Here is a 71,454-nt window from a genome sequence, read left to right as displayed (position 1 = left end):
CTTCGATAGACTTCTTTCTTCAAGCATCCATAGCAGCAAACTTTGTGTAGATGAATGAGCAAGGCAACACACCAATCAACAACCCCAAGTGGGGGAAAGCTTCAAGCTTTTTAGGAACTCCACTTGGTGCAACAATGGTGAAGCATGGAAGAAAGCTTCACAACCATCAAGAGAGGAAAAGCAATGATGGCTTCCAACCCAATCCCTCTTGGATCAATAGAGAGAAGTAATCAGCATTCTCTAGAGACTCTCCCTTTGTAATTACATGCTTGCAGGTCTAACCTACCCAGATCTACAACTTTGTCTCTAATGAACGTCTTCGAATTTGGACGTTTCTAAGTAAAAAATGGCTTCGAATCCATCCACGCCAACCCTCAACTCCACATCAACCCTCAAATCCATCCACACCAGCATCAAACTAGAACCATCGTGCTGCATCACAAATCCAAAGCACCACCGTGCCAATTGAAGACCCACAGTTTAGCTCTCATCCAACAAGTCCCCACCAATCTATAAAGAGTCGCTCTTGAATCAAACCGCCGTCATTTTTGTTATGAGTTATTAATATGCTGATGAGATTCCAAGAGCAAGATTATTTCAAGAACAAGATTTTCTAGACCTTGAGGACAAGATGCTCTTCAAGGGAAAAGGAATGTTACGAGAATGGAGTTTTATGCGGAATAATTATTAATAGTAAGATATATTAAAATATATGATACGATAGGATATTTTATTGTGTGATTTTTTATTTGATATTATCTTTATTTTATTCTATGTAAGAATCTTAATGACTCAGCCCTAGTTTATATTCCAATAAGAGCTTGCATGTATGTAAAAGCATTCACGTAACAGAGAGCCCATATGACTTGTGCACTTTTATGTTGTGTATTAAGCATATAATGCTCTGCTTCCTGATGCATGTTGGAAGTATTCTAACACAACATTTTTTTTATGTTTTATTGAATGTGTATATGATTAAAAAAGTAATTTTCATACTACTTCCATGATGTGTAGAGGTTTTTTACTTGGTGGATTCAGGTTACGATTGCTATCAGGTGTTCCTACCCCATAATCGCCGCAGAGGATAGCATTTGGAAACATTTTGAAGTGGGAAAGGCATACCTCTAAACAATGGCAAAGCCAAGATTTTGGTTCATGAGGGCAAGATTAAAACTAAGGTTGATCAAAAATTAATTAAAATATGACTAACGAAATAAATAAACAATTCAATAAAACTTAATTATTGCTTAAAACATATAAATGTAATTTGTAATTATTTTGTCACGACTAATGATAATTTATTTAGTTGTCGTTGACGAGTTTTCATATTTCATATTTGCTAATCTACTATGACACGAGTTCATTTAAAATTTGATTGGATCTCAATGAAATCATTATTGCTCTCATCAAGTAACTATAATTATATATTTTATACAATTAAAATATTTAATATGTGTGTGTCATAAACAACTAATTTAAATTTAAATATAAAAACTTACACAAACATTTTTTTATTATTTATTAATAAACTTAAAAATAAATTAGTATAAAAATCTAACTAGATACTTGAAATTTTTCAAGGAAAATGGTTTTTTTTTTTTTTTTTTTTTTAAAAAAAAAAAAGTAAAATTTTCCTATTTCTTTCAACTGCACCTCCAAAAAAAAATAGCTACGTACTTTTTGTAATTTGTTGATCTTTATGCAAGTTTGAAGAAGGATTTGGTTGTTTGACAATACGTTTTAAGGAATAAAAGTACTACAAAGACGACCATATAAATTTGGTTCCCAAATCGCAACTAACAAGTTCAAATTACAATATATTCTAGGTTTCCAACTCCCAAGCCATGCCAATATAATGACCAAGGCTAAACGCAGCATTTACTCACAAAAGAAAAACAAAAACAAAAACAAAAACAAAACAAAACACAACTTTTTTATATCCACTAAAGTTCACGCCAACACAATTAAAATTAAAAACACAACAGCTCAGAACACACAAAGATAGTAATCACGACATGCCAACAACCAACTCAACAACACGCCAACATGTTTTGTTAAAAGAAGTTAATGAAACAGAGCGTTTTTAACACAATGTTTTGTTCATCTTCCTTCTTCGAAGAGTCAAGATGTTAACCTAAAAATTTCTTAACCCAAAAAAAAAAAAAAAAAAAAAAAAAACCTAGACAACTTTCTATTAAATGAAGTTCACACCATTGCAACAACACATTAAGAAAAGTTATGAAATTGAGTATTTTGTCAAAAGTGATTAACGCACCATTTTGTTCATCTTCCTTCTTCGAAGAGTCAAGATGTTAACCTAAATTTTAAAACATGAAAATCTGAAATGATGAAAGAATGTGTTGAAGCAGTTTCCAGACGATGAACTTAAGGGAATCCAAGTCTTCGAGCTACGCCTTTCGTTGTTCACACCTTCTGTCAGACCTGCAAAACTAGAGCATGCGTTAAGAGGATGTGCCAGATGTTGGCCAGCAGTTCCTCCTCCGATGCTTAAGTCAGTGTGTATGTAAACTTAGTGTATGTCTTAGTGGTCATCCTTATACCTTTGGAGTGAGGCATTTTATAGTTGATCATGCGGAGGTGGTTATGATGGCCGAGCGGAGGATTCAGGATGTGGGCGTAACGGCCGGTAGAGTTAATATTCATGTCTCCTCTCTTTACGATTGGTAAGAGGCCATTACATGTATTGACAGGATTCCAAGGATGGTATGTATCTGTCAGGAGTCTTTTAAGAGTAGGATCATAACCGTTCCGGTGATCTTGCTATGTACGAGCTGTCCATATAGCCGAATTGTATTCTGATTATGATAGATGCATATGGATGTTAAGTGTAGGAGATTCATTATGACACAGTATTTGGTCTTTGGCTGCCCAAGAGTGTAAGAGACGATGTTGTATCCATTGCTTTATGCTGGGTTGCATTCAGTGAGCCCATTTGGATGTACCAGGCTTTCTTGGGTTGTTGGGCCTTCGACCCGTGGGTTCAAATGATGGGTTTATGTGTAACAATTACCCCCCGAATTCCTTTTGCCGAGACTTCGAGGGGAGAGAATTGAAACTCTCGATCTTCTGATAGTGTTCTTTTCTCGAGGGTAGACCGTTCAAGTGCTTTTCCCTGCTCGGTTCCCTGTAGCCGTTTTTCTTGGCGTCTTAACCATTTATGGAACCTAACATCTGCACACTCCGGATATTCCTAGATTTGTTGCAATCTTGCAATTTTTCAAATCTTTTGTCTCTATCCACGTAAATGCGTTGTTGTTTGTCCACTAGTTCTTCTAGACGTGGTTCAAAAATTGACAAAATAGGTGTCAATTTTTGAACGGTACCTTTGGTTGCGTCTTTTGAAGGGAAAGATGGCTTGAGTCTCTTTTGTTCAAGTGTGACTGCAGGCTCATGATGTCCTTGTATTAAATGCTCTACGCCTTGTCTGAGGTTTCCCATTCTATAAAGATTTCGCCATTGACTTTCATTGCTTAAGCCTTCTAGATCTTCATCCATTTTACTAGAGCTTAGTGCATCTTGATTTTTCTAGTGATCATGTCTTCTCAAAAACTTCCAGCATAGGTTGACGAGATCGTCGATGAACAGTCACCGGAGATTCCTCTGACTCGCCATTCAGGTGGCTCTTCTGCCAGAGTGCGTCCGGTTGGTGAAGCGTCTCGTTCGTCTCTGCACCTGCACTTCCCGCTTCGGCAAAGATCCTATTTCTCGGTGGAGGATGAGAGGGTGCTCCTCCACAACTATGACATTCCCTTGTCGGTTTCTCTACATTTTCCAGATGGCTCCACCGGAATGATCGGCGGTCCTGGAGATATATGTGTTCATGAACCTATGTTCATGGCAGGGGTTCACCTATCCTTTTCTCCCATAGTGAGAGAAATGTTATCTTTCTTGGGAGTGGCTCCTGTATAACTGATGCCAAACAGTTGGCGTTATTTCATGGCTATGCTTCTGTTGTGGCCTTCTGTATTTTTGGGGAAGATCCTGTCGATCCCCAAATTTTTAAACATATATGGGCCTCATTTTTATCTTATTTCTGAAACGGTTACCTTCATGGTTCGCGGGAAGAACCAATTTATCGAGCTCAGGAAGACATACTCCAACAACAAGCATTGGTCGGAGCAGTTCTTTTACATATCCAGAGTTTGGGAGGTGTCAACATCCAAGGTTCTACCTCTGCAACATTCTGTTCCCCAAGAATGGGGGGTCTCCCGAGAGAGCTGTAAGTGTTTTTGGTTTGTCCTCTCTTCTTTTTGGTCCTTCTTTACACGTCTTTATTTCCTTTTCCTTGGTAGGGAAGGAGTGCCCTGCGCTGAACTCCGAGCAGCAAGGCTGAGTTTGATTACATCCTGGAGTATTCTCAGCTTCCCGAGAATGCGAACTAGATGCATTTTGGTAACATCGTTACTGATTCCACTCTTCGTGAATGTCTGGGGTACCAGATTCCGAAGGACAAGTCTGTCTGGCATAGTCTGGGGAATCCTAAGAGCCCAAATCCAACTAGCGACAAAATGGTTCCAAAGTCGCCTGCTCGGCCCCCAAGCAAGAAGAGTCGAGCACACAAGAATGTCTCCTCCTCGGGCAAGCCTGTTGCCGCCGCGGTGCCTGCTTCGAGAGATTCAGATTCGGCTTCTAAGCCATCGCATTAGGGACAAGTTTTGTCACTCCTGGTGCCCAAGGTGGACCCGTCGATGTCAGGCTGATAAAGGCAAAGCACCCTCAGAGCCACTTTCGAAGAAAGGGCATGTGGACCAATCAAGGGATCTCCTGGATGTGTTGTCCTCTATTCAGTTTGATTCCGTACCGATAACTTTTGGTCCTTCTCGTGGCTCAGACGAGGCTTCAGAGTCTGTTTCTGTAGCGAAAGCTGCTCCTCTCCATGTAGTTGCCTTGGATGCGCGACCTTAGGAGCCGGGAGAGCTAGTGGCCACTTGACGTGAGACTCGAACTACGCCTCCTCCCGAGGATAGGCCTGCAGACCCCTCGGCTAAACCATCCAACCAGGCTCCCGTATACCGAGGACAACCACTTAGGGGGCATTTCGGGAGGAGTTCACTAATAATAAGGTCTTTGGCCTCAGGTTTTTGGGAAACCGCTTGTTGGCCATCACCAGGTTGCTTCTAGCGGATTATACTCGAGGAGAGGGTCGGCTTATACCAAAGATGTTTGTGGACAAGCTAATTCATTGTCATTATTCGGTAAGTTGTTTGTATTTCCTTTTTTGAGTATCTTCCTTGTTTCTAACATGATTTTCTTTCATGCAGTGCTCCACCCTCATTGCGAGTTGGTACAAAGAGTTTCAGGAAAGCCAACGGGAGTATGTTGATGAGAGAGCCACTCTTCAAGATTTAGTTCAGAAGATGAGCAATCAGCAAGAGGCCTCTGGTTCTTAGGATCCTAGTTCTGAGGTGGAGAGTCTTCGTCATATGTTAGCAAAGAAGGAGAACGAGCTCTTTGAGAGCAAGCTAAGGCTTAGTGAGACAAAGTTAGCCATTGCTCATCTTCAGACGGGTCTAGAAGTTGTCGACCAGAGGGGCCAGGAGTTGGCGGAATGTGTTATGGAGGCAGAGTCCACAGCTACCCAACCGGTTGCAGAAAATGTGAAAATCACGGAGGAGCTTTCTGAGATTCGGGTTTCCGAAGAGGGATTCAAAAACTTTATGAGAAGCGTGAGGCTCAATTATCCCAATCGAAAGACGCTTGTGAGAAGCTTGTAGGTGATTTGGGAGCTTCCCAGGCCAGGTGTGATCAATTTTGCCAAGGGTACCGCAATTGGAAAGCTAAAGCGGTCTATTATCTTGCGGAGTTGTCGTTTGTTCCCTGGCTTCAGGATTTATTGTGGGCCCGTGGATTTCATTGGGGTTTTGAGAATCATCGATACCTAACCATCCGTAGAGATAAGTTTGGCATTGACCCTGCCACAGTGGAGTCAAACTTTTTGGAGGTGCCTATTGCTGCTGTTGACAAAATGGTTGATGCAGGCAGAGAGTTGATTCCTGATGCTCCGGAAGTCAATGTGCATGGCTTCCACCCAGAAGCGAACTTACCCCCCAAGCCTTCTGGTCTCGAGATTGTCATAGATGATGATGTTGATGATGTGGGAGCGACTCACCAGACTTAAACCTCTCTTCTTCTTTTTTTATTTGTATGTATAAGGATTTTTTTGCTTCGTGCATATTTGAACTACTTTTGAACTTCTGAATTTTTTGCTCTGTGCATAGTTGAACTACTTTTGAACTTCTAGTATTTCTGGATGCTTTGAATGCTTTTTGATATTTCTAGGTGCTTTTGAATGTCTTCTTTGTTGTATTCTGTGGTTACGTGTTCTACCCCCCATGGCCGAGGATTAAAATGTATTTTTAAACCTCGATCATTAAATTTGCCGCTAGCCTTTTGGTATCTGTCGTTTCAGATTTCGGAGATCATCATTATTATGCACGATCTTCCATGGCAGGACACATGGTGCGTCGCCATTTGGATTTCCTGGGCGATTCTGCGCGGGATGTCTCTTCACATTTAAAGGTGACCTTTCATTCTCCAAGGGTTTCCGTACTATAAATATCCCTTTGGATGTAAGGTATTTTCATTCAACTGACTTTGATTTTTCTTTCTCTTTGATTGCTTTCTTCATGGCTCCTACTTCTTCATCTAGGAGTTTGGCGGAGATAGAGTCATCGGCTGCTTCTGCCTCCACTTCTTTTCCTGGGGGTGTGGCTTCTTCATCCCATTTACCGACTAAGTGGCCTCATTCTTGTGCTCCTCATAGTTTTGAGGCAAAAATTGCCGAACAATGTTTGCTATTGGAGGCACGAGAATAGTGCTTAGCTCTAATCAGTTGGCGAAGTTGACGGCCGATATTGAAGTGAAGGACTATCAGATAGCCTAGAAACATCGACAGCTGGAGTCTCGAGATCGGTGGATTACGGATCTCGAGGCGTATCTCATTAGCATTCACAAGAAAAGACGGGAGAAAGCCTTCCATTTTTACTGTGTCACTCGGCTGTTTCTGAAGGAGGAAGAGAAGTGCCAGAGACTTCGCAGAAAATACCAGCTCTCGAAGGCTAGGGCTCTTAAGAAAAATGGTCCATCTAGTGAAGGTCACCGACAGTAGCCTTCGATATAGACGGCGATGGCCCTTCAAGGGCCTTAAATTTCTTGTTCATCATATTCCTGGGTGATTGCTCAAATGTGATTCTTTGTACAACGTCTCTTTGGACGTAGAGTACCAAATCAAACCCGGATGTGATGCCTTTGATGTAGTTGGATAAACAAGTAACCGAGTGTCTGTTGTTGCTTGATTTTTCAGGTAACTGTTTTGACTTGATCTTTTGTGGTTGTTGTAATTGAATCTTCCTATAATGTAAAAATCTTCAATGAAACGTTTACCTTAGATTCCTTTGTTGTGTTGTGCTCTATTTTTCTGGCACGACTTTCGCTGGAGTTGTGCGATGAATCCTTTTCTTGGCTTTGTTTGTTTGTTTTACCGTGCTTGAATGTCTGTGTTGATGAATCCTCGATCTTCCTAGTTGGATTTTGCTAAGGGTTTATTCTCTTGTTTCCAAGACGAGGGATTTTTTTGTTAAGGGTTTACTCGCTTGTTTCCGACGCGAGGGATTTTTTTGTTAAGGTTTTACTCCTTTGTACCCGAGGCAGGAGATTTTTTTTTTTGTTAAGGGTTTACTCCCTTGTTTTCGAGGCGAGGGATTTTTTTTCCTTAAGGGTTTACTCCCTTGTTTCCGAGGCAAGGTATTTTTTTGTTAAGGGTTTACTCCTTTGTTCCAAAGGCGGGAGATTTTTTTTCATTAAGGGTTTACTCCCTTGTTTCCCAGGCAAGAGACTTTTTTTTCGTTAAGGGTTTACTCCCTTGTTCCCGAGGCGGAAGATTTTTTTTGTTTAAGGATTTACTCCCTTGTTTTTTAGGCGAGAAATTTTTTTTGTTAAGGGTTTACTCCCTTGCTTCCGAGACTACTGGAAGACAGGAAATTTATCACCGGGCCCGATGGTCGTTTTGACCAAGGGTTCTCCAACTCTCAAATGAGTCTTCATGAATAGATTTTTATATTGAAATACTCAAGAATTACAAGAAATAAACATAATGGGAAAATTACTGGTAGTATTTTTTTAGATGATCGGCATTCTAGGGTCTCAGCAGTGGCTTTCCTTCCGCATCCTGTAGATAATAGGCTCCTTGTCGATGACTTCGAAATACTTTGTACGGTCCTTTCCATGTTGGTCCCGAGTTTTCCTACAGCTGGATCTCGGGTGGCTATGTTAACCTTCCGGAGGACCCAATCCCCAATTACGGATCTCGAGGCGTATCTCATTAGCATTCACGAGAAAAGACGGGAGAAAGCCTTCGATTTTTACTCTGTCACTCGGTTGTTTCTGAAGGAGGAAGAGAAGTGCCAGAGACTTCGCAGAAAATACCGGCTCTCGAAGGCTAGGGCTCTTAAGAAAAATGGTCCATCTAGTGAAGGTCACCGACAGCAGCCTTTGATATAGACGGCGATGGCCCTTCAAGGGCCTTAAATTTCTTGTTCATCATATTCCTGGGTGATTGCTCAAATGTGATTCTTTGTACAACGTCTCTTTGGACGTAGAGTACCAAATCAAACCCGGATGTGATGCCTTTGATGTAGTTGGATAAACAAGTAACCGAGTGTCTGTTGTTGCTTGATTTTTTAGGTAACTGTTTTGACTTGATCTTTTGTGGTTGTTGTAATTGAATCTTCCTATAATGTAAAAATCTTCAATGAAACGTTTACCTTAGATTCCTTTGCTATGTTGTGCTCTATTTTTCTGGCACGACTTTTGCTGGAGTTGTGCGATGAATCCTTTTCTTGGCTTTGTTTGTTTGTTTTGCCGTGCTTGAATGTCTGTGTTGATGAATCCTCGATCTTCCTAGTTGGATTTTGCTAAGGGTTTATTCTCTTGTTTCCAAGACGAGGGATTTTTTTGTTAAGGGTTTACTCGCTTGTTTCCGACGCGAGGGATTTTTTTGTTAAGGTTTTACTCCATTGTACCCGAGGCAGGAGATTTTTTTTTTTTTTGTTAAGGGTTTACTCCCTTGTTTTCGAGGCGAGGGATTTTTTTTCCTTAAGGGTTTACTCCCTTGTTTCCGAGGCAAGGTATTTTTTTGTTAAGGGTTTACTCCTTTGTTCCCGAGGCGGGAGACTTTTTTTCATTAAGGGTTTACTCCCTTGTTTCCCAGGCAAGAGATTTTTTTTTTCGTTAAGGGCTTACTCCCTCGTTCCCGAGGCGGGAGATTTTTTTTGTTAAGGTTTTACTCCCTTGTTTCCGAGGCGAGGGATTTTTTTTGTTAAGGGTTTACTTCCTTGTTCCCGAGGTGGGAGATTTTTTTCGTTAAGGGTTTACTCCCTTGTTCCCGAGGCAGGATTTTTTTTGTTTAAGGATTTACTCCCTTGTTTTTTAGGCGAGAGATTTTTTTTGTTAAGGGTTTACTCCCTTGCTTCCGAGACTACTGGAAGACAGGAAATTTATCACCGGGCCCGATGGTCGTTTTGACCAAGGGTTCTCCAACTCTCAAATGAGTCTTCATGAATAGATTTTTATATTGAAATACTCAAGAATTACAAGAAATAAACATAATGGGAAAATTACTGGTAGTATTTTTTTAGATGATCGGCATTCTAGGGTCTCAGCAGTGGCTTTCCTTCCGCATCCTGTAGATAATAGGCTCCTTGTCGATGACTTCGAAATACTTTGTACGGTCCTTTCCATGTTGGTCCCGAGTTTTCCTACAGCTGGATCTCGGGTGGCTATGTTAACCTTCCGGAGGACCCAATCCCCAATTACGGATCTCGAGGCGTATCTCATTAGCATTCACGAGAAAAGACGGGAGAAAGCCTTCGATTTTTACTCTGTCACTCGGTTGTTTCTGAAGGAGGAAGAGAAGTGCCAGAGACTTCGCAGAAAATACCGGCTCTCGAAGGCTAGGGCTCTTAAGAAAAATGGTCCATCTAGTGAAGGTCACCGACAGCAGCCTTTGATATAGACGGCGATGGCCCTTCAAGGGCCTTAAATTTCTTGTTCATCATATTCCTGGGTGATTGCTCAAATGTGATTCTTTGTACAACGTCTCTTTGGACGTAGAGTACCAAATCAAACCCGGATGTGATGCCTTTGATGTAGTTGGATAAACAAGTAACCGAGTGTCTGTTGTTGCTTGATTTTTTAGGTAACTGTTTTGACTTGATCTTTTGTGGTTGTTGTAATTGAATCTTCCTATAATGTAAAAATCTTCAATGAAACGTTTACCTTAGATTCCTTTGCTATGTTGTGCTCTATTTTTCTGGCACGACTTTTGCTGGAGTTGTGCGATGAATCCTTTTCTTGGCTTTGTTTGTTTGTTTTGCCGTGCTTGAATGTCTGTGTTGATGAATCCTCGATCTTCCTAGTTGGATTTTGCTAAGGGTTTATTCTCTTGTTTCCAAGACGAGGGATTTTTTTGTTAAGGGTTTACTCGCTTGTTTCCGACGCGAGGGATTTTTTTGTTAAGGTTTTACTCCATTGTACCCGAGGCAGGAGATTTTTTTTTTTTTTGTTAAGGGTTTACTCCCTTGTTTTCGAGGCGAGGGATTTTTTTTCCTTAAGGGTTTACTCCCTTGTTTCCGAGGCAAGGTATTTTTTTGTTAAGGGTTTACTCCTTTGTTCCCGAGGCGGGAGACTTTTTTTCATTAAGGGTTTACTCCCTTGTTTCCCAGGCAAGAGATTTTTTTTTTCGTTAAGGGCTTACTCCCTCGTTCCCGAGGCGGGAGATTTTTTTTGTTAAGGTTTTACTCCCTTGTTTCCGAGGCGAGGGATTTTTTTTGTTAAGGGTTTACTTCCTTGTTCCCGAGGTGGGAGATTTTTTTCGTTAAGGGTTTACTCCCTTGTTCCCGAGGCAGGATTTTTTTTGTTTAAGGATTTACTCCCTTGTTTTTTAGGCGAGAGATTTTTTTTGTTAAGGGTTTACTCCCTTGCTTCCGAGACTACTGGAAGACAGGAAATTTATCACCGGGCCCGATGGTCGTTTTGACCAAGGGTTCTCCAACTCTCAAATGAGTCTTCATGAATAGATTTTTATATTGAAATACTCAAGAATTACAAGAAATAAACATAATGGGAAAATTACTGGTAGTATTTTTTTAGATGATCGGCATTCTAGGGTCTCAGCAGTGGCTTTCCTTCCGCATCCTGTAGATAATAGGCTCCTTGTCGATGACTTCGAAATACTTTGTACGGTCCTTTCCATGTTGGTCCCGAGTTTTCCTACAGCTGGATCTCGGGTGGCTATGTTAACCTTCCGGAGGACCCAATCCCCAATTACGGATCTCGAGGCGTATCTCATTAGCATTCACGAGAAAAGACGGGAGAAAGCCTTCGATTTTTACTCTGTCACTCGGTTGTTTCTGAAGGAGGAAGAGAAGTGCCAGAGACTTCGCAGAAAATACCGGCTCTCGAAGGCTAGGGCTCTTAAGAAAAATGGTCCATCTAGTGAAGGTCACCGACAGCAGCCTTTGATATAGACGGCGATGGCCCTTCAAGGGCCTTAAATTTCTTGTTCATCATATTCCTGGGTGATTGCTCAAATGTGATTCTTTGTACAACGTCTCTTTGGACGTAGAGTACCAAATCAAACCCGGATGTGATGCCTTTGATGTAGTTGGATAAACAAGTAACCGAGTGTCTGTTGTTGCTTGATTTTTTAGGTAACTGTTTTGACTTGATCTTTTGTGGTTGTTGTAATTGAATCTTCCTATAATGTAAAAATCTTCAATGAAACGTTTACCTTAGATTCCTTTGCTATGTTGTGCTCTATTTTTCTGGCACGACTTTTGCTGGAGTTGTGCGATGAATCCTTTTCTTGGCTTTGTTTGTTTGTTTTGCCGTGCTTGAATGTCTGTGTTGATGAATCCTCGATCTTCCTAGTTGGATTTTGCTAAGGGTTTATTCTCTTGTTTCCAAGACGAGGGATTTTTTTGTTAAGGGTTTACTCGCTTGTTTCCGACGCGAGGGATTTTTTTGTTAAGGTTTTACTCCATTGTACCCGAGGCAGGAGATTTTTTTTTTTTTTGTTAAGGGTTTACTCCCTTGTTTTCGAGGCGAGGGATTTTTTTTCCTTAAGGGTTTACTCCCTTGTTTCCGAGGCAAGGTATTTTTTTGTTAAGGGTTTACTCCTTTGTTCCCGAGGCGGGAGACTTTTTTTCATTAAGGGTTTACTCCCTTGTTTCCCAGGCAAGAGATTTTTTTTTTCGTTAAGGGCTTACTCCCTCGTTCCCGAGGCGGGAGATTTTTTTTGTTAAGGTTTTACTCCCTTGTTTCCGAGGCGAGGGATTTTTTTTGTTAAGGGTTTACTTCCTTGTTCCCGAGGTGGGAGATTTTTTTCGTTAAGGGTTTACTCCCTTGTTCCCGAGGCAGGATTTTTTTTGTTTAAGGATTTACTCCCTTGTTTTTTAGGCGAGAGATTTTTTTTGTTAAGGGTTTACTCCCTTGCTTCCGAGACTACTGGAAGACAGGAAATTTATCACCGGGCCCGATGGTCGTTTTGACCAAGGGTTCTCCAACTCTCAAATGAGTCTTCATGAATAGATTTTTATATTGAAATACTCAAGAATTACAAGAAATAAACATAATGGGAAAATTACTGGTAGTATTTTTTTAGATGATCGGCATTCTAGGGTCTCAGCAGTGGCTTTCCTTCCGCATCCTGTAGATAATAGGCTCCTTGTCGATGACTTCGAAATACTTTGTACGGTCCTTTCCATGTTGGTCCCGAGTTTTCCTACAGCTGGATCTCGGGTGGCTATGTTAACCTTCCGGAGGACCCAATCCCCAATTACGGATCTCGAGGCGTATCTCATTAGCATTCACGAGAAAAGACGGGAGAAAGCCTTCGATTTTTACTCTGTCACTCGGTTGTTTCTGAAGGAGGAAGAGAAGTGCCAGAGACTTCGCAGAAAATACCGGCTCTCGAAGGCTAGGGCTCTTAAGAAAAATGGTCCATCTAGTGAAGGTCACCGACAGCAGCCTTTGATATAGACGGCGATGGCCCTTCAAGGGCCTTAAATTTCTTGTTCATCATATTCCTGGGTGATTGCTCAAATGTGATTCTTTGTACAACGTCTCTTTGGACGTAGAGTACCAAATCAAACCCGGATGTGATGCCTTTGATGTAGTTGGATAAACAAGTAACCGAGTGTCTGTTGTTGCTTGATTTTTTAGGTAACTGTTTTGACTTGATCTTTTGTGGTTGTTGTAATTGAATCTTCCTATAATGTAAAAATCTTCAATGAAACGTTTACCTTAGATTCCTTTGCTATGTTGTGCTCTATTTTTCTGGCACGACTTTTGCTGGAGTTGTGCGATGAATCCTTTTCTTGGCTTTGTTTGTTTGTTTTGCCGTGCTTGAATGTCTGTGTTGATGAATCCTCGATCTTCCTAGTTGGATTTTGCTAAGGGTTTATTCTCTTGTTTCCAAGACGAGGGATTTTTTTGTTAAGGGTTTACTCGCTTGTTTCCGACGCGAGGGATTTTTTTGTTAAGGTTTTACTCCATTGTACCCGAGGCAGGAGATTTTTTTTTTTTTTGTTAAGGGTTTACTCCCTTGTTTTCGAGGCGAGGGATTTTTTTTCCTTAAGGGTTTACTCCCTTGTTTCCGAGGCAAGGTATTTTTTTGTTAAGGGTTTACTCCTTTGTTCCCGAGGCGGGAGACTTTTTTTCATTAAGGGTTTACTCCCTTGTTTCCCAGGCAAGAGATTTTTTTTTTCGTTAAGGGCTTACTCCCTCGTTCCCGAGGCGGGAGATTTTTTTTGTTAAGGTTTTACTCCCTTGTTTCCGAGGCGAGGGATTTTTTTTGTTAAGGGTTTACTTCCTTGTTCCCGAGGTGGGAGATTTTTTTCGTTAAGGGTTTACTCCCTTGTTCCCGAGGCAGGATTTTTTTTGTTTAAGGATTTACTCCCTTGTTTTTTAGGCGAGAGATTTTTTTTGTTAAGGGTTTACTCCCTTGCTTCCGAGACTACTGGAAGACAGGAAATTTATCACCGGGCCCGATGGTCGTTTTGACCAAGGGTTCTCCAACTCTCAAATGAGTCTTCATGAATAGATTTTTATATTGAAATACTCAAGAATTACAAGAAATAAACATAATGGGAAAATTACTGGTAGTATTTTTTTAGATGATCGGCATTCTAGGGTCTCAGCAGTGGCTTTCCTTCCGCATCCTGTAGATAATAGGCTCCTTGTCGATGACTTCGAAATACTTTGTACGGTCCTTTCCATGTTGGTCCCGAGTTTTCCTACAGCTGGATCTCGGGTGGCTATGTTAACCTTCCGGAGGACCCAATCCCCAATTACGGATCTCGAGGCGTATCTCATTAGCATTCACGAGAAAAGACGGGAGAAAGCCTTCGATTTTTACTCTGTCACTCGGTTGTTTCTGAAGGAGGAAGAGAAGTGCCAGAGACTTCGCAGAAAATACCGGCTCTCGAAGGCTAGGGCTCTTAAGAAAAATGGTCCATCTAGTGAAGGTCACCGACAGCAGCCTTTGATATAGACGGCGATGGCCCTTCAAGGGCCTTAAATTTCTTGTTCATCATATTCCTGGGTGATTGCTCAAATGTGATTCTTTGTACAACGTCTCTTTGGACGTAGAGTACCAAATCAAACCCGGATGTGATGCCTTTGATGTAGTTGGATAAACAAGTAACCGAGTGTCTGTTGTTGCTTGATTTTTTAGGTAACTGTTTTGACTTGATCTTTTGTGGTTGTTGTAATTGAATCTTCCTATAATGTAAAAATCTTCAATGAAACGTTTACCTTAGATTCCTTTGCTATGTTGTGCTCTATTTTTCTGGCACGACTTTTGCTGGAGTTGTGCGATGAATCCTTTTCTTGGCTTTGTTTGTTTGTTTTGCCGTGCTTGAATGTCTGTGTTGATGAATCCTCGATCTTCCTAGTTGGATTTTGCTAAGGGTTTATTCTCTTGTTTCCAAGACGAGGGATTTTTTTGTTAAGGGTTTACTCGCTTGTTTCCGACGCGAGGGATTTTTTTGTTAAGGTTTTACTCCATTGTACCCGAGGCAGGAGATTTTTTTTTTTTTTGTTAAGGGTTTACTCCCTTGTTTTCGAGGCGAGGGATTTTTTTTCCTTAAGGGTTTACTCCCTTGTTTCCGAGGCAAGGTATTTTTTTGTTAAGGGTTTACTCCTTTGTTCCCGAGGCGGGAGACTTTTTTTCATTAAGGGTTTACTCCCTTGTTTCCCAGGCAAGAGATTTTTTTTTTCGTTAAGGGCTTACTCCCTCGTTCCCGAGGCGGGAGATTTTTTTTGTTAAGGTTTTACTCCCTTGTTTCCGAGGCGAGGGATTTTTTTTGTTAAGGGTTTACTTCCTTGTTCCCGAGGTGGGAGATTTTTTTCGTTAAGGGTTTACTCCCTTGTTCCCGAGGCAGGATTTTTTTTGTTTAAGGATTTACTCCCTTGTTTTTTAGGCGAGAGATTTTTTTTGTTAAGGGTTTACTCCCTTGCTTCCGAGACTACTGGAAGACAGGAAATTTATCACCGGGCCCGATGGTCGTTTTGACCAAGGGTTCTCCAACTCTCAAATGAGTCTTCATGAATAGATTTTTATATTGAAATACTCAAGAATTACAAGAAATAAACATAATGGGAAAATTACTGGTAGTATTTTTTTAGATGATCGGCATTCTAGGGTCTCAGCAGTGGCTTTCCTTCCGCATCCTGTAGATAATAGGCTCCTTGTCGATGACTTCGAAATACTTTGTACGGTCCTTTCCATGTTGGTCCCGAGTTTTCCTACAGCTGGATCTCGGGTGGCTATGTTAACCTTCCGGAGGACCCAATCCCCAATTACGGATCTCGAGGCGTATCTCATTAGCATTCACGAGAAAAGACGGGAGAAAGCCTTCGATTTTTACTCTGTCACTCGGTTGTTTCTGAAGGAGGAAGAGAAGTGCCAGAGACTTCGCAGAAAATACCGGCTCTCGAAGGCTAGGGCTCTTAAGAAAAATGGTCCATCTAGTGAAGGTCACCGACAGCAGCCTTTGATATAGACGGCGATGGCCCTTCAAGGGCCTTAAATTTCTTGTTCATCATATTCCTGGGTGATTGCTCAAATGTGATTCTTTGTACAACGTCTCTTTGGACGTAGAGTACCAAATCAAACCCGGATGTGATGCCTTTGATGTAGTTGGATAAACAAGTAACCGAGTGTCTGTTGTTGCTTGATTTTTTAGGTAACTGTTTTGACTTGATCTTTTGTGGTTGTTGTAATTGAATCTTCCTATAATGTAAAAATCTTCAATGAAACGTTTACCTTAGATTCCTTTGCTATGTTGTGCTCTATTTTTCTGGCACGACTTTTGCTGGAGTTGTGCGATGAATCCTTTTCTTGGCTTTGTTTGTTTGTTTTGCCGTGCTTGAATGTCTGTGTTGATGAATCCTCGATCTTCCTAGTTGGATTTTGCTAAGGGTTTATTCTCTTGTTTCCAAGACGAGGGATTTTTTTGTTAAGGGTTTACTCGCTTGTTTCCGACGCGAGGGATTTTTTTGTTAAGGTTTTACTCCATTGTACCCGAGGCAGGAGATTTTTTTTTTTTTTGTTAAGGGTTTACTCCCTTGTTTTCGAGGCGAGGGATTTTTTTTCCTTAAGGGTTTACTCCCTTGTTTCCGAGGCAAGGTATTTTTTTGTTAAGGGTTTACTCCTTTGTTCCCGAGGCGGGAGACTTTTTTTCATTAAGGGTTTACTCCCTTGTTTCCCAGGCAAGAGATTTTTTTTTTCGTTAAGGGCTTACTCCCTCGTTCCCGAGGCGGGAGATTTTTTTTGTTAAGGTTTTACTCCCTTGTTTCCGAGGCGAGGGATTTTTTTTGTTAAGGGTTTACTTCCTTGTTCCCGAGGTGGGAGATTTTTTTCGTTAAGGGTTTACTCCCTTGTTCCCGAGGCAGGATTTTTTTTGTTTAAGGATTTACTCCCTTGTTTTTTAGGCGAGAGATTTTTTTTGTTAAGGGTTTACTCCCTTGCTTCCGAGACTACTGGAAGACAGGAAATTTATCACCGGGCCCGATGGTCGTTTTGACCAAGGGTTCTCCAACTCTCAAATGAGTCTTCATGAATAGATTTTTATATTGAAATACTCAAGAATTACAAGAAATAAACATAATGGGAAAATTACTGGTAGTATTTTTTTAGATGATCGGCATTCTAGGGTCTCAGCAGTGGCTTTCCTTCCGCATCCTGTAGATAATAGGCTCCTTGTCGATGACTTCGAAATACTTTGTACGGTCCTTTCCATGTTGGTCCCGAGTTTTCCTACAGCTGGATCTCGGGTGGCTATGTTAACCTTCCGGAGGACCCAATCCCCAATTACGGATCTCGAGGCGTATCTCATTAGCATTCACGAGAAAAGACGGGAGAAAGCCTTCGATTTTTACTCTGTCACTCGGTTGTTTCTGAAGGAGGAAGAGAAGTGCCAGAGACTTCGCAGAAAATACCGGCTCTCGAAGGCTAGGGCTCTTAAGAAAAATGGTCCATCTAGTGAAGGTCACCGACAGCAGCCTTTGATATAGACGGCGATGGCCCTTCAAGGGCCTTAAATTTCTTGTTCATCATATTCCTGGGTGATTGCTCAAATGTGATTCTTTGTACAACGTCTCTTTGGACGTAGAGTACCAAATCAAACCCGGATGTGATGCCTTTGATGTAGTTGGATAAACAAGTAACCGAGTGTCTGTTGTTGCTTGATTTTTTAGGTAACTGTTTTGACTTGATCTTTTGTGGTTGTTGTAATTGAATCTTCCTATAATGTAAAAATCTTCAATGAAACGTTTACCTTAGATTCCTTTGCTATGTTGTGCTCTATTTTTCTGGCACGACTTTTGCTGGAGTTGTGCGATGAATCCTTTTCTTGGCTTTGTTTGTTTGTTTTGCCGTGCTTGAATGTCTGTGTTGATGAATCCTCGATCTTCCTAGTTGGATTTTGCTAAGGGTTTATTCTCTTGTTTCCAAGACGAGGGATTTTTTTGTTAAGGGTTTACTCGCTTGTTTCCGACGCGAGGGATTTTTTTGTTAAGGTTTTACTCCATTGTACCCGAGGCAGGAGATTTTTTTTTTTTTTGTTAAGGGTTTACTCCCTTGTTTTCGAGGCGAGGGATTTTTTTTCCTTAAGGGTTTACTCCCTTGTTTCCGAGGCAAGGTATTTTTTTGTTAAGGGTTTACTCCTTTGTTCCCGAGGCGGGAGACTTTTTTTCATTAAGGGTTTACTCCCTTGTTTCCCAGGCAAGAGATTTTTTTTTTCGTTAAGGGCTTACTCCCTCGTTCCCGAGGCGGGAGATTTTTTTTGTTAAGGTTTTACTCCCTTGTTTCCGAGGCGAGGGATTTTTTTTGTTAAGGGTTTACTTCCTTGTTCCCGAGGTGGGAGATTTTTTTCGTTAAGGGTTTACTCCCTTGTTCCCGAGGCAGGATTTTTTTTGTTTAAGGATTTACTCCCTTGTTTTTTAGGCGAGAGATTTTTTTTGTTAAGGGTTTACTCCCTTGCTTCCGAGACTACTGGAAGACAGGAAATTTATCACCGGGCCCGATGGTCGTTTTGACCAAGGGTTCTCCAACTCTCAAATGAGTCTTCATGAATAGATTTTTATATTGAAATACTCAAGAATTACAAGAAATAAACATAATGGGAAAATTACTGGTAGTATTTTTTTAGATGATCGGCATTCTAGGGTCTCAGCAGTGGCTTTCCTTCCGCATCCTGTAGATAATAGGCTCCTTGTCGATGACTTCGAAATACTTTGTACGGTCCTTTCCATGTTGGTCCCGAGTTTTCCTACAGCTGGATCTCGGGTGGCTATGTTAACCTTCCGGAGGACCCAATCCCCAATTACGGATCTCGAGGCGTATCTCATTAGCATTCACGAGAAAAGACGGGAGAAAGCCTTCGATTTTTACTCTGTCACTCGGTTGTTTCTGAAGGAGGAAGAGAAGTGCCAGAGACTTCGCAGAAAATACCGGCTCTCGAAGGCTAGGGCTCTTAAGAAAAATGGTCCATCTAGTGAAGGTCACCGACAGCAGCCTTTGATATAGACGGCGATGGCCCTTCAAGGGCCTTAAATTTCTTGTTCATCATATTCCTGGGTGATTGCTCAAATGTGATTCTTTGTACAACGTCTCTTTGGACGTAGAGTACCAAATCAAACCCGGATGTGATGCCTTTGATGTAGTTGGATAAACAAGTAACCGAGTGTCTGTTGTTGCTTGATTTTTTAGGTAACTGTTTTGACTTGATCTTTTGTGGTTGTTGTAATTGAATCTTCCTATAATGTAAAAATCTTCAATGAAACGTTTACCTTAGATTCCTTTGCTATGTTGTGCTCTATTTTTCTGGCACGACTTTTGCTGGAGTTGTGCGATGAATCCTTTTCTTGGCTTTGTTTGTTTGTTTTGCCGTGCTTGAATGTCTGTGTTGATGAATCCTCGATCTTCCTAGTTGGATTTTGCTAAGGGTTTATTCTCTTGTTTCCAAGACGAGGGATTTTTTTGTTAAGGGTTTACTCGCTTGTTTCCGACGCGAGGGATTTTTTTGTTAAGGTTTTACTCCATTGTACCCGAGGCAGGAGATTTTTTTTTTTTTTGTTAAGGGTTTACTCCCTTGTTTTCGAGGCGAGGGATTTTTTTTCCTTAAGGGTTTACTCCCTTGTTTCCGAGGCAAGGTATTTTTTTGTTAAGGGTTTACTCCTTTGTTCCCGAGGCGGGAGACTTTTTTTCATTAAGGGTTTACTCCCTTGTTTCCCAGGCAAGAGATTTTTTTTTTCGTTAAGGGTTTACTCCCTCGTTCCCGAGGCGGGAGATTTTTTTTGTTAAGGTTTTACTCCCTTGTTTCCGAGGCGAGGGATTTTTTTTGTTAAGGGTTTACTTCCTTGTTCCCGAGGTGGGAGATTTTTTTCGTTAAGGGTTTACTCCCTTGTTCCCGAGGCAGGATTTTTTTTGTTTAAGGATTTACTCCCTTGTTTTTTAGGCGAGAGATTTTTTTTGTTAAGGGTTTACTCCCTTGCTTCCGGGACTACTGGAAGACAGGAAATTTATCACCGGGCCCGATGGTCGTTTTGACCAAGGGTTCTCCAACTCTCAAATGAGTCTTCATGAATAGAGTTTTATATTGAAATACTCAAGAATTACAAGAAATAAATATAATGGGAAAATTACTGATAGTATTTTTTCAGATGATCGGCATTCTAGGGTCTCAGCAGTGGCTTTCCTTCCGCATCCTGTAGATAATAGGCTCCTTGTCGATGACTTCGAAATACTTTGTACGGTCCTTTCCATGTTGGTCCCGAGTTTTCCAACAGCTGGATCTCGGGTGGCTATGTTAACCTTCCGGAGGACCCAATCCCCAATCTTGAACTGTCTCGGCTTGACTTTTTTATTCAAATATCTGGTTGTTCTTTGTTGATAGGCTGCCATCATTGCTTAAGCATTATCCCTCTTCTCTTGGAGCAAATCCAAGCTTAACTTTATTCCTTCTTCGTTCATCTCGGGGTTGTAATGCTTCACTCGGAAGCTAATCGAACCGATTTCTACCGGGATGACTGCCTCGGATCCGAATGCCAAAGAGAAAGGGGTTTCTCCAGTTGGGGCTTGGATGGTAGTTCTGTATGACCATAGCACTTCTAGAAGGATTTCTACCCATGCTTCTTTCTTGTCTTCGAGCTTCTTCTTCAGAGTTTTCATCAAAGTTTTGTTTGTCACTTCTACCTAACCGTTGGCCTGAGGGTGTCCAGGAGACGAGAAGTACTTTCTAATATGGAGCTTAGCACACGAACTTCGAAATGATTCGCAATCAAATTGTTTTCCGTTGTCGGTTACAAAAGCATGCGTGATGCCGTACTGACAAACAACTGCTTTCCAGAGAAAATTCCTTATGTTCCCAGTGCTTATAGTGGCTAATGCCTCAGCTTCTGCCCACTTAGTAAAATAATCAACAGCAACCACGACAAACCGACACCCTCCTTTTCCTATTGGAAGTGGGCCCACTAAGTCAACCCCCAATTGCGCGAAGGGCCATGGAGCCGAAACCGAGCTTAATTCTTCAGGTAGATTGGCTAGTATTCTGTCAAATCATTGGCATTTGTCGCAATGTTTTATCATTTCATGGGAATCTCGATTCATTCCTGGCCAGTAATACCCTGCTCGGATAGCTTTGTGAGCTAACATTCTTCCTCCCGAGTGGCTGCCGCACACCCCTTCGTGAATTTCTCTAAGCACGTATGCAGCTTCATCCTTTGATAGGCACTTGAGCAGAGGGAGGGTGTAACCCCTTCGGTACAGGGCCCCATCAACTAGTGTGAAGCGTGCTGCTTGGATGCGAATCTTCCGTGCTAACTTGTTATCGGATGGCAGCTTGCCCTCCTTGAGAAATTGTAAGATATTGTGGCCCCATTTTGGACATTGCTCCCTCTCTTCAATGCACGCCACTTGATTCGCTTGGACAATCGGGGGTTCGGTTAACTCCTGAATTGGGTGATCAACCACTATGATTTCTTCCTTGGTAGTGAAGCCCATACGAGCTAAGGCATCTGCCTGCGAGTTTTCTTCTCTGGGTATTTTCATAAAAGTTATTTTGTCGAAGAATTCCATGATCTCCTTTACCTTCGTCAAATACTTCTTCATTTTGCTTCCCTAAGCCTCATACTCTCCTCGAACGTGTCTAACTACTACCTGGGAGTCACTTCTAACCTCTAGGTTTTTTACTCCTATTTTCCTTGCCATGTTCATTCCGAGGATCACGGCTCTAGAGCCCAATTGACCAATCTTCCTGATAAATCTAGCTTTTGCAAGATTTTTCTCAAGGGATACTCAGTCAATACCTTGATTGTATGAGCCTGAAAATATGGCCTCAACCTCCGGGCAGATGTGACCAAGGCAAATGCTAGTTTTTCGATCCGTGAGTATCATTCTTTGGCACTGTGCAGGGCTTTGCTAACGAAGTAGATGGGCTTTTGCACTCCTTGTTCTTCTCAGATTAAGGCTAAGCTTATGGCTGATGGAGATACCACCAAGTACAGGTATAAGGCTTCCCCTTCTACCGATTGGCTTAGTAGTGGTGGGCTAACTAAATATTCCTTCAATTCCTGGAAAGCTTTGTCACATTCCGAACTCTAGGAGAAAGCCTTCTTCAGGATCTTGAAGAAGGGAAGGCATTTATCAGTTGAGCGAGAGACAAACCGATTTAATGTAGTTATCCTGCCCGTTAACTGGTGAAGCTACTTTGTGCTTTGACGCGCTTACATGTCTAGGATCACCTTGATTTTTTCGAGGTTAGCTTCAATTCCTCTTCGGGATACAATGAACCCAAGAAACTTGCCCGGGGCTACTCCAAACGTACATTTGGAAGGATTGAGCTTCATCCCATAGTACCTTAGCGTATCAAACGCCTTGGCTAGGTCCGCGTTGTGGTTGGCAGCTCATATGCTCTTTACCAGCATATCATCTACATATACTTCCATATTCCGCCCTATTTATTGTAGAAACATCTTGTTGACTAATCACTTGTATGTAGCTCCTGCATTTTTCAGTCCAAATGGCATGACTCGATAGCAATACAGATTTGTGTCGGTCATGAAGGCCATTTTTTTTTGGTCGGACTCGTGCATGGATATCTGGTTATACCCCGAGAATGCATCCATAAAGGTTAGTAGCTCATGTCCCGAGGTTGAATCGACAAGCTAGTCTATTTGCGGCAATGGGTGTTATCTTTGGGGCATGCTTTGTTGAGATCAGTGAAGTCGACACACATTTTCCATTTTTCATTCGACTTTTTTAGTAGTACCACATTTGCCATACTAGATCTCTTTAATGAACCTGGCTTCACGTAATTTTTCGACTTCTTCGGCAGCAACTTTGCTTTTCTTAGTCGAGTACCCCCTCCGCTTCTAACATACTGGCTTAAAACTAGGATCAGTGTTCAACTTGTGCACCATGACCGAAGGTGCTATTCCTGGCATGTCTTCGTGACTCCAAGCGAATACATCACAATTATCGTGGAGGAAGGATTCGACCTCTTCTGTCACGATCGAGTCTAGCTGGGACCCAATTTTGATGACTCTATCAGGTTCGTCGACCGAGAATTCCTCAAGATCTTCAACCGGTTCACCGCCCTTTAATTGCTATCTTTCCTCCTTACTTGTGCTCCTAGGGGCCAGAGTCCTCGGGCATTCTTTCATAGAGATGTTGTAGCATTGTCGAGCAGCTCGTTGATCGCCCCTTACTTCTCCAACTCCATGATCCATTGGGAATTTCATCTTGAGATGCGGAGTTGACGTGATGGCTCTTAGTTTATTAAGAGTCGTTCTCCCGATAATAGCATTGTAGGCGGATGGTCGGTTGACCAACAGAAAACGTACCATCACCATCACCTGCCTCGGGTATGATCCGGCTATGACCAGTAGCTCGATTGATTCGACCAATTGAAATTGTTCCCCTGTGAATCCCATCAAGGGGCAGCTAGTTGGGATGATTTTCTCCTGTCCCAGATTTAGATTTTTAAATGCATACCAATATAGGATGTCTACCGAGCTCCTGTTATCCACCAGGATGTGATGGACATTATGATTTGCCACTGTTAGGGTGACAACCAAAGTGTCTGTGTTTGGGTGCAATATATCCACGTAATCTGCATCCGAGAATCCAATTATCATCTCACTCCTTCGGGACTGCTTCATGGGTCTTCCTATAGTGTAGACTTCATGAGAGCTTTCCAATTGATGGGCGTAGGCCTTCCTTGCCCTTCCTGACTCTCCCCCTCCAGGGAATCCACCAATTATGGTGTGGATTTCTGGGATGTTAGCTTTGTTCTGGGGTTCATGGATTAGGCGAGCTGGCCTTCCTCTAGGCTCCTCCCATCTCGCTCTCTCCTCCCGAGGATACCTACTTAGAGTCCTGCGGTTGGAACTTCTGCTTCGATGTCATTCCTGTGGTTGTTGATCTCTAGGAGGATGGTAGTTTACCTCTCGGACGTAGTTTTCCCAAGGAGGGGCTGCTCTTCTTTGTTCTCCCAAGAATCGCACGAGTTTACCATTTTGGATAAACTCGATGAGATGTCACAAGGCAATGCAACCTTCTGTGTAATGCCCATTGACCTCATAGAACTCGCAATAGCGATTTGAAATCTGATTTTGTGGTGCCCCGGGAGGTCTTCGATATTTCAAATCTTTCTTGATCTCCATCAAGACCTTGGAAATGTTGGCATTAAGTGGAGTGAAATTGTGATTGTTAAACTTCTTCTTGAAGTGCTTTGGGGCGTCAAACCCCAAGTGATCTTTCCTCTTCTTTTCTTCCAATTTCTTGGGAGTTTTCCGATTTGACCTCATTGCCTTCAAGGTCTCTTCTTTGTTGATTAACTCTTCCACCTTGTCTAGTAGCTCCTAGAGGTTGTTCGGCTGCCTTCTCGCGATTTTCCTCGCCATCGGCTCCTCGGGTGAGATACCGTTATAGACGGTGGAAAAGATTACATTGTTGGTAGGATCTTCTACCTTCAACTTTTCAGTATTAAACCGAATCATAAATTCTTTCAAACTCCCCCCCTCTCGCTTGTGGAGCATCAACAGATACCCGAAAGGCTTCTTCCTTTCTCTGGAACACAGGAAGTGAGTGAGGAAAATTCGAGCCAAATCCTCAAAGGTAGCCACAGAATTAGGCGCTAGGCTTTGGAACCACTCTCTTGCGTTTCTCAAGAGTGTAGTTGGGAAGGCTTTGCACGCTATTTTGTCGGGAATGGCGTGCAGAGTTAGGTGCATCCGATAGTTCTCCAGATGCTCGGTTGGATCTCCGACCCCACTATAGCTCGGGATCTGGGGTGTTTTGAATTTGTTGTGGAGAGGGTGATCGATTACCTGTTTGGTGAAGGTTGTCTCCATCCCGGCGAAGAGCTTGCTTACCACTGCAGTTTTATACTTCTCCTTCTTCTCCATGGCCTCCAGTTTGGTCTTAAGTTCTGCCAACGCTTTGTCTACCTCTCCTTGAGGAGCCATGATTGGTGGCGGTTCTGCTATTTTATGGGAGTTTTCACCTCAGTGGGTGTGGCTGGGCAGGGGAGGGCAACTCTCGCCTTGTTGGCTATGACCATCAAAATGGAGGTCTCAGTTATTGGAGTGATGATCGTGATTTCTTTGCCCATCAGACTATTCAGCCTAATTGATTTGAGATGGAGATGAAATCGGAGTCACAATTCTCATTCTGCTGGATTAGTAGCACCATTTGTGCTTCGAGAGAAGCAATGCGCTCCTTGTCGCCGACATTCTGACTCGCTGGTGGTGGCCTTTGATTGGCCTGGGCCGGTGGTTGTTCAGTGCAGGCGCAGCTTCTCTACCTTGTATTCACCATTACTGCGGATATTGTTTTTGTAAGAACGGCTTAGTCGTTCCCACATACAGCGCCAAACTGTTGAAGCAATTTCCAGTCGATGAACTCAAGGGAATCCAAGTCTCCAAGCTACGCCATTCATTGTTCACACCTTCTGTCAGACCTACAAAACTAGAGCACACATTAAGAGGATGCGCCAGATGTTGGCCGGCGATTCCTCCTCCAATGCTTAAGTTAGTGTGTATGTAAACTTAGTGTATGTCTTAGTGGTCGTCCTTGTACCTTTGGAGTGAGGCCTTTTATAGTTGATCATGCAGAGGTGGTTATGATGGACGGGCAGAGGATCCAGGATGTGGGCGTAACAGCCGGTAGAGTTAATATTCATGTCTCCTCTCTTTATGATTGGTAAGAGGCCGTTACATATATTGACAGGATTTCGAGGATGGTATGTATCTGTCAGGAGTCTTTTAAAAGCAGGATCATAACCATTCCGGTGATCTTGCTATGTGTGAGCTGTCCATATAGCCGAATTGTATCCTGATTATGACAGATGCATCTGGATGTTAAGTGTAGGAGATTCATTATGACACAGTATTTGGTCTATGGTCGTCAAAGAGTGTAAGAGACGACGCCGTATCCATTGCTTTGTGCTAGGTTGCATTCAGTGAGCCCATTTGGATGTATCCGGCTTTCTTGGGTCGTTGGACCTTCGACTCGTGGGTTTGAGTGATGGGTTTATGTGTAACAGCATGAAAGATTGAATCACAGTCCTTCTAGTCTTGAAAATACTTTACTTTTGTGATGTAGATCCCCCTTGATGAATGAATGGTTGAGGTTGGCAACGAAGGTATATGGAAAGAATCTACTGGGGTCAAGTGAAAATTTTGGGGATCTCCCTCCGCCCCTATTGATAAAGCAAAGAGAGTTGTTTAACTATAGGCACTCCTCTCTATAGTAAGTGGTCGAACAAGCGTTTGAAATTTTGAAGAAACAATTCCCTATATTAAAAAAGAGGCAACAAGTGGTCCCCCTAAGTTGATAAAATGAAGCATGACACTCACAAAATAGTTATTATTTCAACTAATATCAACAACGAAAATCCAACTAAGCAAACACCTAATTCCCTAAAACAGCAACATCCCTTGAGTAATACATCTTGGTGATCCACAAGTGGCAGATAAAAGCGTTAAACCAAGCCCCAAGCATAACCCACATAACTCAATTGAAAGGAAATGTAATCGCATCTTGTTTGTCTCTTTGTTATGAAGTTTCTTTCCAACTGGAGTAATGCTATAAAGAGAATTGAAGTTTTCATTGAGTCTTCCTAAATGTGATGTGGCTTTTAAAATTACCATTAAATTTGAAATAGTAATTATTGAATTTTCATCTATTAGTAATTTTAAAAACCACATCATATTTGGAAGGGCTCAAGGAATGCTCTAATCCTCCTTATAGTAGTACTCCAAAAAAAACTACTTATTGTCTCTAAAATACCAAATTTCCATGCAGATGGGACCAATAACTAGGCCCACCTATTTCAACGGTTGATCATTAACTTTTCACAACATCACAAAAGCACCTCAAGCTTTTAAAAAGCAACTTTCAAAGTTAGCTTTTTATCTTCATTTTGGTTAAATAATTAAATTATTAATTATCTATTATGTTAACTAGCACATAACCCGCGCTATGCGCGAAATTCTTCATTATTATTTAATTTCAAAAACTTAAACGCATCCCATCTTACTTTTCATTATAAGTTAAAATAGGTGTGCGCAAAAATCTATCACACATCTTTTAATGAAAATACATACTAAATGTTATACACCAGTACATTACTGAACATGTACTTTTTTCTTTTTTCAAGTGTACCAAACATGTACTTAATGAAAAGTATAAAAGAAAAAAAAAAATAGCAAGAAGAAAACTTGAATTATGATTATCAAAATATTAATAGAAAATTAGTAGGAAACTCTGATATTGTTAATGTGATCATGTGATACTTATTATATTTCAATACAAATAAAACCCATAAAGTTCTGATCATTTCAAAAAAAAAAAAAATACAAAGTAAAATAAACAAAATCTTACAAAGAAAGGGAGTGATAGGGAGCAAAACAAACGAACCCAGAAAAATTTTCAAACTGACGTGACAGACTGTGAGTGAAAAGAAGGGAGAGAGAATTACATTTTTTTTTTAATTTAAAAACCATTGCCATATTAATTTGAAAATTTTTTTAGGTTCATTTATTTGGCTCCCTAGCACTTCTCTACAAAGAATATATATCATTCATTCTTTTTTGAAATAGTGGTCATTGCTTTCTCATTAAAACAAATCAACCATAAAATAGTATGCTTCATCGTTACAATGTCTGAGATACAATCAAAATAAAACTTTTACTCGATAAACAAAATCTTCTCTCTTCTTTTTAATACAAAATAAAACACATATTTCACTCAATATTTAATGCAATCAAATAAATCTCTTCAACACTTTCCTTTTCAGAATCCCAAAATCCTGAAAAGACAATTTATTTGGTTTAAAATTCAAATTTGTTTTACACGTAGGAGAGAAGTTGGCCATGAGTTCGGTTTGTGTTGTGTCCGTATCAAACGTCTTCTGAAAAATGAAGAAAAAAAAAATTAAAAAAAATCCGAGTAAATCAAAAAAATGAAAAAAAAAAAATCCAATAAAATATTCAAATGAATTAAAACATAAAATCTTATTGGTGTGATACCTATTATATTTCAATACAAAGAAACTTTCTAGAGAAACAAACATAAAAACTATCAATTTACTGTCGTGAAAAATTTATACATAGATACACAAAGATAAATCCAAGCAACAAAATTTTCAATTAAATAGAAACCCTAGACAGAATCAAATACAGTGCAAAAATAAACAAAATCTTTTTATTTTATAAGTACCTAATAAAACAAAATATTGCACTCAGCATTTAACGCGATCAGATAAATCCTCTCAAGTTCAATGTTCGAAAGAATTTCTATTCTTTTCTTTGCACAAAAATTAAATAAACACACTATAATCTTCCATTAGCTTACTAAAAATCCAAACAATTTATTATCTTAATTCAGAAGATGCAATTTTCATCAAAGAACAAATTGCAAAAACAGAAATAAACAACCTACAAGTACAGTTAATACTCAATTACAATTGTTTAGAGAGGGTTCTGTTATTCTTATTAAGGGTCCGATTGCAATTTTAATAAGTACGATTTTAAAAATTTATTTTTTAAAAAATTATGTTTTTGAAAGGTTAAGAATAAGAATTCCATCGGGATTGAATTTATAGGTTATTATTATTGAAGAGTGAAAAAAAAAAAAAAAAAAAAAAAAAAAAAAGGTTAAATTCTTGAAGTTGTAGTTTTTCTCAAATAAAAAATATACATCTGGAAGATTAAGAAGAAGAATTACTTCAGGTTGATTTTTTAGGTTGTTATATTTGAAGATTTGAAGAGTTGAGAGAGAGCGACATGAAAAAAAAAAAAAAAAAAAAAAAAAAGTTAAATTGGTGAGAGAGAGAGAGAGAGAGAGAGAGAGAGAAAAAAAATTCGAAATAATTGGGAGATCTTTATTTTGTAGGCCTTATTATTTTGTAGATAATCTATTATTATTCAATTAAACACAATATAAGTTTCTAAAGAGTTTCTATTCTTTTTTCTGCACAAAAATTAAATAAACACACTATAATCTTCCATTAGCCCACTAAAAATCCAAACAATTTATTATCTTAATTCAGAAGTTGCAATTTTCATCAAAGAACAAACTGCAAAAAATAAAAAATAAGTAACCTATAAATACAATTAATACTCAATTACAATTGTTTGGAGAGGGTTGTGTTATTCTTATTAAGGGTCCGATTGCACCTTTAATAAGTACGATTTTAAAAATTGACTTTTTAAAAATTTTCATTTTTGAAAGGTTAAGAATAAGAATTACTTCGGGGTTTAATTTTTAGGTTATTATTGTTCAAGAGTGGAGAGAGAAAAAAAAAAGTTAATTCTTGATGTTGTAGTTTTTCTCAACAAAAAATAAAAAATAAATAACATACAAATGGAAGATTAAGAAGAAGAATTACTTCTTGTTGATTTTTTAGGTTGTTATATTTGAAGAGTTGAGAGAGAGATGTGGGGAGAAAGAAAAAGAAAGAAAAAAAAAAAAGTTAAATCGGTCACAGAGAGAGAGAGAGAGAGAAAATCTGAAATAATTGGGAAATCTTTATTTTGTAGATAATCTATTATTCTGTTAAATCGGTCTCAGAGAGAGAGAGAGAAAATCCAAAATAATTGGGAAATCTTTATTTTGTAGATAATCTATTATTAATCAGATTGTTTTTCAATGGCTTATTATTTAGGGAAAAAAAAAAAAAAAGAATTCCTATTTTATAAATTATCTATTATTACATGCACAAAGTATATGTAGGAAAAAAAAAAAAAAAAAAAGGTAAAGTCCACTTAGCCCCCTCAAACTACCACCCCAACGACAATCTACCCTCCAAACTATCAATTGCAACAATTTACCCCTCAACCTACCAAAACAATGACAATGTACCCCCAATTTTAACAAAATGACAAAACTACCCTTACTAAAATGAAAACAAAAATACTAAAATTTAATTTTTTTTAAAAAAATTTAAGGGTATTTTTGTCTTATTGAAAATTTTATAGGGGTAATTTCGTCATTTTGCTAGCATTGAGGAGTACATTGTCATTGTTTTGGTAGTTTAGAGGGTAGATTGTCGCAATTGATAGTTTGGGGGATAGATTGTCATTAAGATGGTAGTTTGAAGGGGTTAAAGTGGACTTTACCCAAAAAAAAATCTTCTTCTCTAACCTTTTCTAAATTTGAATTAAAAATATTAAAGTGACTAAAAGTATTAATACATAATAATTTGATTTGTATTATTTGTTTCCTTATTTGATTTGGACATTAATAATATTTAATATTGTACATTAAATGTTTGAATTTAATGAAATCGCAATTATATATATATATATATATATATATATATATATATTAACCAATGTCGTTTGTTTCCGATTTAATAAATAAACTTATAATAATTCTCTAGTCAACATGGGTAACACAACAATATCTTATCTATGTGATTAAACAAAATCTTAATTATCTATTTGTAAGTTGTGCATGAATCTTTATTTTAACTTGGGCCCTCAGCGTGTGAATGTATGCTTGCTTGCTTTAATATTTAATGTGATTTTAGAATACTTTGATGTGATCGAGAATCAATCTCTTCTCAGAGAAAGTGACTCTAAAGCAAATAAATCTATAGAGTTGACCCGACATTGGTTTCTTTAATTTCCTCTAACTTGACCTCTTATATATATATATATATATATATATATTTGCACATGCGAGGGAGGCTTATTGGGACTACTAGCCTAAATTCTTATAAAAGCCATCACAAATGTAAACTAATATCATAATTTCCGGCTTAATCATCATGCACATAAAATTTTAATAATTAATTAATTAATTATTAGTATAGAATATAAATTCACGTCATTCAATATAGCAGTTTACTAAATATTTAATGTAACAATTTACTAAATAACATTACTTAATAGTAGTAGAAAGCATTAGGAAGGTGGGATGATGCTCACAAGATGGAGTAGTATGGGAGGAAGGACATTTGTCAGCATTTACTTGAGATTTAGAATATGCTCCTTTGTTCACCAAGAATCACCATTAGGCATAAACAAAATCATATATATATATATATATATATATATATAAAAGCCGAATCACTCTCAAAAGTGTCTTAATATTGCAACATGTGGCGTGAACCCTTTTTATTTTAATGCTAAACCGATTTTTTAAGGCATAATTTGTGAACCGATTTTTTAAGAGTAAAACGGTTTTTACTTAAAAAACCGGTCATTAAATTAGAGTAATTAATAACGTTTAATTATATTTCAAGAGTTTTCCATATATAAATTATTTCATAAATTTAGTATTATCAATGTCCAAATCAAATAAGGAAACAAATAATATAAATCATATCATATATCATATATAATAGCCGAAACCTTATGTTGAAGTGCCTTCAAATCGCGACATGTGGCATGAACCTATTTTTTTTTAAAATACTAAACCGATTTTTTATAAATTGAACGGGTTCATATTTTTGTTCTCTCTATCTCTCCATTTTTCCTCTCTCTTAACGTCTCGCTCTCTTTTTTTTTTTCCAACTCATTCACTCTCATTCCACGTCTCTCTCTCTTGAACCGGTTCATATATTTGTGTCTATTTCTCCTTTTTTTTACTCTCTCAACGTCTCTCTTTTTTCTCTCCAATTCTTTTACTCCTTTTCCACGTCTCTCTCTCTCCAGTCTCCAACATTAACATATTTCCTCTTTTTTCTCTCCACCTTTCTCTTTCTCCACTCTCCAACATTAACAAAAAAGATTTTATTTATTTTACTCTATATTTTCTGAAATGATTAGAACTTTATGGGTTTTATTTGTATTACAATATAATAAGCATTACATCAACAATATCAGAGTTTCCTACTAATTTTCTATTAATATTTTGATAATCAGAATTCAAGTTTCATTCTTGCTATTTTTTGTTTCTTTTATACTTTTCATTAAGTACATGTTTGGTACACTTCAAAAAAAAAAAAAAAAAAACATGTTTAGTAATGACTGTAATGTACTACTATATAACCTTTAGTATGTATTTTTATTAAAAGATGCGTAATAGATTTTTTTTACAAACCTATTTTAACTTATAATGAAAAGTAAGATAAGATGCATTTAAGTTTTGAAATTAAATTATAATGAAGAATCCTGCGCATAGTGCTGGTTACGTGCTAGTATACATAAAGGCTGAAGCGTTTAATTTGCTTGTATGTATGTGTGTTTCTTATAGGCGGAAGAACCTAATGTTAACTTTCCAATGCTTATTCTTTGACGTGACAATAAAAATTATCATTAGATGAATAACAAATGAAAATACGTATAACATCCAAAATAATAATTTTCACAGCCACATCAGGAATTAAGCACTTAGGAGTATACTTGGGATTAACCCTAGAGCCAATTCTACAAGAATCAACTAGGTGTTTGCCAAGTGGATGTTCATGAAGCATCTTCGCTGAATATTGTCAAAGGGATGCTCTATCTTTTGCCAAACTGTTCAAGACAGCATAAAGGCTGAATCACAAAGAATCACCATTAGGCACAAACAAAATATACCTTTGCTTGTACATATGTGCGTTTCATATAGGCAAAAGAACCTAATGTTTACTTTCCAGTGCTCATTCTTTGATGTGACAGTGAAAATTATCATTCAATGAAATAACAAATGAAAATACATATAACATCCAAAATAGTAATTTTCACAGCCACATCAAGAATTAAGCACTTGGGAGTATACTTGAGATTAACCCTGGAGCCAATTCCTCAAGAATCAACTAGGTGTTTGCCAAGGGGACGTTCATGAAGCATCTTTGCTGAATATTGTTTTGGGGATGCTCTGTCTTTTGCCAAACTATTCAAGACAGAGCATAAAGGCTCACCAAAAATCGCCATTAGGCACAAACAAAATATACATAAAGGCTGAAGCCCTTGATTTGCTTGTGCGTATGTGCGTTTCATATAGACGGAAGAAACTAATGTTCACTTTCAAGTACTTATTCTTTGACGTGACAGTAAAAATTATCATTAGACGAAATAACAAATGAAAATACATATAGCGTCCAAAAGAGTAATTTTCACCACCACATTAGGAATTAAGCACTTGGGAGGGATACTTGGGATTAAGCCTATAGCCAATTCCACAAGAATCAACTAGGTGTTTGCCAAGGGGATGTTCATGAAGCATCTTCGCTAAATATTGTCTTGGGGATGCTCTGTCTTTTGCCAAACTGTTCAAGACAGAGCATAAAGGCTGAATCACCAAGAATCACCATTAGGCACAAACAAAATATACATAAAGGCTGAAGCCCTTCATTTGCTTGTATGTATGTGCGTTTCATGTAGGCAGAAGAACCTAATGTTCACTTTCCGGTGTTTATTCTTTAACGTGACAGTAAAAATTATTATTAGATGAAATAACAAATGAAAATACATATAGCATTCAAAATAGTAATTTTCACAGCCACATCAGGAATTAAGCACTTGGGATTAACCCTAAAGCCAATTCCACAAGAATCAACTAGGTGTTTGCCAAGGGGATGTTCATGAAGCATTTTCGCTGAATATTGTCCAGGGGATGCTCTGTCTTTTGCCAAACTTCTCTGCACACCAATATTACAACTTTTCTCACACTCCCTCGAATATCTACCACGCCATAAAAACCATCCACAATGCATTTTAAATAAAGCACAAGGAGATGGCAGCTCAATGGGGCTTTTCACCATATAAGAATACTGACATTACTCCTCAAGATATAAACTATTAAACATGGCATTTATAGCATAAAAAAACAAAATCCTAAAGGGAAAGAAAAAATCCCAAAATGAACTGAAATTCTTGCTTCTTTTTCTTTTTGATATCACCATTGAAATCATAAGGTATTTGTTGAATTGAGCCCCCACACAACATCTACAAGGAAAAACCTAATTTCTCATACTATTTCCCTCAGCAGCATCTTACATCGCAGCAGATCAATATCAAATCCTATTCCTACCTCTTCTATCAACCTTCAAACTCAAAAAAAAAATCCTAAGTTAAAAGCAGGCAGAGCACATACACTAGTTTTCCTCAAGAAAATGGACCATTTGCAGCTTATTCCAAATAACTTCCAGCAAAACAGCAATAGCAGACATCCCATGATCTTTCTCGTATTTAACAACCGCTGGGCTCAGATACTCTCTCAATTTCAATCAAAACCAAAAGAAAAATGAAAGTAAACCAACTTCGCAATCACATCCAGACTTCCTAGCTTTGCTCAGTGCTCAGACATTTTCCAAATCAAGATTCTTGTGAGTTAAGGTGCCAGTGAAATCTTTGGCTGCATTCCCTGCAGAAGTTTTGATGACGGCTGCAATTTCATGTTCTGCATAATAAAAGCACAAAGATTTTATATCGTATTTAGAAGACATATTACATCTTAATTTTTTTATTTTATTTATTTATTTTTTTTTTAAAGGAATTAATTAGAACATGGAAATCTAAAGGTACAGGAAAAAGGAAAAGGAAATAGCAAATTCTAGAGAAGCAGTCACCTCCATGTAGAAACCGCTGATCTCCTCCTCTGTAAGGCCTTCATCCTCTCCAGCATTTTCGTCCCATCCAAGTGATCGTAAAAATGCAGCCTCTTCCTCATCAGGATAAAGAATCACATGAGGGCTTGAATGCTCTTCTCCGTTGCTTAAACATTTCTGAGACACATCACGTGGATATCCATTGCAGCTCATCTCAACCCTACTTTCAGACAACAAGCCTGCAACAGAGTTATCGGATGAAATGACATCTCTACTCTGAAGTTTAACAGAGGTGGGAGTAGCAGTTTCTATGACCAATTTATCAGAATTCTTTAAGACAGAAACTGCTCGGCCAGTATCAGGAACAGCAGAAGGGGGGTTTGTCAAAGAGTTTTTCCTTGAAAGCTTTTTGAAGAAATCATTCCGGCTCTGGGCTTGAGATAATGGTTTCTTCTCCACAGTTGTCTGGAAAGCAGTTAGCCTGCAGTCAGCACTGGTAGGGCTTAAATTGCTGCTTAAGTTCCTCGGGGGAACAGACACAGTAGCTGATGGAGCAACACCAGGTGGGCTATTAACCACTCTGCTTCCATTAGCAGTTGAAGAGAAACACTTCAATTCTCGTGATGGATTGAGGACACAAAGATTGCCCACAGATACCTTTGTAATATCAAATTTTGTGGACCCTCCACGTGAAGTGTAATTCACAGGGTGTGAAGATGAGAATGTATGCTGCTGCTGAGCAATCTTTGGTTTTGATTTCTCCGAAGGACTGGGAACCTAAAAAGAATCCAACATAAATGAGCGAATTTTTCATTAATGTATCAAATAAACACAAGGGATCTATCCATAGTTAGAAGCAGAAATGTCTGCTTTAGAATATTAACCCTGTTGCATGTACATTACAGAATTTAAAAGCAATAAACTTTTCATATTGTTAAATTATTTTGGTAATATATTGCTATGACTATTTTTCTCGTTTTGGGGAACAGGAGGATAAGTGAAAAAGAAAATAACAAGTCATATATTGTTATGACTAACTATTTTGCTATCTATCCAAATCTGAAAAAAGAACTGATACGTCCCTTAGGCCAACCAAGCCTCATCTAAACAATTTAAAAATGAATGGTGTCAGGCCAGAAACTTCAGCAAACAATCCTTTACAAGGTTTTTCTCATTATGACCAGCATATTGTTTTCAGCTATTTAACCCTTGCTACATTTTCACTTCAAAATAAGAAACTCCTAGCAGTAGACGGCAAACAGAACATTTTTTGCTAATAATCCTTAAGTAGGTGGTGATATATGCTCCCCTGACAAGGCAGCACAAGAAGATATCTCTCCAATGCCAGTGATGTTGACCACTATGACCATGAGGTTCATGTCCTCTGCCCTTGACCATGCCCAATCTTTGCTCCCTATGAATCATGTCCCCTTGTTAAGGTAGGCCTTCATGGTGCCCTTGTCCTTGAGGAAAATGACCATGTTCGCCTGTGTCCCATGACCAGGACACCATGGTGTCGTGTCCCTCACCATGAGGTGGGTGTTCTTAGTGACCCCGGTGGGATTATAATAAAATTACCAACTATTCTGAATGTCGCCAATAAATGCTAACTTGAAGGCCTCAGAAGAATAACAAATTTTAATGCAGTCCATAATATTCTCGCTTTTGCTAAAATAATTTGATGGAAAAATCATTTCCCCACTGGTGTTTCATTCTCCATATCAACCAAAGGATAAACATTAAAAGTAATGACAATTTTCATTCATAAACCCAATGAAATAAGTGTAAAATCAGTCAACTAACAGCAGAAAGAATACATCAGTAACTGCAAACAACCAGAGAACATGGAACACAAAAGCAAATTTTGAGTCGATACTTCTGATTGTTTGAATAAGCAGCACATAATAGTTTTATTTTTTTTCTAATTTTTCAGACTTTATGAACCTTCATTCTTCTTTTTCTACTGAATAGGAGATTCTCTTGTATTTTCTGTGTACTATGGTTGAGTCCCTCTGCGCTTTTCAATTAGATTAAATGTACTTATCAAAAAGAATATATCAGTACCTGTAAGCAACCAGAAAACAAGCATATAGCTGGACACGCTTGAAAAATGTTCCAAATCAGGTCAAATTATATGAACATATCAAAATGAAGCAACAATATTTGGTATTTAGAAATTATAAAACAATGCCATACCCCAATTTTCGGTTCCACCGCCATCAAAAGGTGATAAATCTATGAGCCATTAACTTTAAACATTATGACTTCTGACTTACAGATCAACATCTTTTTTTCTTTTTTTCTCTTTTTTTTGATAAGTAAAACATAGGAAGATATAACATATGACTTACAGATCAACACCTATGAAGCTTATGCCTCAGTGTAAGACTTGTGTCATCCATTACCTCTCAAACTGTTTACAAGCAAAAAACACCTGCCCAAGTTACGTCAGCAGGATACATCCCCAAACCCAACACACTTTAGAGCTTCGACATTATATATCAATATTCAATTTCATGTTTTTGGACAAGTTATTAAAATTTACTAAAATTATATTGATTTAAGGCACAGCAGTAAAACTCAAAACTGACCAACTAGACTATCATACCCAATATAATATTAGTAAATTTTACATGGGTTTTTTTTTTTTTTTTTTGATTTGTACTAGATTGAGCACAGGACCAGATGTAGCCAGGTGCATCAAGGTGCATATAGGATATCGAATAGATCTATTTGGAAATCATCTATAAACAATGTCTTGGAAAATCTCATAGATGGTGCCTAATGGATACATTTGGAACCAAATCATGGGTAGGATTCAACTAGATTCTATTGTTCAGAACAAAATGAAGAAAGAGATCATTAAATTAATTTTGTTGTTTGAAACATATTTTGAAATGAATTCCAGCAACATATTTTCAAAAACCAACCCTTCTGAGTTGTATGATTTTGTGAAATGAATTCCAGATACATGTAATTTTGAAAATTTATAATTTTATTAAGAAAATCTTCTTTTGACCCAAAATAAAATTCCTTTTTTATAAATAGTCGAGAATTAAGAAAAAGAAAATGTGCGACAAAGTGCATTTAGGTGTAGACCGATGCCAATTAAAATGAGAGAATGGTTGGTTAGAGGGTTGTTTAAAAAAGTAAAAGCAACACTTGTGTCACCTTTGGGCAACTCTAGATTTTCCTCACCCCTTGCACCTTCATGCAAATTTAGATATTCCCCAACGTGCTTATCTTAATGCTAGCCATTAGTAGCCACTATGAATGGATGCAGTCAGATTTTTCTGTAGGAAAAATATATCTAGAAGGCTAGGAAGGAGACATTGGTGCTGCAGAGATACATCTAAAAGACTACAATGCTGAAGCAAGCGTCTGAGAAGAGGAAAAAGAAGGGTGTGGAGTCATGTGAGCAGTTGTGTTTGAGGTCGCAGACCTTGTCGCAGCCAGCCATGGCGAGTGAGGATTCAGGTGCTTGTTTTGACGATTTCAAATGGAATTCATTGTCGTACAGACACCACAGAATTGAATCCATTTTTTTTGTCCAAATAAAGGATTCAATTCAAAATGAACTGAATTCTTTTTTTTTTTTTTTTTTTTTTTTTTTTTTATAATAGGTAACTGAATTCCTTCTTTTTTACTTTCACAACGAGCTCAATGAGATGAAAGCAACTGCCAATCAATTACATTCAAATTCATAACTCAGGAAAAATCTGTGATCAACTATAGGCAATCTTATAGCCATTAGAAACCAATCATTGTAATGTATAACAATTAATACAGCAAGAAATCACAAAGTCCACTTTATAAATGCTATGTACCAAAGAAAAAATGAAAAAAAAAATACTAAAATAAAGAAAGAAAAAGAGATGATAAACCAGAATTTTATTATAGGTGCATTAAAACTCATCAAGAAAGAATTTAAAGACTAAAATTTGTGTAGTATTAAGAGAAGCAAGTGTATGAGCGTCACATGCTGCTGCACCTACAACATTGATCAAAATGTAACCTTTTTTTTTTTTTTTTTTTCTTTTTTTTTTTCTTTGATTAGTAAAGCAACCACGTTTCTCAACTTCTGTAGTTGGAAAACAAAATCACTTATTCAATTTTTTTTAAGACATATCCTAGTTTATTTACCTCATACAAGTCATTGTCTGAAGGCAATGTAAAATTTAAAATCCAACATTGTGCTACTAATGCCACCAACATTTTGAAAACGTAAACATGAATATTTTCTAGGAGATACATCTCGCCCTTGAGTTCAGGAAAAGAGCTCCTGCAATGGGGTACCTGGGTTTCTTTTATGTGGAGACTAAGGCGTTTGAGTTCTGGTCAGATGTGAGAAGGAGTGTTAGGTTGGCGGAAAAAAGTAGAGGTGTTTCTCAGTCGGAGATTATGGCTTGGCTGACAGTGTTCTGGTTACTTCTTTCATGGATTACATGACTCAAAGCGATAAGACACGTGAGAACTGGAGGACTTTCCGATTCAGCAATATTGTTTACATGATGCAGAAAAGTAATTGATATGGTAGTTTCATGGAGTTATCAGAATATGGAGGGGGTGGACGGAGAAGCTTCGTGATAGTTCCGAAGGGAGACAAAAGGAAGGGTTGGCAAGAATGTCGCGTGCAAATACTGCAGGTCTGAAACAGTATTATGAAAAACAATGTGCGGGCGGGCTGATCAAGGGTCCACAGATGGAGAAGGTGCTGGTAGAGAAACCGCTGGGGAAGATAACGGAGGGACCAATGGGAGTCCACGACAAAGGATCATATGTGGTGGTGGTAGTGGACAAAATGCAAGGGGATGAGAGGAGGTGTCCAGCGCAGGCGACTGTGCAAACCATTCTGACAGGTGATCAATTCGCTGGTGACCACGATGCTGGGGACGGGGTGACGGAGTTAATTCAGGACATAACAGAAGACAAACTCACTGGAATTAAGCCCGTGGTGGATCTTGCTAGATTTAATGGGGAATTACTATACGTTAGCACCATTCAAAACATGTTGATTGCCTTTAAGAAGGAATCAACAGTTGTCTAGAGAAGATTGACGTGGGCCGGGTGTCTCAAGGGTCTGGACAAAAGGTGGGCCAAGAGAATAATAATTGGCTCGACCCATGGGCAAAGCCAGGGGCGCATGTGGGGCAGTTCACTAATGGGTCCTTCGGTGTGCAGCCCAACCCATTTTTTAAGAAAACTTACTTCCGCAGAAGTTGGAAACAGCCTCGGTGGCGTGTGAAACACACTAGAAACGGTGGGTCAGGCCGTACTGCTTATGATTCAGCCGTTGATGTCCAGGACAGTGAGCAGGAGACCACGCCGAACAGCTATCCAGACACTTCAAGTGGACCTGAAAAGGACGATAAGGCCATTGGGAAGCAGCAGTCGCCTAGTGAGGAGGCTATGCCGAGTCGCGAGATGGTGGCCGAAAGGTCAGAGATGACGCCGGCCAGCCACCCAGTCACGTCAGATGAACAGATAAGGCCAGTGGGCAGAAGCTGTCTCCTAGCAAGGACGTTCTGCCACGACACGAGTTGGTTCCCAGAAGCTCGAAGTCAATGCCGAATAGCTTCCCAGTCGACCAAGAAGAGCCAGACACAACCGACAAGCCAATAGGACAGAAGTGGACGCCCAATGAGGGAGCTCAGCCGCTTGTAGAGGGAGAGGACGAAAAATCGGAGGTGGAAGAGATATCAGCACTGGTTGTGTCAGACTTAGAGTGGCCGACGAGCAGGGTGAGAAAATTATCACGAGGGAGGCTACAGCAGGAAGCAAGGTTATGACCAGGTTAGAGCTCTGTACCCATAATAAGGCAGAGACGGCAATAGGGGATGTTGTTCATTCTGGGGTGAAGAGAAGGAATGAGAGTATGGAGGAGAAGTTGTAGGGGCTAGTGGTGGAATATCCCAGGTGTTGGTGGACACCTTTGGACAGTGAGCCGATAGTGTTATTGGAAGATCAGCAATTACACATCATTGCTGATGTGAATAGTTTCAGCCCATCTTCAGCTGCTGGAGATAAGCAATATACTGGATTGGAAATGGTACAGCTTAGTAATGAAGAAGTGTTGGAGGTAGAGCTGTTGAAAGCACAACGAGGGGACATGTTGGAGGGTGTGACAATGAATAAAGTAGAGGCATGCGAATGGGTGGTGGAGAGAGTGAAAGGTTTTTTCCTTATAGTGGGTTTGTCATTCAACAGGCATGAGAAACAGATGATGGATCTATTTAGAGCAATTGAAGATAATAGAAAGAAAACTCCTAGTCCTTCGGTGGCAGAAACAAAACTACATCCAAAGGCAAAAGCGAGTTACAGCGGCTGACTTGTTCTATAAATTATGATGGCAAGAAGGGGAATGCCATCAAGGTTAATGGGAAAGGGAGGGGCCTCTCAGTTGTTTAATGAAGCCTAAGATTCTATCTTGGAATGTGAGGGGGCAGAACTTGGAGGAAAAAAGGATGAAGATTAAGTGACTCATACGGGAGTGGAAGGCAGATATTGTGTGTTTACAAGAAACTACATTGCAACTTGTTACCAGGCAGCTAGTTAGGAGTTTGTGGAGTTGCGCACATATGGATTGGTGTTATTTAGGGTCACAAGGAGCTTTCAAAGGCATTATGTGGGGCGTTTTAAAATTTGCATTTTCTTTCCGAAGTGTCATTGATAACTTTGGATGGGCATTCGTAGGCGTGCATGGTCCTAATGATGATCATGATAGGCAGCTCTTGTGGGATGAATTGGTAGGCATCATGAGTTTGTGGGAAGTGCCTTGGTATATCGGAGGAGACTGTAATGCTATTAGGTATCAAAGTGAAAGGTTAGGTGTTACTCGGTATTCCTCACCTGTGGGGGAATTCTACAATCTCATTTTTGATCAAGGTCTGATTGACATTCCTTTGGTGGGTGGGCAATACATTTGGTCAAATAACCAATGTTGATCTAGAATTGACAGATTTATGTTCTCTCCTAGATGGGAAGAGAAGTTTCTTGATGTGGTTCAAGGGAGACTCCCTCATCTATTGTCTGATCACTTTCCCATTTTACTTGAATGTGGAGTGGGGAATAAAAGTGGAGGATACTTCAAGTTTGAGAATATGTGGTTGAAATCTGAGGAGTTTGTGGATTAGGTAAAAATTTGGTGGCAATCATATCAGTTTCATGGGAGTTCCAGTCATGTGCTGGCATGCAAATAGAAAGGTGACCTGCGACGATGGAATGATGAAGTTTTTGAGAATGTTAGGAAAAGGAAGAAGGTGTTATTGGATGGTATTAGGGAGCTCAATGTCCTTGGGGAAGGTCGAGGGTTGAATTAGGAGGAAAGGAGGAGCAAAGATGAGTTGTCTAAGGAGTTGGAGAGATTGTTGCTGTGTGAGGAAGTGAGCTAGGGCCAGAAATCTCGGGCTTTGTGGTTGAGGGAGGGGGATAAGAACACAAAATTTTTCATAGGATGGCGAACTCAAATAGAAGGAATAATGCCATTGAGTCTTTAATTGTCAATGGCTCTCTGTCTTCGGATGCCACAGATATCAAGGCACATATTGTTCAGTTCACACACTGGTTTACTAAGAGTTGTAGTTGGAGGCCTATACCCAATGATTTATCCTTTTAGTCTATTGGAAGAGAGGAGGGCTTGTGGTTAGAAAGGGATTTTGAAGAGAGTGAGGTGTTTGAGGTAGTTAAGGAGTTACAAGGAGACAAGTCACCGGGTCCTGATGGCTTTTCCTTGCCTTTTGTGAAGACATGTTGGGGAGTGATTAAAGAAGATATAATGGCTGCTTTCCAAGAATTCCACAGCAAGGGGAGTTTTCAAAAAAGTTTGAATGCAACATTTATAGTGCTAATTCCTAAGAAAGAAGGGGCAGCAGAGCTAAAGGACTTTTGACCTATAAGTTTGGTGGGTGCTGTGTACAAATTGATTACTAAAGTGTTGAATCAATTGAAAACTGTGTTAGAGAAGATTATATCAAAGTCGCAAAATGCTGACATTAAGGGAAGACATATTTTGGATTCGGTCTTGATAGTTAATGAATGCATTGATAGTCGTTTGGGTACCCGGTTTGTTATGCAAGTTAGATCTAGAAAAGGCGTATGATCACGTGAATTGAGATTTTTTACTATTCCTATTGCAACGAAGTGAGATCAGGGAGAAATGGAGAGATTGGATAGCTTTCTGTATTTCTGCAGTCCGATATTCAATTTTGATTAATAGAGAACCCTCAGGTTTCTTTATTACTCAAGGTATACGACAAGAGGACCCGCTATCTCCATTCCTATTTGTTATTGTTACTGAGGCGCTAACTAGAATGATGGCGGCAACAGAAGATAGTAGCCTTGTTGTTGGTTTTTCGGTGGGAACAAGAAATAATCCTGGATTCAATCTCTCACATTTGTTGTTTGCGAATAATACATTGATATTTTGTGGGGCAAACGAAGACTAACACCGTAATTTTTGCTGTCATTTTCTATGCTTTGAAACAGTCTCGGGGTTAAAAATTAATTTGCCATAGTTTGAGATTGTTCCAATTGGTGAGGCGGAGGGTGTTGATAGGTTGGCGAGCATTTTTCATTTTAGGGTGGTTAGACTACCTACGAAATATTTGGGTCTTCCTGGGGCACCTTACAAGTCTACCACCATTTGGAATGATATTGTCAAGACGATGGAAAGGAAATTGGCGGATTGGAAGAGACTGTATTTATCAAAGGGCAGGAGGATCACATTAATTAAAAGCACTTTGTCCAACCTTCCTACGTATTTTCTGTCTCTATTGCCTATTCCCGTGAGTGTAGTGAACAGATTGGAGAAACTACAACGAGATTTCCAATGCAGTGGTCTCAATGAGGCGCCTAAGTTCCACTTAGTGAAATGGTCTCAAATTTGCTCTCCTATGCAAGGAGGTGCTTTGGGAATTCGAAACTTGTGTGTAATTTCAATCTAGCTTTATTGGGTAAACGGTTATGGCGATATGCTACAAAAAGAAGCGTATTGGAGGTTGGTTGTAGAGGTCAAGTATGGGTGCATGAATGTAGGGCTGGCAATTTTGACACGACCCGCGAACCCGGCACGAACACGACACGAAGTTAATAGGTATTGGGTTTGGGCTTACCGGGTTCGGGTCTTAATCGGGTCTACCCGATTATAGCACAGTTACTTTCGTGTCTAGCAAGTCTACCCGACGGCTCAGCCGGGTGACCCGCCAGACCCATTTAGATTAAAAAAAAAAAAAAACCTAAAGATTAAAGTAAACTGTAAAGAGTAAATAAGCCCTGAAATTTTAAATCACTATCGCAGCTTCGCACTTCGCAAGCAGCAGCCCCCCCCCAGCGCCTCTCTCTCCCTGTCGGCTCTCTCTCTCCCTCTATCGCAGCTTTGCAGGCAGCAGCCCCCCCAGCACCTCTCTCCCTCTCGGCTCTCTCTCTCTCTCTCTCATCTCTGCCAATGGCATTGGTATATTATTAATTTATTATTAATATTACATTATTTTTTCCATTTTTCATTAAGGGTTTTTTTTTTAACGAGTTAGGTCGTGTCGAGTCATGTGACCTGTTTAGTACACGGGTCGTGTTCATGTCTAGGGTAATTGGGTCGCGGGTCTTAACGGGGTCGTAATCGTGTCTACCCGGTTACACGTTTTGCCAACCCTACATGAATGGCAATTGGTGTACTAAGGTGGTGGAGGGCCCTTATGGAGTTGGCGTGTGGAAACATATTAGGAGAGGGTAAAGAGTTTTCTCGAGATTTATTAGATTTGGAGTAGGAGATGGTTATGGCATGATACTTGGTGCAAGGATCAGTCTTTGAAGGAAGTTTTCCCTGAATTATTTCGAATTGCAAGTAATAAGGAGGCATGGGTTAGGGATCATATGTAATTGTCCAATGGTGTTACACAGTGGAATGTTCCTTTCGTACTAAAGGTCCAAGATTGGGAGGTAGAGGTGGAGATGACTTTTTTTGGAAAGTTATATGCCTTCAGTAGTCGACTTTGGGTGGGGGGGGTGGGGGGACATGTGGTGAACTCCTTCCAAACGGAAGATTTTTGAGGTGAGGTCTTTTTTTCGAATGCTTTCTTCTTTAGGGACAGATGTGGAGGTAGTTACCTCTTTCCCATGGAGGAGTATATGGAAAGTTAAAGTTCCACTGATAGTAAGTTTCTTTGTGTGGATGGCGACTCTTGGTAATTTTGACTTTGAATAACTTGCATAAGAAATGAATCATTGTGGTGGAATGGTGTTGTATGTGTAAGTGGAGTGGTGAATCTGTCAACCATCTCCTCCTTCATTGTGAAGTGCCACGAGCTTTATGGAGTGCATTATTTACTCTTTTTGATATCACATGGATAATGCATGGAAGGGTGGCAGATTTGTTAGCTTGTTGGCGTGGTGAGAGAAGTAATAGTTCAATAAAGGAAGTGTGGAGAATAGCCTCACTGTGTCTAATGTGGACTATTTTAAGAGAGCGGGATACAAGATGTATTGAAGATCAAGAAAAGACGCCGGATTAGCTCAAAAAGTTGTTTATCCAAACTCTATTTCATTGGGCGGACGCTTTTAATGTGTCCTAGTTTTCTACTATACCTCAATTTTTGGCTTTATGTACTTTTTGTCTTTAGTGGGACCTTTCTTTGTATACATCATGTGTACTAGGGTTGCGCCATTCTACGCTTTTCAATGAATTACTTAGTTATCGAGAAAAAAAAAATGCGACCAACAAGAAGAGCCTACTTTTTAGAGTAAACATTAAACACAAAAATCTAAGTGGTTTGTGTTTAGCACTATATAGACCTAAACATTTTCATTACAGGGCAAGTCAAGCTTAAAATCTGGAGAGTGTGCTTTCATAGTTAGGATCTATTAGCAAATAATCTACAGTCCTGTAATGGATACATCATTAAAACTACAAGATGGTATTCGTGCCAAACTTATAGGAGTTTTTCGCAGCAGTGAAGTCAGCCCAAGGAGAAAAATCCATGAAGAGAAAACGTAAACTAAAACAAGAGAGGATTAGAGTGAGTATTGGTGGAGTTCATGAAATTATCAACAGTGGTGAGTTGGCAATGCTCCTCAGGACTTGAGGGTCAAACACACAGAGGAACTATCTCTCAAACTTTCAAAACTAATCATTACTTTTTAATTTTTGCACTTCAGATTTTGCAGCATATGAAAATCTAAAATACAAAATTTGGAAAACCCAAAGAAAATAAACTCTATTGTTTTGTCTGTATGAAAGCAATGGAACTTTTAATTCAATTCCAAATTTGGGATTTTGCAGTAGAAATTTTATTTTTTAATGACGTGGAACCTCAACAAGGCAAGACCCTTTGAGCCCATCTCTAAGAGTACACCCCGGATACACGACCCCACCCACCAAAACCATGTATCAGGTAAATTTCGCAGTAGAAATTGAAGAAAAGAGAAACCTAAAATCTAGATATCACACTAGACAGATCAACGTGAACAAGAACTTCTTCATTAGGATGGAGTAAGAACCTTTTATTGACATGAAATTGAATTGAATTGGAGAGGATCCTGATCCTATATCTGACAAGTGCAAATCCTCCACCGAGGTCATTTAATCACAAAAATTTATGGGAACTGAAGAATAGAAACTTCTGATACTGAAACAATACCAAACCGGCATCATACAATATAAACCTTCAAACAGTTATATAAAACAAGGTAAACTGCAATATATACAAAGGGAAGCAACAGCTCTTACCAGGGGCTTTTGCAGGGAAGGCATCATGGGAATTAATTGCCTAGATTGCTTCATGGCCAGATCTTCAAGCCTTTGAGTTGCTACAGATAACTACATTAAGAAGCACAGGACACTATATGAGCATGAATAAATGTTCTACCAATGCTCAAATAAAATAGGAAATCCAACTTACTTGTGGAGGTGTACGAGCACGAGCAGGGCCCTGAGCCAATGTTTCAGCCATATTGAGGCCAGTCCCCCTGCTTGGAGACCCAGAAGTTGAGCTTGCAGAAATAGTTTGCTGAGCCAATGCTGCACCAGTGCTATTGCTTCCAGCAATCACAGGGACCTCTACTAGAACCGATTTCCAGCCATCACCACCAATGGCGGAAGAAGTGCCAATTCGCAATTTCTGAATGGCAGTGTTCATGCCAGAAGACGGGATTCTTCCTATTTCAGAACCATCTTCTCGTTCTTCAGCTATGAGTGAGGGAAAGTCCCGGTCGAATGCAGTTTTAGTAGTACTGCTAACAACACTACCCCTACCAAGCAGACCGTTATCATTGCTGTGTTTCTTTTTAGTACTATTTGAGTCAACAGCTACTCTACTGGGCCATGTGTCACCATGTTTTCCTGTAATCATAGACTGTGAACCCCGCAACATATCCTTCTCAAACCTATTGGGCAAGATGCTACCAAGAGAATCAGCATATTCAGGCCGCCTGTGGTCACCCAAAATCAACTTGTCCTTGTCACAGTATGAATGGATGTCCTCCCAATCCCTATCACGGTGGCTTCTACCAAAAGTACTGTAAGGCCGTGAGCGGGCAGAACCGTTATTACTAGAACTCTGGCGAAAATAGGAGGAAGTAGATTGATCTGAAGCAAATAGACGACTTATATCAAGATCATTACTGCTCATGGATGACCTATGTTTCGCATGCTTCGATATGGGATGATCGTCTATATCAGAAGGGTATATATTTTAGCTTAGCTTGTATTCGACTATTTGAAAACGTAATAAAAGAGAAGTTGAATCAAGATTACATTTATTTCAAAAAAGAATGACATATTCAAAATGAAACTGATTTAGAATGCCTATTTTTCTTAACCCTCCGTTCCCAACATTCTTTGCCAGAACGAAGAAAATGTAAAGTTTTCAGTATAAGTAGTCAAGAAAACATAACAAATTAAGGCAATAAAGATTGCTCCATTCAAAAAAGATTTTGCATCATTCTTAGCCTTGATATAGATCAAGTATTTCACTTTTCTTCTCCTACTAAACAACAGAAAATCAAGATTCGACATTTTATCAAAAAAAAAAAAAGGTGAGCAAATGAAGATCACCTGAGTGCAACGAAGATGATGAAAATTGGTGGTTTGTGCTGCCAGCACCAGTGACACTTCCACTGCTTTTCAACCATTCTGGCATCAAAGCGGGCTCACTTCTATCCATAACTTGTATCAATCATGATCAATCGATATTAAATGAACCCCCAATTCGTCTTTGGTCTAAAACTTTTCAATTCCACCACAATATTCTTGACTATTTTTCTATAATAAAAAAATAATAAGCCGATGTCACTTTAAATTCACATTAGTCAATACCAAAGCTCATAATCTCAATCCAATTTCCCAAACACCCTAATTCTTCAAATCAGTCCTGTACACTGAAATTAGGCTTTCTTTATTCTTTTCTCTTTCTTATCTTTGCCTCACTTTACACTATACACCATGAGATAATAACAAAGAACTTGGTCAAGAACAATTCACTAAGAACCCCCCAATCAATGAAATGAATAAGAAACTTTTGTATAATCTCGAGGAACTTTTTGTCAGAAAGTGCTTCTAGTAAGAAGCAATTTTTTGTCTACAATGGGCTTTCACAATTCAGGAAGAAGAAACCAAGAAGACCCTCATCACAGTCAATACTGTTTGTTTCCAAAAACGACAAACCTATCCCCTGAAAAACCAAGCTATTCCCGGGCAAGAACCCAGACCCATTATGCCAAGTAATACGAAAACCAAACCCTAAAAACTAAAAGGACTAGAAAGCAAAGAAGCACCCCATTCCATGAATCACAGTGGCGGAAACAGAGCCCCCAATCGTGGGGCTACCGAGGGCCCCTGTGTGTCTCAATGCCAAGCGCTGTGACGCAGGCAGCGAAGCAATACGAGCAAGAAAATACGACGGGCGAGAATGCCAAGAGCTTCGAATTTCTTGAGAGAAAAATAAATAAATCAATCAATAAAAAACAGTCTATGAAAATCTAGTTTGGTGTCATCATAATTTGAGCGTTTATGGATAGAGAAACACTTGCTTGGAAAGCACTCTGCTTTGCTTGCGCCGCGAAGAGGAGGGAGAGGAGATTAGAGGAAGTTTTCTTCGTGTGATTGTAAGTTTGTGTTTGTGGGAGGTTGGCTGAAAGTATAAAAGAACCGAGAGTCCCTTCTATCTAAAACTTCAGTATTCAATAGAAATTTGATATCATTTTAAAAATAGCAAATACAATAAAGATAAACATTTTATCTTTAATTTAAAGATTAAATGCTTGTTTTTTTTTCCTTATAGTTTAACAATTTTTTTTTTTCCCTCGCGATAATTGTTAAAAATAGAGATATACCTTCGTCTAACTTTGATCCAAAATTTCATGAAAATCCACTTCGTATTCATATATCTAAATAAAAATTTTAAAATTAAAATTATTAAAAAATTATAAATAAAAAAATAAAAAATGAGTGATCAGAGCCACCCCTAACCGGTTCATGGGTGGACAAACCACCTCATAATTGTTAGGAGTGGCCAAGCCACTTCTATTGGCCTAGGATGTTTTCAGTCATCCCAAACCAACCGGTCTAAGGTGAGGGAACTACTCATAGCCCTTTAGGGTGATCCGGTCGACCCTAAAATTCTGTTGCCTTTGCAAGCCTGCATAGATGTGGTACAAGGCCCTACCCATCTCACTGGTCCAAATAAAAGAGATAAAACAATCGAACAAGGAAGTTTATTTGACATTGTTTGGCAGCCCATATAAGTTTTTATTTTGAATTTTTCCAAAAATCTATGCAGTTTATTGAGTTTGGCCCATTGAACTCGTATTATTTTGGGTTTGTTTTGCAAACTATTTTCAGTTCATTCAATATTGGGCTTCTGCTTTCCAACTAAAACAAAAACTCATTTTTTATGTGAAATATTTGAATAACTCGGCTTTTAAGATAAAGTTGCAAGTAGAAATATCCCATTTTTTATGTGAAATATTTGAATAAATTTTTGCTTTCTTATTAACATCATAAACTTCTTAGTAAAAATATATCAGAACTTCTATTTTATAATATAAAGTTATTACAAAATTTAAACCTGACAGTTTATATATAATATAAATAAATACAGCTACTAAAAGCATCTTCAGTAGAAGTAAGAAAAATAGCTACTAAAAAAGTACAAATTTTTACTTTAACTACTTATCTTTCTATACACATTCCAACATATTCTCTATTCTATTCTTTATTTTTTTTAAATATTATTTTGAGTGGAAGAAAGTGTGAAAGAAAGAGGAGGAGAGAGAAAGTAAAAAAAAAAATGAGACAAAAAATAATAAACAAATTAAAGCTTATAGTGTGAACAGTGAATAGGCTAATTAACTTATTCACTATTCATACTAGATGAAAAAAAAAAGGATTAAATACCTTATACCCCTTAGGGTTTAAACTTTTTATTTTTTCCTTCCTAAGGTTTGATTTTTATCAGATAAAGTATCTGTGGTTTTCATAAAGACGGAAATGGTACCTCCATTCATCTGCCTTTAGAAAATTTAACGGAAATCCACGTCACTAACATATGGACTTATAAAATTTTGACACCTGATATAAGAGCCAAATCATCAGTGATGACTAGATTTTAACCTTGCCACCTGATTTAAAAAAAATATATATATATATATAGGGTTAATAAGTTTTTTGGTACCTCAATTTTCACTTTTTAATTTTTTTCTCCCTAAGTTTTAAAACAGGACAAATCTAATAACCAAACCTATGGGAAAATACGGAATCACTACCTCCGTCATTTTCCGTCAGTCCCACTAACAGACGTCCACGTCATCGCCACGTAACTACACTATAATGGCGACATCTATCACCTAGTTCCACATAAGCTAACAGGATTCCTCATTCTCCTTCAAACTCCAGCTTACTTCTCCATTTACCCCTAACAGAGGTTCCCTTGATTGCTCAGCGTTCTGCGCGGCACATGCACGCCATTTCCATGAGGTCACGGATGAGCCATTGATTCCCTCCTTCCTCATTGGACCCGTGCAAGTTGGTGCAATCTTATTTTTATTTTTCTTCCCCAGGCCCACATTCCCCACATCATTGACACATGCTTTGGAGCCCCCCTATATCTGCCACATCCCCAAAAACCCCTACATTCTGCTGCATGCCTTCTTTAGGACATAAAACGTGGGTATTTTTACTTCCCCCAATTGGCATCTTCACACCATTAATTCCTTGTGGAGGGAGTTCCTCCTAATATATATATATATATACTAAGGGTTATACAACCGTATATTGCCAAACATAGTGACACAATTATGCATAAGATTGTATGAATATATAAATAACATAATACTATACTATCACAAAAACCATAATTTTAGTTTTAATCCATATAAATTAAAATATGTCAAAAAAAAGGTCTCATATGTGTAATTTAAAATGGAAATAAGTCTAAAGAAAAAAGAGAACAGCAAAAAGAAAACCTCGAATGAGTTAAAACATATGACCCTTAATTTTAATTTAAGCAAATTAAAAAATACATAAAAATCAGATTAAATCACACAAACGAACAAAAATAAAACACATAAAACATTGAAATGAGTTAATGTTAAGTGCCAAAATATTCATATTTTAGCCCTTAAACTTATATGTGTTAATTCCTTAAGTGTTGTTAATTTATGCTATTTTAGTTCTTTATGTGTTTTCCATGCTTTTATAGGCTTTTGAAAGAAAATAAAGTAAATCTAGAAGATTTTGGCTCAAAGAGAAAAATTGGGAAAAGTTAGAGCCCTTGATAGTGGGATCATAGGTTCCCTGCGATCGAGGGCACTACCAGAGAAGAGAAAGCATGAAGCGGCCATGTGCGATCGAGCGCACACGGGTTGCGATCGATCGCACCCGTGCATTGGAGAATTCTAAAAGCTGCGGCTAGACACCCATTTTTTTTTTTTCCATATTAGGGTTTTTCAAGTCCCACTTGTAATAGGAATAAAACCCTACGAATTTTCTAGGTTTACTAATGTAACAAGAACTTCTAAAGCCCTATAAATAGACCTCTAAACCTTGAGAATAATCATCTTGGAAAAGACAATTTCAAGGAGACAACTTTGGGGAGAGGAATTGGAGGCTACTTCTAGGAGCGGTTTTTGGTTCTTTCTTTCCCTTTTCTTTTAGGTTTATTTTAATTATGTGTAACTAACTCTTAAGGAGGGCTAGATTAAAGCCCTAATTATATTTATTTAATATTTTAATATTGGCGCCTTTGTGATAATCATATTGTATTGTTTAACTTGATTAATTCCTGTTTTCTTGAATTCCTCATATATATGTGATTCCCCATTATATGCATGTGGTATGGACTAGTTAATTAAATCAATTTGGATGATCGAGTCATGGGTTTAATAAGAGTAACAAAAGAAATCCACACCTGGTTCTTGGGTTAATCAACATGGGGAACCGGGAGTAGACACCCATGCCCTAGGCCTCTTGTGTTTGTCGATTTTCACAGATTTATGCTGTTTTAAAGAACAACTTAGTAGACACCCATGCTAAATCCTTTAAGAAAGAAAAGAATTGGAGTTGACACCCATACCTAATTCGTTGCTTAGGGAGATCAATAGCTTAAGGAGTATACACTCATACCCTTAGGTTGACAAACATTAAGTATTCATAATATGATTGGATCATTGGCATATTGTTGTATTATCTAAGTATGATTAGTGGTGGATATCAAAGCCCTACCTTTATTTTTATCTTTATCTTTATTTATTTTCCTTGGTATTAATATCAATCTCGTGACAATTTTGATAATTTAATTAAGTCTAAATAAAATCAACAATCCTCGTGAGATCGATTTCGTACTTGATGCACTATACTATCGTTTGATCTTGTGCACTTGCGAGTAAAACGTACTAAATATTATCTATTAATTTATGTAGTATTTGGCACAAGAAGTTTTTGGCGCTGTTGCCGGGAATTGTTTGATTTTGTTTGGAATTTTTTTCCTTTAATTTATCTTTGTTTTAAATTTTTTTTTTTTTTTAGTTTTTTCCGCAGTTCCTGTTCTACCTCTGGAGGTGCGCTCGAGCACCCAACTAGGGCAATCGAGCGCACCAGTGTGATCGAGCGCACCTCACGATGCGATCGATCGCACATCCAGAGAGCAGTACAATTACTGCACTAATTATAGATATGATTTTTTTTTCTTTTATTTCATGCATGGTCATTCGAGTCTGCATATTAGTAAGTTCTTATTTTTAATTTTGTTTTTATTTCCCTTTTAATTTTAACTTCTTTTTATTATTTTATTTTTGTTTTCACACATGTGGGGCAGCATTCCAACACCCCGTAGACCATGTTCATGTTGCCCCGACCCTTATCACCATGTTAGAGAATGTCCTACAATGAGACAAACTTCTAACCAATCTTATGGGTACATGAACACATCATTCTCTAGACCAGGGAACGACTGCTATTTTGATTCATGTTACCCATCATGGAGCCAAGAGTCCAATCTCTCATGACAAGCTCAAGCTCCCAGAATTCATGCTCCACAAGCTCATGGACTGCTACATCACTCATATCAGCAATTCTATGATTATGCATACTCTTCTCAATCAGCTCCACAATAGCAATATCAGGCTGAACCACCTCCCCTTGAGTTTTCTGAAGATACATTAGCTCTGATCAGTTCAACAATTGAGGAAATGAAGAACTCTCATTTGAAATCAATTGAAAGGACAGAGACCCATTGTACACAAAGAACAAATTTTCTCAAAAAGGAAGAGCGCCAAAGTCAATCAGTTACCACTCCTCATGGACATTATATGGAGGAAGAGAGTATCTGCTATCATGAAGAAGAGCCATCTCCACAATTCTATGATCATTCCTATTCATGTCTTAGCCCCAGTCTGCGGCAATCCACTTGGAAGCACCTTGCAATAGAAAATATTCATTCCCTTTGGTGTAAGAGAAGGAAAGATTGGTGCTTTAAGTTTAAAGTACCACAGTCTGGTTGAAGATGTTAAACTTAGCGCTCATGGAAGGCACCCCACAGCATATCCTTTTTATTTTGTTTGTTCGTTTTATTTTTATTTTATTTTATTTTGTTTTATTTTTATTTTTTATTTTGTTTTTGTTTTCCATTGTTATTTTAGCATTTCGCAGGGATACATGTGCTTCAATTCAAGTTTGGGGGTGTGCCATGAGCCATACTATTCCAAACAGTTTGTCCATCTCCCGGGTAAATTTTTTCCATTTTACAGACACATTGGGGACAATGTGTAATTTAAGTTTGGGGGTATGGGAGACACTTTACACACACTTTGTCCTAGTTCTATTTTATTTTTATTTTTATTGTTTATGAAAAAAAAAAAAATTTGCATTTTAATTTTATTTTTGTTGTTTGTGAAAAGAAAAAAAAATGTGCATGTTCATGTTTGCCTTAAAATTTTGGTTGATCTTAAGAATTGTGATTTGATTTTATTGGTTAGCTTAAAATTTTGAACACATGATCTGATAATTGAGTTTTTCAGTTTTGTTACTTGCTTAGGACAATTGAGAATTCACATGTTAGATCTGATCTTATACAAGCACATTAGCATATAATTTGTGGGGTATGACATGAAAGTCTGATATGTGTGTTTCTATGTCTTGGGTGAAACTGGATGACTTATTAGATAGATACTTTGGCATATATATATATATGTGATAAAAAAAAAAAAAAAATGATCATTGATAAGCTTTTCACTAAGTAACTGAACCTCTTACCTCAAAGCATTGAGTGTTCACGTCAAAAGGTGAAGAATTTTGATTTGGTTAAAGTCATGGTTAGTTTGGTTCCGTAACCTTTTTAACTCGAGTTAGTAAGTCCTAGGGGTGTCTCTACACCTAATGCCCTAAAACCATCTAGTTTGGGAGCATTAACTTAACACTCGCTACATGGGTCAAATAGAAAGCTTAAGGGAACTAAACATTGCACAACCTAACCAAAAAGAAAAAGAAAAAGAAAAAGAAAAAGAAAAGTTATGCCATAGTTATTCATTCTAATGGAGATTTTAGTGAACTTCGAGATATTGAGGCAGTGCACATTAGAAATAATTAGAAGCTTCATATTTGTGTACTAGTTTACTTTACACTGTTTCGAACTTGTGATACCTTAGCCTGTCTTTTGTAAGTGATTAAACTTTAAAATTCCAATTCATTGTGAATATGGAGTTTATCTTTTTAAGTTCGCTAATGAATGAAAATCATGGTTTTGACTGACACTCAATTTTTGAATAATATGAACTCTTGCATAATGTTTGTGGGTAATATTTTTGGAAAACCTTCACGAGACTTCACTCGTCCTCTAGGGAATTTTTAGGGGTTTAAAAGGCTTATTGCATATGCTAAATGCAATCGTATATCCCATGAAAGATGGATTTATCTTTTTGTTTTCTATTTTTCATTTTGTTTTTAGTTTTGTATTGCTAATGGACTAGCAATATGTAAGTTTGGGAGTGTATCAAGTGCCAAAATATTTATATTTTAACCCTTAAACTTATATGTGTTAATTCCTTAAGTGTTGTTAATTTATGCTATTTTAGTTCCTTTATGTGTTTTCCATGCTTTTATAGGCTTTTGAAAGAAAATGAAGTAAATTTAGAAGATTTGGGCTCAAAGAGAGAAATTGGGAAAAGTTGGAGCCCCTGATAGTGCGATCGAGTGTAGGTTCCCTGCGATCGAGGGCACTACCAGAGAAGAGAAAGCATGCAGCGGCCATGTGCGATTGAGCGCGCACGGGTTGCGATCAATCGCACCCGTGCGCTGGAGAATTCTAGAAGCTGCAGCTAGACCTCCTTTCTTTCCATATTAGGGTTTTTCAAGTCCCACTTGTAATAGGACTAAAACCCTACGAATTTTCTAGGTTTACTAGTGTAACAATGACTTCTAAAGCCCTATAAATAGACCTTTAAACCTTGAGAATAATCATCTTCGAAAAGACAATTTCTAGGAGACAACTTTGGGGAGAGGAATTGGAGGCTACTTCTAGGAGCGGTTTTTGGTTCTTTCTTTCCCTTTTCTTTTTAGTTTTATTTTAATTATATGTAACTAACTCTTAAGGAGGGCTAGATTGAAGCCCTAATTATGTTTATTTAATATTTCAATACTGGCGCCTTTGTGATAATCATATTGTGTTACTTAACTTGATTAATTCTTGTTTTTTTGAATTCCTCATATATATGTGATTGGCCATTATATGCATGTGGTGTGGACTAGTTAATTAAATCAATTTGGATAATCGAGTCCTGGGTTTAATAAGAGTGACAATAGAAATCCACACCGGGTTCTTGCGTTAATCAACATGGGGAACTGGGAGTAGACACCCATACCCTAAGCCTCATGTGTTTGTTTATTTCGATAGATTTATGCTTTCTTAAAGAACAACTTAGTAGACACCCATACTAAATCCTTTAAGAAAGAAAAGAATTAGAGTAGACACCCATGCCTAATTCGTTGTTTAGGGAGATCAATAGCTTAAGGAGTAGACACCCATACCCTCAGGTTGGCAAACATTAAGTATTCATAATATGATTGGATCATTGGCATATTGTTATATTATCTAAGTATGATTAGTGGTGGATATCAAAGCCCTACCTTTATCTTTATCTTTATGTTTATTTATTTTCCTTTGTATTAATATCAATCTTGTGACAATTTTGATATTTTAATTAAATCTAAATAAAATCAACAATCCTCGTGGAATCGATCTCGTACTTGCTGCACTATACTATCGTTTGATCTTGTGCACTTGTGAGTAAAACGTACTAAATATTATCTATTAATTTAAGTAGTATTTGGCACAACTGTTAAAACGTAAGAAACTTAATTTTAATTTAAACCATATAAATTAAAACATGTTAAAATATTTATTCCCATAGGAGTTTTAAAATGAAAATAAGCATAAAGGAAAAAATACCAATCAATTTTATAAAATTACAATATCAGAAACGAAAATATGTCTATTCTAAGAAACCCCAAAGAAATAAAAAGAAGAAGAAAAAAAATAGATCACATTATGTAGATGGGTTTCAAGGAAATGCGAATTGAACAAATACGTGTGGAAGTTTCTTGAAAAAATTGAAATGGGTTGGCAAGGAATGACAATGGGATATACCTCAATACATTGATTGCCCAGTTTCATCAATCTTGGAATTTGAACTCCGTTTCCTTCTATTATCTTTCATATGTATGTTTCTCTTCTCAAGATTTTCTATGAGTCTCAACAATTTCATCGACATCCTTTTCTTAGAGAAACTGAGATATCTATCTCTTTTATTTACGCAATGTTTATAGTCGTTGAAACCTGAATAGGCGGTTTACTAATAACAGTTGGAAAGCTAAAACGGTTCTTTGAGGTGTCCAAAGTTTGTATTGGGTGGGAATTTAAAAACGGTTTATCTCATGATTTATTATGAGAAGAGACTTTAATAACAACTGTTGAAAAACAAAACCCTAGAAAGAGAGTAGCACATATAGAGTATAGCAGAGTGGGAGGAGTTGCCCCCTTTCTCTTTCTCCCTTCCACCTCCCTTTTCCCGCCTCCACTGTAAACCAATTAGGGCGCGTGTGTCAATGTTCATCGGGGTACTTTTTAGCTGCGCGTGGCTAGCTGGCGGTGGCCCATAGAACACATGAGGGTGTGTTGGGTTTTTGTTATAGTATATATCTATATATATATATATATATATATATAAGAATATATTCTCTCTAGATATGCTTTTAGTAGCGATTTATGGGGTGAAGTTTTGTTTGTTTTTAAGAATCCTTAAGAATAACAGATTTGGTTTCCGGTAGATCTTTTGTTTTCTTATTGTTCATTTTTTGGGAGCAAACCATATATCAATGACAGAGGAGTTATCAAGCATAAAAAAGAACTGTCACTATGGTAAAGGTAGCGAAGGAGATTGCGATTGATAAAGTACTAGTAAAGGAGATAAAAAAAAAAAAAAAAAAAAAAAAGCAAGGGAATCAAGGACCTGGCAGCAAATAGAGACGTGATTTGCCAGAATTTACTATAGATCTGAAACTGATGGAGACGGTGACTTTTCATAGATATTGTCTGATAATAGCCTGAGAGGCTATTATGTATGTCATTGATAATGTTTGAGTTGTGAAGATTCCATATTATATCTTTGGCATTGTATGGAACATTTTGCCCCATTTGATTGTTATATCAATGAAGAGATAATTTGTTAAAAAAAAAAAAAAAAAAAAATTGCAACGGTTTTTTTTTTTTTATGGAAATGTAAAATGGTCCACTTTTATTGACATTTATTTTTGGCAACCTTTTATAGAGGCATCGTGGCTTATAAAAGTAGATCTATTTTTCCCCCTCCCCCATTTTCGATGCAATTGAAAAAAACATGGCCTTTCCCCTTCCCCTCTCTGCTAGGGTTTCATCTCTAACAGAGAGCGCCGTCGAAGGAGGAGAACCTTTGTTCTTCCCCTCCGGCCCTCCTCCCCTCTTCCCTCCCATCCCATCGTACTCTTTCTCTTAGCGAGATTGCCTATTTACCTGATGCCCCTAGCTCTTTGAGCGATTTTTCCTTTCCCTTCCTCTCCACCTCTTCCCCTTCCTTTGGTCCCCTTTTTTTGTTCTAGGCTTTTGGATCGGCCGTTCTTTGTCCGATCTACTATGCTTGCAGAACCCACATTGTCGCTTGCCCCTTTACCTGTCCTCTTCGGCTCTGTCCGGGTTCTTCGCGTTTCGGCCATTTTCCCTCGGCAACCTTCCTCCCCAACGTGGTTTCTGTTTTGGGTTTCTTATTTCTTTGTTTTATTTTCTTATATTCTCCCATTTTTTTTGTTTTTTGCTTGAGTTTGTGTTTGTTTCTTTTTATTTTTGCTTTCATTCTTTCTGCTTGTTTAGGTACTCTTTGTGGGTGATGCTCATGGGGTTTCACTCAAACTTCCCCCTCCATTTGAGTGCGCCACCGATCTCCTCCGCACCTGCTCCGCCACCCACCGTCCTTTGCTGGACCTTTTTCTTGCGCCCCCCGCTGCGATGAGCTTCCAGAGCCCCCTTCCGTTTTCTGTTTCTAGTGAGCGCACGATTAGCTCTTCTTTTTAGTTGCTGTCATCCTCTTAGTGTGCTTTTTTCCATTGGTTATTCCCCAGTAATTTTTTTTGGCTTTCCTTTTTTCGATCTTTTTGTCTTGTTTTGTTTCCCTTTATTGGTTTTGTTTTTGCTTGTAATAATACTCGGTCCTCTCTCTCGATCTGCCCGCCTGATGCCCTTTGGGGTAGTTGATTTGGTCCAGACCTTTGGGTTGTGGATGTGAACGTTATCCTGGCTTTTGGGTCGAGGATGATGAGTTTTGGCTTGGGGTTCTCTGCCCACAATGCTGAGGAATAAAAGCTACATATGCATTGGTTTGAGTCTGTTTAGCGCAGATCTGTTGTTTAATTTGAAAATTAGTCATAGGTTAGCGGATTTTGTTTGAGTTTAGAATGTAATACGTTATCTTTGACGCTTGTAACCTCGTAGCTTCAACTATGGTTGCTTCAGAGCTTTGCTCTGTGTTGTTTGCGCTTTATGCTTGTTTATCAATGAATGAGATTGAACTGTTTCAAAAATATATTTATATTTTTCCCCCTCCCCCATCTGACTCATGAAAAAGAAAAAACATTATTGTCTACCACTTAATTGCCTGTCTCTTCATATTTTGGGAGTTGTAATGAGCCTTATATGGCGTTTAAAGTTGGTAGGAGTTTTAATGCTGCTTAATGGTGTTTTCTTTAAAAAAAATCAAAGGATCATAATTATCTTACATTAAATATAGTCACATGATGAAATAAATATTGTCCTACATTAAATATTGTCACTTAATGGAATTTATATAAGGAAAATTTGTGAAATAAAATCTCATAATAATGAAAAACTGGTTCAATCTATCAAACACATTAAAAACCGGTTTACTCACAAAAAATATGGGTTCAGGACACGTATCGCAATTCTAGACCATCTCTATGCCAAAAATCGGCTTTTATATATTTGTATAGGGTTATTCTAAAAAATATAGAAAATCTTCATTATGTTCCTTCCTAATATATCTAGAAACGTATCTTGGTCAGTAATTACAATTCGCTACCTCTCTTCCTCGGTTCTCTTTTAAAAGGAAGGAGTAGTGGCCCGAAAGAAACACACTATTAGTAACCATAGTTCCCAAACTCGAAGTCATTTTTAGTTTATCCAACACAAACAATGGCAACTTCAAGAATTCTCCTCTGTGTGTTTTTGATGTTGATCATTCCCAATCTTTAGACTGAAGCAACCAATCAACTTCTGTCTTAGAAAGGTGAACAATGAAAGGCATAGCTCAGAGACTTGGATTCCTTCAAGTTCACCATATCGGAAACTGTTTCAACAGTTTGGCGCCGTCTATGGGAACGACTAAACCATTCTTACAAAAACAATATCCACAGCAATGGTAAATACAAGATCAAGAAGTCGAGCTCACACCGAAGAACCACCGGCCCAGGCCAATCAAAGGCCACCACCGGTGCATCAGAACGCTGACGACAAGGAGCGCATTGCTTCTCTCGAAGCACAAATGGCGCTTCTAATCCAAAAGAATGAAGAGCTACGAATCCGATTTCCGTCTCCATCCCAAATCAATTAGGCTAAACAGTCCAATGGGCAAAGAAATCATGGTCATCACTCTGATAACCGAGGCCTCCATTTTGACGGTCACAGCCAGCAAGGCGAGAGTCACCCTCCCCCGCGCAGCCATACTTGCAGAGGTGAAAACTCTCGTAAAATGGCGGAACCACAACCAATCACAGCTTCGCAAGGAGAGGTAGACAAAGCATTGGCTGAACTTAAGACCAAGTTGGAGGCTATGGAGAAGAAAGAGAAGTATAAGACTGCTGTGGTGAGCAAGCTCTTTGCCGGGACGGAGACTCCCTTCACCAAGCAAGTAATCGATCATCCACTTCCCAACAAATTTAAAGCACCACAAATCCCGGGCTATAGTGGAGTCGGAGATCCAACCAAGCATCTGGAGAACTATCGGATGCACCTGACATTGCATGCCATTCTCAACGAAATCGCATGCAGAGCCTTCCCAACTACACTCTCGGGAAACGCTAGGGAATGGTTCCGAAGCTTAGCACCTAATTCCGTGGCTACCTTCGAGGATTTCGCTCGGATTTTCCCCACCCATTTCCTGGGTTCCAGGGAAAGGAAAAAACCATCAGGGTACTTATTGACGCTTCACCAGAGAGAAGGGGAGAGTTTAGAAGAATTCATGATTCGGTTTGACACCGAAAAATTGAAGGTGGAGAATCCTACGGACGGTGTAATCTTTTCTGCCAACTACAATAGAATCTGCCGTCTACAGCCTCCAGGAGCTACTGGACAAGGTAGAGGAGTTTATCAACAAAGAGGAGACCTTGAAGGCAGTGAGATCGGCTCGAAAAACTCCTAAGAAGTTGGAAGAAAAAAAAAGGAAAGATCACCTGGGGTTCGACGCTCCAAAGCACTTCAAGAAGAAGTTTAATAATCACAACTTCACTCTTCTCAATGCCAACATTTCCAAGGTCCTGGTGGAGATCAAGAAGGATCCGGAATATCGAAGACTTCCGGGGCCCCGCAAAATCATAACCCAGATCGCTATTGTGAGTTCCATGAGGTCAACGGGCATTACATAGAAGGTTGCATTGCCTTGTGGCACCTCATCAAAAAGTTTATCCAAAATGGTAAACTTGTGCGATTCTTGGGAGAACAAAGGAGAGCAGCCCCTTCTCGGGAAAACTACGTTCGAGAACTAAGCTACCATCCTCCTAGGAATCAACAGCCACAGGAACAATATTGAAGCAGAAGTTCCATCTGCAGGAACTAGAATAGGTATCCTCAGGAGGAGAGAGTGAGACAGGAGAAGCATAGAGGAAGGCCAGCCCGCCGAACCCGTGATCCCCAGAACCAAGCTAACCTTCCAGAAATCCACACCATAATTGGTGGATTCGCCAGAGGAGGAGAGTCAGGGAGAGCAAGGAAGGCCTACGCCCATCAACTAGAAGGCTCTCACGAAGTCTACACTGTAGGGAGGCCCATGAAGTAGTCCCAAAGGAGCGAAATGGTGATTGGATTCTTGGATGCAGATTTCCTGGGTATCTCGCGCCCACACACAAACGCTTTGGTTGTCACTTTGATAGTGGCAAATCATAACGTCCATCTTATTTTGGTGGACAACAGAAGCTCTGCAAACATCCTATATTGATATGCATTTAAGAAGTACAGGGGAACAAGTACATCCCAACCAACTGCCCCTTGATGGGATTCACAGGGGAACAAGTACAACTGGTCGGATTAATTGAGCTACCGGTTACAGTCGGGTCATACCCAAGGCAGGCACAATAATAGTACGTTTTCTGTTGGTCGACCGACCTTTCACCTACAATGCTATTATCGGGAGGACGGCTCTCAACAAGCTAAGGCCATCACGTCAACTCCGCATCTCAAGATGAAATTCCCAACGGATCACAGAGTTGGAGAAATTAGAGGTGATCAACGGGCTGCCCGACAATGTTACAACATCTCTATGAAAGAATGCCTGAAAACCTCGGCCCCAAGGAACACCAATAAGGAGGAAAGGTAGCAATTAAAGGGTGGTAAACCGATCGAAGATCTTGAGGAATTCTCGGTTGGCGAACCCGACAGAGTTATCAAAATTGGGTCCCAACTAGACCCTATCGTGAGAGAAGAACTCAAGTCCTTCCTCCGTAATAACTGTGATGTATTCGCCTGGAGTCACAACGATATGCCAGGAATAGTACCTTCGGTCATGGTGCACAAATTGAACGCTGTTCCTAATTTCAAGCCGGTACGGCAAAAGTGGAGGGGGTACTCAGCTGAAAAAAGCAAAGTTGCCGTTGAAGAAGTTAAGAAATTATGTGAAGCTGGGTTCATCAAAGAAATCCAGTACACCACTTGGTTGGCAAATGTGGTGCAAGTAATGAAGTCAAATGGGAAATGGAGGATGTGTGTCGACTTCACAGACCTCAACAAAGCATGTCCCAAAGACAACTACCTCTTGCTGCGAATAGACCAGCTTGCTGACTCAACCTCGAGACATAAACTACTAAGCTTTATGGATGCATTCTCGAGATGTAACCAAATATCCATGCACGAGTCTGACTAGGAAAAAATGGCCTTCATGACTGACTTCACAGACCTCAACAAAGCATGTCCCAAAAGACTAATGAAGAATTTAATGATCGAGGTTTACAATACATTTTAATCCTCGGCTATGGGGGGTAGGACACTCGACCACACAATACAACAATGAAGGCATTCAAGAGTGCTTGGAAATATCAAAGCATCCAAAAATACTAGAAGTTCAAAGACAGTTCAAATATGCATAGAGCAAAAGCATTCAAAGTATCCAAAAAATATCAAAAGTTCAACAGCAGTTCAAATAAGCACAGAGCAAAAATCCTTATACAAACAAACAAACAAAATGTTTAAGTGTGGGGAACCGCTCCCACTTCATCAGCATCATCATCTATGATGATCTCAGGACCAAAAGGCTTGGGGGGTAAGTTCGCTTCCGGGCGGAACCCATGCACATTAATTTCCGAAGCATCAGGAATCAACTCTCTGCCTGCGTCAACCATTTCGTCAATAGCAGCAGCTGCCACCTCCAAGAAGTTTGACTCCACTGTGGCAAGGTTGATGCCAAACTGATCTCTACAGATGGTGAGGTACTGATGATTCTCAAAACCGCAATGAAACCCACGGGCCCACAATAAATCCCGAAGCCAGGGAACAAATGATAGCTCCGTAACGTAACGAACCGCCTTAGCTTTCCAATAGCGGTACCCTTGGCGAAATTGATCACATCTGGCCTGGGAAGCTCCCAAATCACCTACTAGCTTCTCACGGGCGTTTTCTGATTGGGATAATTGAGCCTCAAGTGTCTTAGAAAGTTTCTGAAAGCCCTCCTTGGAAACTCGAACCTCAGAAAGCTCCTCCGTGATTTTTGCATTTTCTCTAACCAATCAGGCAGCTGTGGACTCTGCCTCCACAACACGCTCAGCCAACTCCTAGCCGTCCCAGTCGGCAACGTCTAGGCGCATCTAAATATGGGCATTGGCCAACTTTGAGTCATTGAGCCTTAGTTTGATCTTAAAGAGCTCGTTCTCCTTCTCTGCCAATAGATGATGGAGACTCTCCACCTCAGAATTAGGGTCCTGAGAACCAGAGGCCTCTTGCCGCTTGCTTAGCTTCTGAACTAAATCCCGAAGGTCAGCTCTCTCATCAGTATACTCCCACTGGCCTTCCTAAAACTCTTTATACCAACTCGCGATGAGAGTTGAGCACTACGTGAAAGGAAATCACGTCAGAAACAACAAAGGTACTCGAAAAAAGGAACCAAGAAGGAAATGTAAACAACTTACCGAATAGTGACAATGGATCAACTTGTCCATAAACATCTCTGGAGTAAGCCAACCCTCTCCTCGGGTATAGTCAGCTGGAAGTAACCTGGTGACGGCCAATAAAGGATTTCCCACCAAACCCGAGGCCAGAGATCTAATGATCGGTGAACTCCTCCCGAAATGCCTCCTAAGTGATTGTCCTTGGTATATAGGAGCCTGGTCAGATGGTTCAACCGGGGGGTCTACAAGCCTATCCTCAGAAGGAGATGTAGTAGGGGTCTCACGACGAGTGGCCATTGGCTCTCCCAGCTCCCGAGGTTGCGCATCCAAAGGTACTATGTGGAGAGGAGCAACTTCGACAACAAGAACAGGCTCTAAAGCCTCATTTGATCCACGAGGAGGACCGAAAGTTATCGGTATGGAATCAAACCGAATAGCAGACAACACATCCAGGAGATCCCTCGATTTTTCCACACGCCCTTTCTTCCAAAACAGTTCTAGGGGCGCTTTGCCTCTATCAGCGTTCCTCTTGGACACCGGCGGGTCTGTCACGGATACCAGAGCTGATGAAACATGGCCTTGAATATGGGGATTGGTGGCTTAAAAGCCAAATATGAATCCCTTGAAGCAGACACGGTTACAGCTAGCTTGCCCGAAGAAGAGACATTCTTGTGCACTCGACTCTTCTTGCTTGGGGGCCGAGCAGGCGACTTCGAAATCATCTTGTCATTGGTTGGATTTGGTCTCTTGAGGTTCCCTTGACGATCCCAGACAACCTTGTCCTCCAGAATCTGGTACCATAGACACTCATGAAGAGTGGAATCAATAATGATGTTACCAAAAAGCATCCGATCTGCATTCTCAGGAAGTTGAGAATACTCCAGGATGTAGTCAACTCAGCCTTGCTGCTTCGGGTTCAGTGTAGGGCATTCCTTCCCTACAAAGGAAAGGGAAATAAGGACGCGTAAAGCTGAATAAAGAAGAAGAGAGGAAGAACCAAAAATACTTACAGCTTTCTCGGGAGACTCCCCATTCTTGGGGAACAGAATGTTGCAAGGGGAGAACCTCGGACGCCAACGCCTCCCAAGCTCCAGATATGTAAAAGAACTACTCTGTCCAATTCTTTTTGTTGGAGAATGTCTTCCCGAGCTCGATAAATTGGTTCTTCCCACGAACCATAAAGGTGACCATCTCGGAAGTAGGGTAAAAATGGGGCCCAAATATGTTTAAAAATTTGGAGATCGAAAGGATTTTCCCCAGAAATACAAAGGGCCATAGCAGAAGTGTGGCCATGAAATAACGCCAACCGTTTGGCATAAGTTGTACAGGGGCTACCCCCAAGAAAGATAACATTTCCCTCACTATGGGGGAGAAGGGTAGGCGAACTCCTGCCATGAACATACGTTCATGAACACAGATTTCTCCAGGACCGCCAACCATTCCGGTAGAGCCATCCGGAAAATATAGCGAAACCGATGAGGGTATGTCGTAGTTGTGGCGGAGCACCCTCTCATCCTTCACTGAGAAATAGGATCTTTGCCAACGCCGGAAGTCTAGGCGCAAGGATGAAGGAGACACTTCACCAACCAGACGCATTTTGGCTGAAGAGCCGCCTGAGCGTCGAGTCAGAGGAGTCTCCGATGATTGCTCATCGACGATCTCGTCAACCTGAACTGGAAGTTTCTAAGAAGACATGACCACTGGAAAAATCAAATGCACTAAGATCTAATAAATGGATGGGAATCTAGAAGGCTTAAGCAATAAAGGTCGACGGCGAAATCTTTATAGAATGGGAAACCTTGGACAAGGCGCAAGGCATTTAAGGTAAGGACATCATGAGCCCGCAGTCGCGCCTGAACCGAAGAGACTCAAGCCAACTTTTCCTTCAAAAAATGTAACCAAAGGCACCGTTCACACATTGATATTTGTTTCGTCAGTTTTCGAACCACAACCAGAAGAACATATGGACAACAACGGCACATTTACGTGGATAGAGACAAAAGATTTGAAAATCACAACATTGCAACATATCTCAGAATATCCGGGACATGCGGATGTCAGGTTCCATAAATGACTAAGATGCCAAGAAAAACGGCTATAGGGAACCGAGCAAGGAAAGACACTTGAACGGTCTACCCTCGAGAAAAGAACACCACTAGAAGATTGAGAGTTTGAATTCTCTCCTCCTGAAGTCTCGGCAGAAGGAATTTGGGGGGTAACTGTTACACATAAACCCATCTCCCGAGCCCGCGAGTCAAAGGCCTGTGGGCCCAAGAAAGCCCCGTGCATCCAAATGGGCTTACCAAACGTGCACAGCACAAAGCAATGGATACGACGTCGTCCCTTATACTCTTAGACGGCCAAAGGTCCAGAGATTGGGCCACGATGAACCTCCCTCACTTAACATCCAGATGCATCTACCGTATCAGGAAAAAGGCTCAGCTACATAGACGGCTCGCACATAGCAAGATCACCGGGATGGTTACGATCTTGCTCTTAAAGACGCCTACAGATACATGCCATTTAAATGAAAAAATTGAAATATTGCAATCTAATTTCCATCTATGGTACTTTAATTATTGACCAAGATAGGTTTTAGATACATTAGGAAAGAACATAATGAAGAATCTTTTTTTATATTTTTTAAAATAACCTAATAGTGATCTTCAAAAATTTTGCTGTTCAGATTCGGATTGCTCCTAAAAGAGAACCCGCAAAGAGAGGTAGTGATTGTTTATTATTGACCAAGATATGTTTCTAGATACATTAGGAATGACCCAAATGGAGATTTTCTAGATTTTTTAGAGTAACCCTCAATTGTTAATCCTCACAAAATTTAGAGAGTTATATTGGATGGTATCTTGAGAAACATAGACATAAACACAATATAATCATAGTTCCTATTGTAGAAGGAAGATATTTCAAAAGTAATTCACATATTTAAAATGTGGCAAAAATGGCATAACTCACATTCCTCACAAAAGATGAAAACTCTCTTAAATTATTAAAGGCATTTTCCATAAACATGTTACCAATCTAAACCATCAGGGAAGGGTTTGAGTGTATATACCTTCCCATTAACATAAAATTTCACAACTTTCATTCTCAGAAGCTTATGGGGGTGATAATTTACATGAACAAGTATCGGTTTGAACTTGCTCAGGTTATCATCTTTCCTCTCACTCTTGAAGAGGACTTCGCGAAATTTGGTTTATAATTAACAAGTTAGATAATATCATAAGATTCACATAAAATTGGTTTGATGACATGCCACAATAACACATCGCCATTGAGTGACGTGTCAATGTGACACGTCACCAAAGTGGTGACGTGTCACTTTCACATGTCACCACTTGGTGACGTGTACTAGTGCCACATCACCAATTGGTGATGTGGGACTATGGCACATCACCAATTGGTGACGTGTGATTGTGCACACGTCACCAAAGTTTAAAACAACACGTCAACATTTATTTTATTTCCAATTTTTTTTTTCCTTTCCGAAATATTTTTTCATTTTTCTTTTTGAATTGGTGACGTGTCAAAGTTGAGATGTCACTAATTAGTGACATGTCAACTTCGACACGTCACCAAAAACAATGGTGACGTGTGAGAAGTTGACACGTCACCAATTGGTGACATGTCAAAAACACATGCACTGTAGACACGTCACTAATTCCATGGTTTTTTGTAGTGAGTAGAATAGGCAACTTAGCTTCTTTTTCTTGGGTCAAATACCTTATACTCCCTTAGGGTTTAAACATTTTATTTTTTTTCCCCTTAGGGTTTGATTTTTATCACATGAGGTACCTATGGTTTTCATAAAGACGGAAACGGTACCTCCATCCATGTGCCGTTAAAAAACTTAACGGAAATCCACGTCACTAACATGTGGACCAATAAAATATCTAATAACATATAGAATCCAAAACTAATCTTAATGCTCCACATGCTATTCGAGACAACCTTTATTTTGAGAATCACAGCCTGTATCAATACCCACTCAGCAAATGGAAACCAAAGCCAGCATTCAATACACTTTCAAACTACCACTTTGGCCATCGGAGATGGCGGGTTTCTTCAGGTTGGGTTCGTCGGAGATTTGGCTGTGGGGAGGAAGCTTCATCGCCGGATAGTGGGTTTCGGCACCGGAGAGTGGGGTTGGGTTGGGTTGGGTTGGGTTTCATCGCCGGAGCTAGGGTTTGGGTTGGAATGGGATCATCATCTTTTGTTGAAGGAATTCGAGCTTCACTGAGGTTGATTTATTCTAATTCAAGGGTTGGATTTTTTTAATTCAATGGGTTGGCTGCTGCAAATCAAATGGGTTGTTTTAAATTTTAATGCCTATTCAAAAAAATAAAACTCAATATTTTTAATTTGTTATCTGTCTTTTTTTTAATTTTTGGGATAATAACTTTTTTGGTACCTCAGTTTTCACTTTTTTATTTTTTTCCCCCTAAGTCTTAAAACAGGACAAATCTAGTACCTAACCTATGGGAAAAGACAGAATCACTACCTCCGTTAGCTTCCATCAGTCCCAACTAACGGACATCCACGTCATTGCCAGTTATATCGCGACATGTGACCACCATTAAAGAAAAAATAAAAAATAAAGTACATCCACATCGTTTAGATAATTAAGCAAAAAAGTAAAAAAAATTTCGACGTTTCCCCCCTTTTTCCCATTCTTCCCGTTCGTCGTCAGCCTAGGCTTCATAAGAACCATATTTTCCCCAAATTTTTCTTCTAGGGTTTCCATTTAGGTGGGTCGATTCTTGATTGCGATTGTGATTTGGCTTACGATTGGAAATATTATCGGTGACAGTTTGAGTGTTTGAGTTTGAGTTTGGGTGTGGGCTGGTAGTTTGGGTTGGAGTTTGGTGGAGTATCGTGGCAGGATTGGGTCGATTTTGGAAAGGAAATCGACCTTGCGGCGTGGTCGGACCTGATTTGAGCACTTTTGCGGAGAACTTGTACACGGGAGGAGCAAAATGGGATGACCTCGAAGAGGTGAAGGTATGTACTTTTGCAAAAAAGTTAGAGAATAAAATAGGGGATACTTTTCTTTTGTTGAACTAAATCCCCCACCAGTGGGGTGTTTTTTTAATATTATTTAGCATATGGGTTTGAGACGTTGCAATCACTTTAGGCTGCCTATTTTTTTAGTTGTCCCTTAGTGTAGTACTTTTTGTCTGTTTCGAAGCCAAGTAGAAAGTTCTCACCTTTTTCACATTGGAAACTTTAATATATGGTTGTTGTGTTGGTTGTCAGTGGGCTATTGAAGACTTCAATATATGCTTTTGAAGACTTCTTTATTGTTGCTGCTGTAAAGTCGGATTGTTTGGTGGGTGTGGGGGGCTAATGTGCATGATAGATTGAGTTGGTACGTAGGTCTATATGTGTCTCATATGTCCATTATTTTGTTGGTGCAGGATCTCCACTTACAAGATCCATTGATCTCGTTATTCACCATCATAGTTCATTTTGTAGACCACGTATAGAGTATGTAGAGGGGGAAGTGATGACTTTTCCTGATTTAGATATTTCTGTGTTAGGCTACTCAATATTACAAACATAGTGGAAGTGTACCTTGGTTATCAGTATGGAAAGGTGCCAACTCTCTATTACAAGGTTGATGATTATGAAGAAATTTGTGGACTTACAAGGAGAAATCATGTTCGACAGATGTTTAGGGTGTTTGGCTGTAAGTCCAAAAACTTCCATGTGTTTGTAGATCTTGGAGATACAGAAGTTGGTGAAAAAGAAGGTGGAGTTGTAGAAGAAGTTGGAGTTCTAGTTGGTGAAAAGGATGGAGTTGGAGAAGTTGAAGAAAAAATAGATATGGTCAATGTAGAAGAAGATGGAGTTCGAGTTGGCAAATATAATTGGGCTATTGTTGAACTTCCAGATGTTTTTATAAATAGTTATCCACCAGTGGGGTATGGAGATGAGTTTGTGGATCATGAGGATAATCATGGATATGAAGAGGTGCTTATGAAGGAGATCAAAAAAGAGAAGGTTGAGCAAAATGTCAAAGAGATAGAAAAACAAATGAAGCAGCAAAAGAAGGTTGAGCAAACTTCTTCCAGGAAGAAGAAAAAGGGGAAGATGCAGTCCACGGCCAGACAGTCCACACGCATGCAGCCTCCATGTCATGGATATAACAAAGATAACCAGGATGAAGCGGATATTCAACCTCTTCTATTAATTGATTTTGAAGATACTAATGGAAGGGAGGATGACATTTATATCCATCCCAAAAATGAAGAAGTTTTACGGGCAGCAAGGGCGGCTGCAATGAAGTGGTTCAAGCCATTGGGTGAAGCATTATCATCAGCTCCTAAGGAGGTTGACACTGGAAAGTGCAAACTCAAACAACCGAATGAAGAGGGTGTGGAATGTCCTGAACTGCTCAGCCTAGAAAGTGAAGATGATGATGAGGATGTTGAAGGTACAACCAAAATAAAAAGAAAAAGGAGAAAGTATCTGGAATGGCATGGACTGCATGATCTGCTAGAGAAGGTTGAAATACATGTGGGACAATTATTTGCAAACCTATCTGAGTTTAAAGAGGCACTACAGCTGTATGGAGTACATAATTGCTTCGATCACATATACATGCACAACGAGAAAAAGTGTGTTTTAGCCTATTGTAAGAAAAAATGTGGATGGAGAGTATATGCGTCATGGAAGAGTAATACAAAAATACTTTCAAATAAAGACATTAGAAAAAAGTTCATAATTGTGGAAGTCATTACTTTAATAAAAGAGTGTCAATCAAGTGGGTAGCACACCGATACATCAACAGTTTCAGAGATCAACCAAATTGGAAGGATAGTGCTTTGAAAGAGGCAGTTCGAATGGGTTACAATGTGGAGCTAACTTTGCTTGCTTGCCATTATGCCAAACGAATGGCATTGAAGTTATTAAATGAATCAAATGATGAGTAGTACAAACTTACAAGAGCATATTGTAATGCAATACGTAAGTAAAATCCCGGTAGCTCAACTTACATACAAAGAAATGGGATTTTCTTCAAAAGGATGTACGTTTCCTTAGATGCTTGTAAGTGGGGTTTCTTGGCTGGATGTTGGCCGATGATATGTGTGGATGCCTGCTTTATGAAAGGTCAGCATGGTGGGCAGCTACATGCTGCCATTGCACGGGATGGGAATGACGACATCTTCCCAATAGCATATGCTATATACGAGACTGAAAGTAGAGGCACATGGACATGGTTTTTGAACACTTTGTTGGAGGATATTGGGAATCCAAGGGAGCACACATGGTCATTTATAACCGACAAACAAAAGGTAACAACCTAACATCCTAATTGAATGAATACTTGATTAAATTGTGCTAATAACATGTGTTAATTAAATTATGATCTTCTTACACAGGGACTGATGGAAGCCATGGAGTACCTGATGCTTGATGTGGAACACAGGTTGTGTTCGACATTTGCATGCAAACTTCAAGAACAAGGGTTAC

At 39.2% G+C, this 71,454-nt stretch overlaps 4 protein-coding genes across 6 annotated transcripts; all 4 read right to left on the bottom strand.

The window, feature by feature from the left end:
- Positions 1-20,779: 20,779 nt before the first annotated feature.
- Positions 20,780-21,694, bottom strand: LOC148587562 (uncharacterized). The gene is made up of 2 exons (XM_088512687.1): positions 21,210-21,694; positions 20,780-21,134 (listed from the first exon to the last, which is right to left on the bottom strand). Exons 1-2 carry the CDS (start codon positions 21,692-21,694, stop codon positions 20,780-20,782), a joined length of 840 nt encoding a protein of 279 aa, XP_088368813.1.
- A 1,496-nt stretch (positions 21,695-23,190) lies between these two features.
- Positions 23,191-24,393, bottom strand: LOC132167629 (uncharacterized). Its single transcript, XM_059578641.2, has 2 exons — positions 24,128-24,393; positions 23,191-23,962 (listed from the first exon to the last, which is right to left on the bottom strand). Exons 1-2 carry the CDS (start codon positions 24,391-24,393, stop codon positions 23,191-23,193), a joined length of 1,038 nt encoding a protein of 345 aa, XP_059434624.1.
- Positions 24,394-24,447: 54 nt separating this feature from the next.
- LOC148587561 (uncharacterized) lies at positions 24,448-25,053 on the bottom strand. Its single transcript, XM_088512686.1, has one exon. It carries the CDS (start codon positions 25,051-25,053, stop codon positions 24,448-24,450), a length of 606 nt encoding a protein of 201 aa, XP_088368812.1.
- Positions 25,054-33,884: 8,831 nt separating this feature from the next.
- On the bottom strand, positions 33,885-48,718 carry LOC132189776 (uncharacterized). Of its 3 annotated transcripts, XM_088513875.1 has the most exons (6): positions 48,591-48,718; positions 47,617-48,489; positions 46,463-47,232; positions 46,291-46,380; positions 34,593-35,348; positions 33,885-34,423 (listed from the first exon to the last, which is right to left on the bottom strand). In XM_088513875.1, exons 2-6 carry the CDS (start codon positions 47,723-47,725, stop codon positions 34,355-34,357), a joined length of 1,794 nt encoding a protein of 597 aa, XP_088370001.1. In that variant the 5' UTR covers positions 47,726-48,489; positions 48,591-48,718; the 3' UTR covers positions 33,885-34,354. The 3 variants fall into 3 exon arrangements, with proteins under 3 accessions (XP_088370001.1, XP_059460550.2, XP_059460557.2); XM_059604567.2 differs by having other exon boundaries at positions 47,617-48,718; XM_059604574.2 differs by having other exon boundaries at positions 46,463-47,148; positions 47,617-48,718.
- Between the last annotated feature and the right edge of the window lie 22,736 nt (positions 48,719-71,454).

The sequence above is a fragment of the Corylus avellana genome, chromosome 2 (genome assembly GCF_965113065.1).
Source record: "Corylus avellana chromosome 2, dhCorAvel1.hap1.2, whole genome shotgun sequence".
Classification (NCBI taxonomy): Eukaryota; Viridiplantae; Streptophyta; class Magnoliopsida; order Fagales; family Betulaceae; genus Corylus; species Corylus avellana.
This window is presented reverse-complemented; position numbering and strand designations above follow the sequence as displayed.

Excerpts from the sequence above, each read along its gene's own strand:
- LOC148587562 (XM_088512687.1), bottom strand. The coding sequence starts at position 21,694 with ATGAAGAAGTATTTGACGAAGGTAAAGGAGATCATGGAATTCTTCGAC. Across the intron at positions 21,135-21,209 it reads CACAAAGCTATCCGAGCAGG|AATACTAGCCAATCTACCTG; the intron begins GTATTACTGGCC and ends ATGATTTGACAG.
- LOC148587561 (XM_088512686.1), bottom strand. The coding sequence starts at position 25,053 with ATGGCTCCTCAAGGAGAGGTAGACAAAGCGTTGGCAGAACTTAAGACC.
- LOC132189776 (XM_059604567.2), bottom strand. The coding sequence starts at position 47,725 with ATGGATAGAAGTGAGCCCGCTTTGATGCCAGAATGGTTGAAAAGCAGT. Across the intron at positions 46,381-46,462 it reads GTGCTCGTACACCTCCACAA|TTATCTGTAGCAACTCAAAG; the intron begins GTAAGTTGGATT and ends TTCTTAATGTAG. Across the intron at positions 34,424-34,592 it reads TCAGCGGTTTCTACATGGAG|AACATGAAATTGCAGCCGTC; the intron begins GTGACTGCTTCT and ends TTTATTATGCAG.
- LOC132167629 (XM_059578641.2), bottom strand. The coding sequence starts at position 24,393 with ATGAGGTCAAATCGGAAAACTCCCAAGAAATTGGAAGAAAAGAAGAGG. Across the intron at positions 23,963-24,127 it reads ACAGAAGGTTGCATTGCCTT|GACTCTAAGTAGGTATCCTC; the intron begins GTGACATCTCAT and ends TTCCAACCGCAG.